The 68,940-nt window shown below is 37.0% G+C and overlaps 10 protein-coding genes and 1 pseudogene across 13 annotated transcripts; 5 read left to right on the forward strand and 6 right to left on the reverse strand.

Moving 5' to 3' along the window:
• Window positions 1-2,335: 2,335 nt before the first annotated feature.
• On the reverse strand, window positions 2,336-3,963 carry LOC126587369 (uncharacterized). Of its 4 annotated transcripts, none has more exons than XM_050252408.1 (4): window positions 3,326-3,963; window positions 2,841-3,015; window positions 2,652-2,684; window positions 2,336-2,605 (listed from the first exon to the last, which is right to left on the reverse strand). In XM_050252408.1, exons 1-4 carry the CDS (start codon window positions 3,460-3,462, stop codon window positions 2,561-2,563), a joined length of 390 nt encoding a protein of 129 aa, XP_050108365.1. In that variant the 5' UTR covers window positions 3,463-3,963; the 3' UTR covers window positions 2,336-2,560. The 4 variants fall into 4 exon arrangements, with proteins under 4 accessions (XP_050108365.1, XP_050108364.1, XP_050108363.1 ...); XM_050252407.1 differs by having other exon boundaries at window positions 2,835-3,015; XM_050252406.1 differs by having other exon boundaries at window positions 2,336-2,684.
• A 144-nt stretch (window positions 3,964-4,107) lies between these two features.
• Window positions 4,108-5,220, reverse strand: LOC126587368 (50S ribosomal protein L10, chloroplastic-like). Its single transcript, XM_050252404.1, has one exon. It carries the CDS (start codon window positions 5,132-5,134, stop codon window positions 4,424-4,426), a length of 711 nt encoding a protein of 236 aa, XP_050108361.1. The 5' UTR covers window positions 5,135-5,220; the 3' UTR covers window positions 4,108-4,423.
• Window positions 5,221-6,385: 1,165 nt separating this feature from the next.
• LOC126586275 (rho-N domain-containing protein 1, chloroplastic-like) lies at window positions 6,386-8,684 on the reverse strand. The gene is made up of 2 exons (XM_050251082.1): window positions 8,506-8,684; window positions 6,386-7,903 (listed from the first exon to the last, which is right to left on the reverse strand). The coding sequence occupies exons 1-2, from the start codon at window positions 8,528-8,530 to the stop codon at window positions 6,720-6,722; spliced, it is 1,209 nt and encodes a 402-aa protein (XP_050107039.1). The 5' UTR covers window positions 8,531-8,684; the 3' UTR covers window positions 6,386-6,719.
• Window positions 8,685-9,471: 787 nt separating this feature from the next.
• LOC126586276 (mitochondrial inner membrane protease subunit 2-like) lies at window positions 9,472-12,959 on the reverse strand. The gene is made up of 5 exons (XM_050251083.1): window positions 12,634-12,959; window positions 11,545-11,717; window positions 10,568-10,751; window positions 10,004-10,110; window positions 9,472-9,906 (listed from the first exon to the last, which is right to left on the reverse strand). Exons 1-5 carry the CDS (start codon window positions 12,703-12,705, stop codon window positions 9,825-9,827), a joined length of 618 nt encoding a protein of 205 aa, XP_050107040.1. The 5' UTR covers window positions 12,706-12,959; the 3' UTR covers window positions 9,472-9,824.
• Window positions 12,960-18,486: 5,527 nt separating this feature from the next.
• On the forward strand, window positions 18,487-28,089 carry LOC126586401 (structural maintenance of chromosomes protein 1-like). Its single transcript, XM_050251240.1, has 18 exons — window positions 18,487-19,179; window positions 20,001-20,237; window positions 21,013-21,246; window positions 21,375-21,613; window positions 21,879-22,145; window positions 22,351-22,621; window positions 23,072-23,196; window positions 23,717-23,826; window positions 23,924-24,031; window positions 24,116-24,255; window positions 25,335-25,424; window positions 25,526-25,734; window positions 25,949-26,118; window positions 26,221-26,330; window positions 26,417-26,796; window positions 27,054-27,305; window positions 27,464-27,691; window positions 27,785-28,089. The coding sequence occupies exons 1-18, from the start codon at window positions 18,742-18,744 to the stop codon at window positions 27,831-27,833; spliced, it is 3,657 nt and encodes a 1,218-aa protein (XP_050107197.1). The 5' UTR covers window positions 18,487-18,741; the 3' UTR covers window positions 27,834-28,089.
• Window positions 28,090-32,719: 4,630 nt separating this feature from the next.
• On the forward strand, window positions 32,720-33,130 carry LOC126584442 (prunin 1 Pru du 6.0101-like; the record flags this gene model as incomplete). The annotated part of the gene is made up of 1 exon (XM_050248824.1): window positions 32,720-33,130. A coding segment is annotated over one exon (387 nt), but the record flags the coding sequence as incomplete, so codon positions are not given.
• A 1,233-nt stretch (window positions 33,131-34,363) lies between these two features.
• LOC126585145 (uncharacterized) lies at window positions 34,364-36,035 on the forward strand. The gene is made up of 2 exons (XM_050249532.1): window positions 34,364-34,781; window positions 35,507-36,035. Exons 1-2 carry the CDS (start codon window positions 34,642-34,644, stop codon window positions 35,826-35,828), a joined length of 462 nt encoding a protein of 153 aa, XP_050105489.1. The 5' UTR covers window positions 34,364-34,641; the 3' UTR covers window positions 35,829-36,035.
• A 705-nt stretch (window positions 36,036-36,740) lies between these two features.
• Window positions 36,741-40,897, forward strand: LOC126587634 (mitochondrial import inner membrane translocase subunit TIM44-2-like). The gene is made up of 14 exons (XM_050252715.1): window positions 36,741-37,048; window positions 37,159-37,265; window positions 37,600-37,683; window positions 37,809-37,884; window positions 38,084-38,128; window positions 38,229-38,657; window positions 38,758-38,826; window positions 39,072-39,136; window positions 39,334-39,402; window positions 39,508-39,580; window positions 39,756-39,860; window positions 40,198-40,269; window positions 40,353-40,415; window positions 40,573-40,897. The coding sequence occupies exons 1-14, from the start codon at window positions 36,971-36,973 to the stop codon at window positions 40,702-40,704; spliced, it is 1,467 nt and encodes a 488-aa protein (XP_050108672.1). The 5' UTR covers window positions 36,741-36,970; the 3' UTR covers window positions 40,705-40,897.
• A 1,400-nt stretch (window positions 40,898-42,297) lies between these two features.
• On the forward strand, window positions 42,298-43,027 carry LOC126586973 (uncharacterized). Its single transcript, XM_050251936.1, has one exon. It carries the CDS (start codon window positions 42,366-42,368, stop codon window positions 42,930-42,932), a length of 567 nt encoding a protein of 188 aa, XP_050107893.1. The 5' UTR covers window positions 42,298-42,365; the 3' UTR covers window positions 42,933-43,027.
• A 2,764-nt stretch (window positions 43,028-45,791) lies between these two features.
• Window positions 45,792-49,739, reverse strand: LOC126586909 (pre-mRNA-splicing factor SLU7-A-like; annotated as a pseudogene).
• An 8,818-nt stretch (window positions 49,740-58,557) lies between these two features.
• Window positions 58,558-60,381, reverse strand: LOC126585172 (transcription factor MYB30-like). Its single transcript, XM_050249558.1, has 3 exons — window positions 60,064-60,381; window positions 59,748-59,877; window positions 58,558-59,174 (listed from the first exon to the last, which is right to left on the reverse strand). The coding sequence occupies exons 1-3, from the start codon at window positions 60,194-60,196 to the stop codon at window positions 58,634-58,636; spliced, it is 804 nt and encodes a 267-aa protein (XP_050105515.1). The 5' UTR covers window positions 60,197-60,381; the 3' UTR covers window positions 58,558-58,633.
• Between the last annotated feature and the right edge of the window lie 8,559 nt (window positions 60,382-68,940).

Genomic DNA, 68,940 nt, shown 5'->3' on the forward strand with positions numbered 1-68,940 from the left:
GAGATACTTTAATGGATTTATAAATCCATTAATTTTTATGGAGTTTAATTGATTTGTAGAGATTCCATATAAAATTTTAATTCAATTCCCTCAAAATCTCATGGGAAGAGAAGAGATTTGTGGATGCTTAAAATACGCTACGAAATCTCTCCAATTCCCTCTAATTCCTCACTTTATCAAATTCTTTAAAATCAATTTCTAATTGAATACACATGTAATGTTATAAATTTCTTTAAAATCCTAATTGAATACACCCGGATTTCTAAGGATTTTAAAAAATTATCTTAAAATTATAATTGAATACACCTTGAATTTCAAATAATCACTTAAAATCCTGATTGAATACCCCTAGATTCATTAAAATAATTAAAATCCCTCCAAATCTCAATTGAATACAAAATAATTTACGGTAAACAAACTCATACACTAAAGGGGGTGTATTCAATTGGGATTTTGAGGGATTTTAATTCTTTTAATGAATCTAGAGGTATTCAATTAGGATTTTAAGTGATTCTCTGAAATTTAATGTGTATTCAATCAGGATTTTAAGATAGTTTACTAAAATCCTTAGAAATCTAGGTGTATTCAATTAGAATTTTAAAGAAGTTTATAATATTCCAGGTGTATTCAATTAGAATTTGAATTTAAAGAATTTGAAAAAGTTGAGGAATTAGAGGGAATTTGAGAGATTTTGTAGTGTATTTAAGTATCCACAAATCTCACCACTTTCCATGAGATTTCGAGGGAATTGAATTAAAATTTTACATAGAATCTCTACAAATCAGTTAAACTCTATAAAAATCTATGGATTTATAAATCCATTAAAATCTCTCAAATTCTCAATTGAATACACCCCTCTAATTCTATCGATTTTTATTATCTTATGTCAACCTTATGAACCATCTTAACTAAAAAAGTCATATTTTATTAGTTCGATAAGTCGTCCACCGACAGATGAGGCCCTATCCTAGGAGGAGGATTGTCTGCCCTCCAAGTTACCGTGCCCTCCCATGCCCTCCTGATTGTGTGGTCACAGTTAAACCACGTTAATATTTTATATTATTATTTATTTTTGTTTTATTATCTTTATAAAAAAATAATATAAAATATTAACGTGACTTAACCGTGACCACACAAAACAGGAGGGCATGGAAGGGCACCGAAACTTGGAGGGCAGACAATCCTCCTCCCCTATCCTATTAAGTATATATAGAGTCCCTTTCTATAATCGAACTGATATTTAAATTACAGAACTGCTTTTGCCGTACACGCTATGTTGGCATGGTTAAACTTTCAAAGGACAGAATAATTAAAGATTTGGTTCCACATACGTGCATATGGGTAATAGAAAAATGGGAATGATGAAAACTTTAGGGAAAGGTTAGTGACTTTAGCAGCATCAGTATAAAACATAATCTGATGTCTGGATCTTTAGAGCTATGTTTGTACTCAATATTTGTCTAATTAAGCAATCGCGCATTTATAGATACGAAAAATGTTAGAATCAATTGTGTCAATTGTGTACGTGAAAATGAGTTGATTTGATAATTCATGTTGACAGAATTTACAAAATATCAATGATCATGATTAATCAACGCATGCCAATTTAAGTTAATTTAATCATTCATATACTTATGAGACGTACAAAAACTGCCAGAAACAACCGACGATACTATCCTGTCCCTCCTGTTATGGACAAATGTTCAAGTGAGAGTTGTAGGGCGGTCAAAACAAGTTGAAGGAGACCTGTCTTTTGTGAAGAGTAGTATTTGGGGAGCCATGTGCGTCTGCTTTCACATAGATGGAAGGTAGGGTCCTATGATTTTGGAAGTACTACTTCTCATGTGATTTTAGAATACACCAGTAAACAGTTGACCTTCCCCTAACTTCATTGAATGAGGATCCTCTCTCCGGATTCTTTTTGTGAGGATCCTGATGATCTTTAAATCGTATCCGTTTATTGCACATCGTGCGACTAGAAATTATTTTAAATATTTTTATTTTAAATTAAATATGAATATTACTTGACAAAAACTGAACGCACGATATACGATGAACAAACTCGATTTGAGGATCCCTAGGATCCTTATAAAGAGGATTCGAAGAGGATCATCCTGGAACTTCATTTGCCCTAAAACTCGGGTTAGGGTGTCCAATCACGTCATATGTATGACACATCTTATAAAAGCATACGACTGTATTTTTGATTTTATCTGACCCACTATAATCAGTGTGTGAGACCTGTCCTAGTCCACGCCCTACCGAAGGTTCTTTCATATATTTGATATCTATTGCCATTTTCAAATCGTGAATTCCGGATTCTGACCCGAGGAACTGTAAACCAAAACTTCTTTCCATTGCACAAACTTGCAAATGACTGTTAAAAATCACATACAAATCGCTACAATTGAATGTTGCTATTTCCTGGTTCAATTAACCATCCACTAATTGTAGCCTCCGAAAATCTGTTTGTACAAACTATCCCCGGCTAACTATAACGACTGTTCTTCTCAGCAGAGCTCCAACCATTTTGTTAATTGTTTCAGAGATCCGGGCAGCGTTAGGAGGTCGGTATATCCACTGCAGCACACTGCAAGCAAGCACTTAATGGCATTACAAATTTCACATATTCCAACGGAGCAGCTTCTGCAGAAGTTTGGGTGGGGCACCGGGGAAGGCATAACCTGAAAGCACAGAAGAAAAAGGCAAACGCTTTCTTTCGGCAATTACCCAGACCAGTAAATCTCTAACATCTAAATGTGAATCATACTTGAAGCAAAATGCGTCCGAATAAAAATAGAACTAAAAACTACATGCAGTCTTTAACAAGGCACCTGAACCTGAAGGATTCCTCTGCATGCAATTGCACAATCACTGAAGTTGTCACCTGCACTCCCTTGCGAATTCATTTTTGGGGTTCTGATAAAACATATACAGAAACAGCTCAAATTTTGGCAACACCAATCAGTTTGGGGTTCATGTGTTTCGTGGATTCTTCTCTTTTCACTGAAGCCACTGTGTCAAAAATACAACCCAATTCACAACTTTCTCCCCAAAAACGAACTCTATGTCGCAATCACAGTTACAATCTAATTATCAACCAGAAAGAAACTTAGTTTTGGAATTGTAAGATTCAAATGACTAAACAATGGCAAGAGTGTAAGCTAGTACGAGTTGGGATATGAGGTTGAAGTTCTGGGTTTTGCACGTAATTAACAAAACAAAATATCCATCAAATTACAAAAGTTTAAGTTAGGATGTTCAAGATAATAAGAAAAAGATATACAAAGAAGAATAAATTAGAAGGAGCTGTTTTAGTATTTACCAGTTGATTACCTCGAGGCTAGCAACTTCACCGCAAAGACCTTTTAATGGCTTCCACATTTGCTGGAGCTTTGACAATCTCATAGAGTAACTCAGGTTTGGAACATTGTTAGTTAACGAATCAAGATTTTGGATCATCAACTTCTGATTTCAAGAGACATCACCGATTTCAAGCCACAAGGAAAAAAGCACAAGAGCCAAGAAAATAGAAAATGTTTGAAGCTCAGATGGGGTTCTCAATCAATAGTGGCAACATTGGATTCACATAATTGGTGCTTAATCATTGCTGACTCATTGTATTATCATTGATCATCACCATACAACACAAATACACAGATATCTAAATCCATGCTGCAAATACAAAGATAATGGTAACACAATGCTCTCTCTCACTCCACTCCAGTCATCATACAAATGATTCTCAATATTATCTAATCATTTTATCACTTCATCCGCTCCTCACTATCAGGCCTCAACATTAATTTGGTCAGGAAGCAAGAGGGGAGAATAGGGGAGATAGCTGAAATGAATGGTCTCCCAGGACCCAAGCTAAGATGGGAAGGTAACAAGAGAAAAGCTATAGGTATAAGATACTACCCTTCATCCCTTCGCTCCTACATCGCCTCCCCAACAATATCCTTCTAACCAACTAAAAGAAGTCCTAATGTTCTTGTTAAATCCCTATCCACAAAATGGATGTTAAAATACAATAAGCTGTAGATTAAGTTGATGCGATAAACTATGCCATTCCATGATTCCATCTACATTACTAAAACACTGCAATTGAATACAAGGAAAACCGTAATTTCATGCGCTGACAACATCAACTCCGAACATTGTTGTTGTATCTAAGTTACACCAGTGCAAGAACTCTTCTCTAAGCATTGAGCATTCCTAATACAAGTAAATAGTACACATTGTGCACAGATAGCCATAAAATTCAAGATCATTGCTTGCTAAAACTTCAATTGTACATAAATCTACAGCTCGAATATAAACCGCAATCATGCTACAACATCAGAAAAACACCAAAAATCGACAGTTGGGTCTTTCAAGATGCACTTACACAGGCTCAAAATCCTCCCCTTTTACCACACCACTATTGCCCCCCGCCGCTGCCTTCCTCCTCCAATTTCTGCACATATGCCTTCAAAAGCATGACCAACTCCCTCGCCGGCGCCTGAATCGTCCCCACCAAGCTCGACGCCGGACTATTCAACGTCCCAAGCAACTTAGCGTAAATCTCCGCCCTCGTCGGCATTGTCTCTAGCTGCTTAAAGTCCCCAGGCCCGTAAAACTTCCCTTCGAAAACCGCCCCGGTGAAGTCGTTGCTGTCGAGCTTCTTCTCCTTCTGGAAATCCCTGTAGGGCTTAATGGCCGGCGGGATTTCCTCGCTGTGGACGAACAGCCAGGCGTTCATCCCCGTCATGCACGGCTTCAGCGCCTCCCACGGCGTCCCCTCGATTGCCTTGTAGACCAGGGTGTTCTTCGCCACAATGAGCTTGGTGGTTTCCGGCAGGACTTTCCGGAGGTCTTGGAATTGCTTGACGGTGAGGCCCTTGTAACGGATTCCGGCCATGAGGTGGCAGTTCTCGAGGTTTTCCTTGATGGTCTCGACGGTCTGTTCCTTTTTGGTGCGCGAGATGGCGGAGCGGATTGTGGGGAGGCGGTGGTGGTGGCGGGCGGGGTGGGGAGTGAGGGAGAGAAATGGGTTTGTGGCGGGTCGGGTCAGGAGGGGTTTGGGTTGGGTCTGGGTTAGGGAGGGTGATGGGGGTTTGGAGGAATGGAAGCTGAAGAGAGTGGCTTCCATGGTTGTAGAAGAACACAGAGAGTAGGGAGGGAGAGTGTGCTTTTGGGTTTGCCTTATCTTATCTGTGTGCAATTTTTGAGAAGGGGTAGGGTGGGAAATTAATACTGTGGAAATTTGGGAAAGTTCCCCTTAAGTTTTAGGTAATTTCACTTGAAACCCAGTTCCCAATTGGTATGAACTGGGGGTGGGATAAAAACCGGCAAACTGGAAAACCAACAAACCGAAAAATCGAATCGAACAGTAAAAAGGGAAAATAATATGGGAACTTTAACGGAAAAACATTCGATAATGTTCACTTTAACAAAAAATTATATTTTTATATTCAAAAATCAATTCTGGTATTATGCATTTTACCTTTTATTTTGTTCTTATCGTTAAAACTCAAAGTTTTCAAAATATTTTCATTAGTTTTCCTAAATAGAAAAGCTGCATTAATAGAAAAATGAAAATCAGGTAAAAAAAAACCGACTCAGACCGGCTCAGATCGGTTCAGCTTTTGAAACATTTCACTTTAACCCCAAGCACCAATAGGTATGGAAAACTAGTTTCAATTTCCAATAACTTCAGAGACAGAAAATACTCGGCTTCTTCTAGTAAACAAAATCACACTGTGACGTTATATGTAGAAACTTTTTTGCTGAATAATGAATTATTTTAGCGTAGGCACTGGCAATCCCATATAATGAGGAATGGGTGATGCCTGAGAAATCGTCTAATTAGACATATTTTGTAGACCACATAATTTGATGGTTGATAATTTGATTCTTTCTTTAATAATTTAAATAAGAAATTCATTCATCAACCGTCATATCATGTGATTTACAAATATGATATAAAATGTTGATCTCCCTAACATTTTCCATTGAGAAATATACTCTAACACTGGAAAAGCACTTGAAGTACTTCTTATAAATGATTCCTATAAGAAGCACCTAACGTTTGCTTCTTGCAGAAAACACTTCAAGTGCTTTTGAAACTTAAAAATATTTTTTTTTAAAACACTTTCAGTCATTTTAAAACTCATTCCAAACAAACCCCAAGTCTTTTTCGCTTATCTTCATCTTTGGTGATTGCTTTGTATGATTAGGCCTTCCACGCGTCGAAATTTTTTGAGTTTGGTTTCTACTAATTAGAATCAAACTCATACGGTGCTCCGAAAAAATTGAATCCAATGTGACTGTCCAATTGTTAAGCATTATACAAGGAGTCCTTAGGATTGTTTGGGACAAGAAGGCATGGACTCCAACGGTGTGTAAAAAACACAGTACGCAGGGTAGCTGTTAATTAAAATATGACAAAATGTAGTTTGACAAAATGTAGTTTACAGAATGCAACCTTTTAAGCTACAATAAACCAGAATCTGACATATTTTCCACAGGATGAAAACCCTCTATGAAAACAGACACAAAAAAAGGACCAATCCCATCGCGGCGAGACCATCCTGTGCTCGAAAAAGATCCTCCAAAACTGGAAAAAGCTAAACACACTCTCAAACCTCAACAAGGATTCAGAGGCCCGAATATAAAAAGGTGAAAACTTATCTGAAACTATATTAAGATGTCAGCGGTATACCGTGCATCACAAATCAAACTGTGTTCCCGCTTAGCAACTCCGAAAGCTCAGCCTTCTTCATCTTCGAATACCCTTTTACACCTCGAGACTTCGCTAGTACCCTCAATTCTGGCAGTTTCAATGTACTCAAATCCCTACTTTCAACACGTTCTCCTTTGTTCTCATTGTCTTCAATTAGAGGTTCTTCAGGACCCAAAATCTCATCTTCTGAAGTCTCGTCCTCTAACAACTGAACAATCTCAGGCTCCGGCTCAGGTTCAGGCTCAAATTCAAACTCAGTATCATGCTCGGGCATAGGGTCAAGTTCGGCCTCCAACTCAAGCTCTGGCTCAGGCTCTGGTTTAGGAACTCTCTCAACATGATTCTTCTTTCTTTTACCAGTTGAATTCACATGTGGCACCAAGTTGCCTGTGTGATCATCCTCAGAATAAATGGCCTGGTATGTTAACCGAGGAATGGGAGACTTGCGTTGGAAATTCGATGCAGGCCTGCTGAAGGAGGCAGTAGGTTCTTCAACATCATCCTTCAAAAGGTTATTTGAATCAAAAGGAGCTTTGTTATTTGAATCAAAAGAAGCTGTGTTTTTTCTTTCACCATATCGGGCATTCTTTTCTGGTTGGTCCAACGTGAAGTCCTTGTTGCTGCTGCCACTGTTGCTGTTTCTCTTTGATTGCTCAACCGAGTGCTTTCTTAACAGGTTAAGGAGGGAATCCACAGTTGCATTCTCTTTACCATGCCCTTGTGAAGCTTCAACCTTCTTTTCTTCTTTAACTGCACTTCTCTCCCGAAGTTGAGCCTGGACCTTCCGGAACAGCTCAACAATCTCTTTTTCTCTAGGTCCAGGGGATGCAGTGGCCCCGAACTTTGTGTTACTTGAAAGGGAGACCGATGGCCCATTTTTAGAAGACAGCATATCAGATTCATCAAAGTTATCAAAGCCATCTCTTTCTTCACTTTTCCTATTCCTGCTCCGGGAGTACCCATGTCTGTTTTGCCTTGGAAACTCTGGATTTCTATTACGACCACTAGAACTCGCTCTGCACATAAAGGATACCCCCTTGTAAGCACCTTTCGGTGATCCATAACTGACCTGTGACTTGGACTTATGGTTGAAACGAGAAGAGCAGGGATATAAAGGGGCTACTCTCCCGGAAATTCCAGAACACGGAAGACAATTGGCATCTGATGGTCCATAACCTGGAATAAAACCACCATCACCAAATATCACAAGGCAATAAACCTAATCATAAAAATGAAAGCTCCCAGCAATATCCACAACCCCAATTCACCTTCTCGTGCTCGAAAATATTTTTCATAAGAGACCACTCTTTATTCTATCCCACATGTGCAAACAAAACCCCCCACGCACCGAAAAAGGTACAGATTTTGCGTTCCTCATAACTGAACTCTTCCTTAGAATTCAAATGCAGCTAGTAGTAATCACTATAACTCCAAAGGAAATACAAGACTGTAATCAAGTAGCAGATTAAAACAAAAATTCGAGCGAACGACAGGAGAGCTAACTCTCTCTATAAACCATCTGTGACATGCAAGCGCTATATATACAAAATCATTTCAACAAACACCTGCTGGGAACTCTAACCAAAATGTCAAATTTTGAAAAAAGAACAAATAAACAAACACGAAATCTTCAATTTCTAAGCAAAATAAGAACGAAACCAATCAAAATTACGATAACCCATATCTTAAAAATAATAAATGGAAATGGAAATAGCTTCGAAATTCCAGTCAATTGTGGAAACCCAGCAGAGTTTTGTTTGGGTTTATAAGAAGCTTACCGATGATATGAACGCCCTGTAACATTTCGGGGGAGGTGAGGGACTGAGAAGGATAGTTTTCAGGTCAGTCGTCAATGGCGGATTTGCATTTTCTGGCGTGCTTGCTGGTGGTGTGGCTCCCTCCAAGTGTTTGTCACTTTGGCTTTGCTAAACCCTATAGCGCCATTGATAAGGGACTCGTTCGGTATTATGGTTCTGAGGTTTTGAGGCGGTTCAGTCATGGGTCGAATCGGGTCATTTGACCCGATTGTCTAGCTTTTCCATTGGCCCAGTGTTGCCTGGCCCAGTTTTGTGTTGTTAGTTCAACTTGGCCCTCCTTTTTTTTTTTTTTGCAATGTGATATCCACACTCATTTTTACTTTTCACACACCTCTTATTAATTTTTGTTCTTTGATCTTCTTTAATTCATTCGATCAAATGGCCAAAAATTAAGGTGTGTGCGGATAGCACACCCCTCTATTTTTAATTTTTTTATTTTCTAACTAATTTGATAAAAAGTCAATTACATATAAGGTTAAAAGTGATCCCTTACCACAGTGGTGGAAAGAAGTCAAGTCCTTGCATGATAGCGTGGGTCTAAACCCCGTCGGTGGGGCTAATCTAACATTTAATCTAACAAAATCTATCGTTAGACCGAAAAAAAAAATACATATAAGGTTAGGCCAGTTGATCAAGTCAGTGCAGGTCACTTTTTAACTCAAGTTTGGACCTATATTTTCAGAGATAAAATAGGTTAGGATAAAATACCGTCTCGCTACATCCTGAACTCGTGCGCTAATGTAAGTAATAGTTCAGTTACAACTGACATAACTACTACTACACAAGTTTTATTCTCGTAGCAGTGAAAATAAAGCAAAAATGGAACTTGTAGAAACACACGAAAGCATATTCCGCCGGAAGGATCAACCAACCTCATGATGCATGAAACTAAAGACATGCCAAGGATTTAAATATAGGTCCAAAAACTTGGCAAAACATTGATTTTCTTCTTTCTCTCAGGTAGTTTTTCAGAGTAAAGCGCTGTTCTAAACTTCGTCAAAAGACAAATACCGTTCTAAACTCAGATTCGTTACAGGCTGCTTCTGTATTCTTCAGCAAAAACAAAACGCAGCGTTACTGAAGTAGGAGAACCTGAACAACCGCCATAAACTTACAACCATCGCACGACTCAAGAACAACTAGAAATTCCATCTTTATTTTTCTTCTTGGTACTCGAAACAAGGGGAAGAACAGAGAAAGACGAAAAATGATCCAATAAGCAATTGGGAGGAAAATAGATACAAACCAAACGAGTAGTCATTGCTTTATGAGGACATACTTCAGGCTTTGTGGTTTTTTGCCATCTCATCGACATCCAATTCAACTTCCAGAACTGGTGTATCCTTTCGCATGCTAGAATGGCTGGACAAAGAATATAACAAACACAAATATTAAACTTCTTGTCATATAAAACAAAGATGAGTTAAAGCAGATTTAGATTTAGTTTTGAGTAACTCGCCTGTTCTGCACGGGGCCATGATCCACAGCTGTTCGTAAACAATATATGACTCTGCCAACTATGTCTGTCATGGAAACTGGCCCAAACTTTCGACTGTCATTGGCTTCCTGCCAGATATAAGAATGAATATTTATCCATCTGTGCCCATTCAATTCAAGTAATGCCATATGGATAATGTCATAATTCACCCTAATTGCATGCATATGTCAAAGCTAAAACACGTCAAAATGCTGAATTGTCAATTTAGTCCAAAATCTAAACACAAGGAGGGAGGAGAGAGATAATCCTGAATATCTCCTCAAATAAAGGGATGTTGCTCGGGTACAGCTCATGGAAGATTACGCTTAAATATTTGATAGATGTTACAACAAATAGATGGCAATCAACACATTCTACTAAGCGTGACATGCTGATGTAATGATGACAATATACTCAGCCCGTGTTATAGCTATTTCCAAATACTAAAACATAAAAGAAAACTGCGGATGGACTCATACAGGAATTGTGCAGACTGTGCAGTAACCGAGCAAATATAATTATCAAAATTCTGAATATGGCATGTACCTTGGGCTTCAAACTTTCATTATCAGCCAACACCCAGCATTCATCCTTATCAAGGACAAAGGGCTCATCTTTTTCATCGGTGGACAGCATTTCATACCCTTCAATTGCAGCCAATCTTCTCACCAGGTAATTATCGGGTTTCTCAGGGTCCTTCAAGACAACTACATCCCCAACAAAAACACGCCTGTCAGATATACATGAGGATGTCAATTGAGCTGTAAGGGAACTATAAATTCACATACATCAATATGAAAAAAAAATGAAATTGCTACACATAGAGGTATTAATATCTGAATTAACAGGTAATGATCAAAGCAGGACTCAGCTTGGGAACGTCTTTAGAAGAATGACAGGCAGTACACAGTGTCACAGCATGATTAAGCACCAGAAAGTTTATCATTAAAACCAAGTGAGAATTTAGAGCGCAAGTTGAATAAAAGTTTACCTTACAGGCTAAGGGTCTGCTTTAACAGTATAGAGAGACTCAATATGAGCGACAGAGCCAAGAGCTCATATGCACAAACTTCAACTTTCTATCTATCCATGCACAGAGATAACACAGGCAACCAAAGTGGTTCGCAGTCAATTTATGACTAATTGAAGCCTTTCCTAAACTGCACCTAAGTCCTAAACTGAAAAAGTATAAATCTTAAAGAAAAGTGGCCTAACTGCTCATCATCACAAGAGTAAACTAGATTTAATTTACCATCCACAAGTTGCTGAAGGCATTTATGATATCACAGTTCCTCACATGAAACACACCAGTCTCTCATAAGAAGTTGATCTCGGGCCAACAACATAACAACAACTGGTTTGTTCTTTTAGATGCACAATCTTAGATTACTAGATAAAATGCTTAAACTGGTCCTGGGAGCATCTTTTGGAAGAATGATATTTATATTCAAGCACAAAAAATAATAGAACAAGGGAATCAAACTTGCAAAAAGAAGAGAGGACGTATTTAAAATGGTAATTACTTTGGATCTGCAGCTGGTATCTTCCGGACAAGAAGAGTTCCACTTTGTGCGCCTATACTAGGGGCCATCTCCTCTCCCTTATTCCAATGCAAGTACGTCAGCCTTCCCTGAAATAGATTTTTCCAAATGGCATCACCTAGTTCCTTGTCCGTGATTTGACCTCTTTGATAGCTCTGCAACACATGAAAACTTTTGTCATAAAAACGTAAAACAAAAGGCATTTATAAAGCTTTCACAGACTTAACTATAACCATGTGCAAAATGGAAGTAAGAAAACTGTCCTTAAAATTACAAGACCAGAAGTAAATTAAGCGTTATTTGACCATCTAAACCATCTGACAAGCTAAATACTAATAAGAACTATGAAAGGATCGCCCACATTACATATCTTGCTCACCCCAAGTTACATGTGAAAAACTTTGAGGGAGATAACTGGCTCCCCGGTTTCACAATTGATCTTGAACATTTAAGAAATGCGCATCAAAAGCTTTTTTCTTTTGACAATGTGATATTCTAATAAACTACTCTAATCTACAGGGAGGGGGCAGGGACACTGCCATGGTCAACTGGCCTAACCCGAAACAACTATAAATCTAACTTTACCAAAAGTAGTGAACATTACTGAATATTTCTCCATGGTATTTGTCAATCTTTTCAAATGCCTTCGGATAGGCTAAAAGTAACAGTTTTGAAGCTAAACTAAGCATTTAAATGCACCTTCAACATACACACAATATTTCTCTGTTAACACCCGAAATCATACACAATATCTATTCCAACAAAAACATCACTGTAATTGAGAACACAAAACATTGAGAAAACCCACGAAAACCCTTATTCAGAACACCATTTTAACACAAAATCACAAAACTACCAAAACAATATCGTTCTCAAAAAACCCAATACAACCCATCCACCATTACCCAAACTCTAAAAACCCCAATATTTGCTTTAACCTTCCATGGCAGCAATCTTTCAACGGGCAATCTTAAAACGGTCTAAAAACAAAACCCAGAAGGGTAATCATCGAAAATTGGAAGAGAGAGAGAGAGAGAGAGAGAGAGAGAGAGAGAGAGAGGAGAGAAGGACCTTCCAGCTGAGCGTGGCAGAGTACTCAAGCTTGTGGGCTATGTACCGGAACCAGGTGGAGAGGGAAACCATCGCAGAGAGATGACCCCCAGCAGCTTCGAGTTGTTGTTGTTGCACGAGATATATGCGTCGTCAAGCCGCTGTAGCTTTTGGGCATTCCTCCTTCCCCTTCCCTTTTTTCTTAAACCCCAAAATTAAAAATAAAATAAAAAATCGATCTTTTTTGGTATTGGGAAATTTTGGTTTCGTGGGCTCTCGCTAATCGCAAGTTCGCAGCTTCAACGAAGATGGATTGGCATTCGTGTTCAATCCAATGATAATCAAATGAACGCTCTACTCAGATTTGTTGGAAATCAGTATATTAAACGACATGCCGTTTCAACTCATATGGTGGTGACCTCTTCATTTAGGGTTTCTTAACTCTTTTAGAACAACTCCACCGGTGTCTTGAGCCCGATGGACTGGCGACAGAAGTAACCATAGCCTCAGCAATTTGCTCTAGCCCATGTGGGCAATGGGGCTCAGGGGAGACCCGAGTGAGAGGCTCGGCTCAAATTGGTGGCCCGAGAGCCTGATGCTACATGATGCAAAGCTACATTATAAATTGGGTAAAAGACTGTTTACTACCCTCATGTTTCGTGGTTTTCAACATTTAGTACATCATGTTTTTTTCGTCTCAAAGTCATACTTAAAGTATAAATTTTGGGACAGTCTCATACATCCGTTAGTCAAACTGTTAAGTTTTTCGTTAACTGTGACGTGGCGCACTGAGTGGGCGCCACGTGTCATCCACGTTTTTTTTTTTTTTTTTTTTCTTCTTCTTCTTCCTTCTTCTTCTTCTTCCTCCGACTGCAACTTTCTGCTTTTTTTTTTTTTTTTTTTTTGCTTCTTCCTTTTGCTTCTTCCTTCCTTCCTCCTTCTTTTCCCTTTCTTCCCCTTCTTCCTTCTTCTTCCTTCTTCTTCCTCCGAAATTTGGGGAATGTTTTTTTTTTTTTTCTTTCTTCTTCTTCCGCCGTCTTCCTTCCCCGTGTTCCTGCTTCTTCCGTCTCCTTCGTCGTCGTCTTCTTCCTCCGAAATCTGGGGAAGTTTGTTTTTTTTTTTTTCTTTCTTTCTTCTTCTTCCTCCTTCTTCTTCTTCTTTCTCTTTCCTCCTTCCTTCTTCTTCTTCTTCTTCTTCTTCTTCTTCTTCTTCTTCTTCTTCCTCCGAATCTGCCCAGATTCAATTTTTTTTTTTTTCTTCCTCCTTCTTCTCCTTCTTCCTTCCCCTTCTTCTCCTTCTTCCCCTTCTTCCTTCCCCTTCTTCGTTCTTCTTCTTCTTCCTCCGAATTTGGGGGAAGATGAAAGTGTTTTTTTTTTTTTTTTTTTTGAGGAAGAAGATGAAGAAGAAGAAGAAGAAATAAAAAAAAAAAAAAAAAAACATTCCCCAAATTTCGGAGGAAGAAGAAGGAAGAAGAAGGAAGAAGGGGAAGAAAGGGAAATGAAGGAGGAAGGAAGGAAGAAGCAAAAAAAAAAAAAAAAAAAAAAAAAAAAAGAGCAGAAAGTTGCAGTCGGAGGAAGAAGAAGAAGAAAAAAGAAAAAAAAAACGTGGATGACACGTGGCGCCCACTCAGTGCGCCACGTCACAGTTAACGAAAAACTTAACAGTTTGACTAACGGATGTATGAGACTGTCCCAAAATTTACACTTTAGGTATGACTCTGAGACGAAAAAAACTTGATATACTAAATGTTGAAAACCACGAAACATTAGGGTAGTAAACAGTCTTTTACCCTTATAAATTTAATAAAAACAAATTTAAACAATTAATAAAAAATCCAAAAATAAAATAAAATATTTTTTTAAAAAATTAATTTTTCGATAAATATTTTATCATTATCTTCCACCTTACACGACAATTTTATATTTTCTTAAATACTTTGGGTTGTAATTTCTTATTTAATGAAACGTGGTACAACCGACGAGATCGATTAAAAATCATATCTAAAATTTGAAATAAAATTATTTTTTATTAATTTATAAAATAAAAAATATTAATATTTCATTTCCTATTATCATGGCTATTCAGTTTAGGGGTGAAGATTCAAAAGATAGTTACTGTTCATTAAAGACAGTTACTGTTCACTGGGGGATTCAATAGTGAGTTGCCCTAGGGGGCCTTTGCAACACTGGAGTTGCTCTTATAAAATTAAGATTGCAACCAACGCATTGTCTTCAAAGGAGGCGTTGAGGGGGAGCGAAGGTACAATCGCATAAGGCCCTAAATTTGAAGGGGTCTCCAAAAATTTTGTCATCTAATATTATGTAATAATGTTTTATATTTAAAAAAAAATTGATTTTGTTAGCACTTTAAAATCTCTTTGTGCACCTTTTATAAGAGTAATTGTTTTCCTTTCTAAATATAAAAATTTGGAGTACAATGAGGTATTTTGTGTGCCAATAACAACACTCTAAAAATGACACACCCCGACCCAAATCGAGTCGTGCTAGCCGTCACGTGAGGGTGATGTAGCCATGTGCGCGGTGCGAAAGTGATAGTGATATGAAAATGTGAGTAAACAAAACCAAACTAACTAATTTACACTATACTAATATATAAGTGCGAGTGAAGATATTTAAGTATAGTTGCACTTATTCAGAGCATAGGTAACCTAAGTGCAGTCCAGCAGGTCAAGTACTAACTATACATTACCAAAAAGGTGGTCCTACATTATTTATAGTCTGTCAGAACCGACGTCGACTCCTCATAAGTCACCAGCCAGCACACCTACCTAGAACTTGGAGGGGCGCAAAATAGAAACTGTGAGTGGACAAAAACAAAGTTTTTCAAAACCATTTCTCTTTCCAAAAGTAATAACCCTTCGCCGTGAAACCCGTATAATTTCCTAGAAACTAGCATACGTACATATACAGAAACCATACTCGAAAATAGTGAAATCCAGATATATGCTATGTCAAATTTCTCAGCATAATAATTAAGTAAACCATGTGAAGTAAATCAATGTAAAGTGATATGTCAGCCGAATCCATCTAGTGTGGCATGTACGGCTGAACCTATAACTCATCAAATATGCTTGCACACGAGTCGAAACCACCTAGTGTGGTCTGTACAACAGGGTTAGGTGTAATAAGTATGCTCAAGTGCTACGATCACATGAATGGTGTGTGATAAATCGCAGATCACCTACTAGTCGGAACCACCTGTTGTGGTATGTACAATAAAGATGTGCAGCAAACTTGGATCTAAGGTGAGCATGCAGTGTGGGAGGTGAACATCACATGAATGACTGTGCCCTAGCCACGGGCGGGAGCACTAACACCGGGGTGCAGGTTTATGAGCTCTAAATGCATCTATGTATAACCATCATAATGCAACTCACAATCATTAATACATATACTCACCTGGAACTTACATGAGCGTCCGCAACGTCAAATACTAACATACTTAACTACTAATGCATAATCTAAAATATAAAGCATTTGACATGGCATCTAAAACGCAAAGTCATTTAAATCAATTTTTCTGGGAAAAACGTAAGGCATATATACATATATTGAAAACCAAAAGCCCATTCACTAATATGTGGCAAGGTCGTAACCCCCGTGTCTAGCCTAACTATGCTCATCCTCCAGAAACATCTCACCTATATGTGAAACAACTATTTTAACGTTAATTTTTAAGCACATAACCAAAACTATGTAATCACTTTTCATACGTTGATCAATTGGGGTCTTTGAATATACCATCGTGGCCTACTTAAACACCACGAACATCCCCATATTTTTAGAATAATTTTCCGACATCCCACGCGCCCTCACGCATCGGCCAAGGCAAGGCCACAAACGCCGGCCACCCGCAAGCATGTGCCTGGCACACTGACAGAATCTTTAACGCCGTTATGGAATATTTCGTTAAATAGTAGCATATACCGTTAACTTTACTTGACACCATTAGTATATTCCGTCAATTTTGACGAAATATTCTGCTTCTTCTTTAGTGGTTCGCCAGATTCCGTTGCCGGCCACCATTTGTGTCACTGGAAACTGGAAAATATTTAAACCTTAATATCTTCTTCATTTTTTAACCAAATTTCATGCAATTTATACCAAAATGAAGCTATGAACGAGTAGAACATATTCTTACCACTTTGAAGACCTAAATCCGACAGAAAATAGTCGGAAAATTCCTTGTAATTTCGGCTAAACTTGAAAACCCACGGGTAAGATTACCCCGACGTCCAAACTACTTCAAAATTACTCCAACATGCCAAAGAAGCTAGAAAATACCTTCTTAAGTCTCAAAACTAGCTAAAACCTTCACGATCATGTCGGAGAAAATTGCATTCCTTGCCGAAGCTCGAGTATTTGGAGTTCTACCAATTCTCTCCTCAAACCAAGGGTACGGCTCGACTCGTGAGGTCGAGGGAAGCACAATAATGCTAACCTTACACTCAATTTGTGAGGTTTTGGTTCAGTTTGAGTGTGATGTCTTCGGTTGTATGGACAAAGAAGAAAATTCGAGAAGGGAAGAGAGAGAAGGTGAGGTTGCACGTGTGTGTGTGTGCATGTGTCCGTATTAGGCAATTTAAAATGGTCTCAAGCTCTAATTGGGCTATGGGATTTATGGCCTATCTGATTGGTCCAAATAATAATAAAACCAACCCAATCTCACTTATTCATCCGTAACGTTTTCGTTACGAACCCAATTTGGCCCTAACTCGAGTCGACACCTTCGTGACGTCGAATACAATTGATCACATTGGCAGGAAAATAATTTAAAACTATATAAGTACATCCACGTCACAAGGCCCACGAGGGCAAAATAGTCATTTCCACGAACTCGAGGTAAAAAAATATATTTAAATTCGGGATGGGTCGTCACAAACAATGATATTTTTTCAATTTAATAATGTTATATGTTTAAGTGAAACTTCAAAGTTAAGAGTTTTGAAGTTCTTCTTTTCATGCTTGGTTGTTTAAGAATTAACTGTTTTTGATTATTTAGTGAAGATTATGTTTGTAACTCTTTTTACTGATGATTAATGACATTTGTAAACTTTCAATTGCTAAAATTTGTTTTGATTTAAGTGATTGTTTTCTAGCATCAATAGATAGTCCTTTTAAAAAAAAAAATCTTAAGGAGGTTGCCACTACGTTCTAGTAGTATTCATCTTCAATTGTAAGTGAGAAGTCTTAGGTTCGATTCTCGCTAAAGGCGAATTTGAACCACATTATTGCTAGCCCATGGTGAGACTAAGCTCATCACCTTCCTGTTAGTGCAGATAATATTGTTTGTTAAAAAAAAAAAAATTCTTAAGGAAGGGCCTTTTCACAAATTTCGCACAAGCCCTCTAAAATCTTAGAGATGACCCTAATTGTCTTAATGACTCTATCAATTTGATGAATGTTTATTATGTGTCAAAATAGGGAATCAATTAATCAATATATGCTTGTTATATGGCGAGCTTAGTTAAATAATATTCTAGTATAACGAGAATTTAAGTTAAAATACCTAACAAAGAACAATACCACTGCATTATAACACTGGTGATGCAATTAATTAAAGATTTTTACTTCGCACATACTCTTATAATTTTCGATTATCAAATCAAATAAATAGAAGAAAACTAATGATAAAAAATTAATAAAAATGCGTAAGAGGTAAAAATTAGTACGTTAATAACACTTTCTTTTAGTAAAATTAGGCAAGAAAGCTAGAAAGAGACCAAAACACAAATAATCTAACCTTTGCCTTACAAAATGCCAAAAACCAACCAAAAAATTGGACCTACTAAAAATCCAAAACGACAACGACGATTAGCGTTTTAATGCAGCGAAGTGGAAAATGTCAATACGCCCTTCGAGCATGGTCGGGTCCCTGGTTAGTTCCACCACTTCTGCAAAACTCCCCTTCTCCCGCCAATTCCCCTCCTCCTCCGACTTTCAATTTCCCTCCATTTTCCCAGGAAAATCGCACTTCGTTTTCCCGGAAAATCTCAAGCTTCTGTAAATTTTCTCCCTCTGCTACTAATCACTGAAGCCCTAGCTTCAATTTTCAGAATCGCCCTAAATCTCCACTTTTTCCCAAACCCTAGTTTTGCTTCGACCGGCCATGCCGTCCCTGGTCTCTCAGGGAAAAATCCTCCGCCTGGAGCTCGAGAACTTCAAGTCCTATAAGGGCTTCCAGACCATCGGCCCCTTCTACGACTTCACGGCGATTATTGGGCCCAATGGCGCTGGAAAGTCCAACCTCATGGACGCCATAAGCTTCGTCCTCGGCGTGCGGACGGGCCACCTCCGTGGGGCCCAGCTGAAGGACCTGATCTATGCCTTCGACGACAAGGAGAAGGACCAGAAGGGCCGCAGGGCCTTTGTCCGGTTGGTTTACCAGCTGGACAACGGGGCGGAGCTCCAGTTCACCCGAGCCATTACAGGCGGAGCGGGCAGCGAGTACCGTATCGATGGGGCGTCTGTGACGTGGGAAGAGTACAATGCGAAGCTCAGGTCTCTCGGGATTCTTGTCAAGGCCCGGAATTTCCTCGTCTTTCAGGTTAATTTAAAAGACCAAATGTTTTCGAGTTTCACAGTTTCCAATATGTAATGTGAGCTTAGAGTACTTCATTACTCTGTCGATTTAAATATTTTATGTGTCGGAGGTGTTGCTGATTGGAAGCTGAAAATATGGAGCTGAATAAGGGAGATATTTTTCCGAGTACTGGGTATTCAAGCGGTACTCCACATGTCATAATACAAGCGGAGAAAATGATATATTTTTCCATGTCCCTACAGTTATTTTGTGACATGTGGAGTAACCGCTTGAATACGGGGCACTTGGAATTTTTTCTCTGAATAAGGAGGCAAAGGAAATCATTTGCATTTATTTTCCGTGCTGTGTGGTTGTGGAGAAATGGAAATATATCTATTTATTTTCAAATGTATATGACTTCTCAGAAGCTATTGAAATGTATGAGACTCCATGTAGACTTCAATTTTGAAATTGTAATTAGGATTTCATGTCCCTGTCTATGGTTTCCAACTTTCCGTCACTGTAACATCTATCGTTGACTCATATGTAGTGGCGAGTTAGTACCGTGTGTTTCATCTTATTTGCATTGGAGAGTATATTCATTTTAGGCCAAAGAGGGAAAATGAGTAGTCCTAGTCATAAAAGGGAAACATGAGTGGCCATATAAGTGTCAAGTCATTGCCTAACGGGTATCTAACTGTTAGGAAGTTTATGAGTATGCTAAACTGTGCCTGGTTCACTAGTTTTCAAATATTGTTAAGATATATTGGCGCTCTTACGGTGGTTCTGATATGTGCATAGGAAGTAGGGGTGACTTCTAACTACCTTTTATCTTTTTATTTTAGGGTGATGTGGAGTCCATTGCCTCCAAAAATCCCAAGGAACTCACTGCACTTCTTGAGCAGATCTCTGGGTCTGATGAACTCAAGAGAGACTATGAAAAATATGAAGAAGAAAAATCCGAAGCTGAACAAAAAGCAAGTCTTGTTTATCAGAGAAAGAGAACAATAGTATTGGAGAGGAGGCAAAAGAAAGAACAAAAAGAAGAAGCCGAGAAACACCTCCGCCTGCAAGATCAACTGGTGCGTATCTCAAGGTTTCTTTGTTGGTTTCATACATGTGCATGTATATGCTGCATATACATGCATGAATACATGGGTTACATTTACATATGTCTGCATTCATGGATGCATATGCATGTTTTGTCTGAATACCTTATCTGTTTTAGCTGCAGAATTGCAGTTAGTTGTCCATGAAAATTTTTAAGTTTTATAATTTTTTGGATTCTCTCACAAACTGAATGCTTAATATTTCTGGCTTGCGATCCCTTAACCAAACACACACACACACACAAAGGGGAAGAATAGTACAAAGACAAACTGAATGCTTAATATTTCTAGCTTGCCATCCCTTAACCAAACACACACACACACACACACAAAGGGAAGAATAGTACAAAGACAAAGTGAATGCGAAGGTAGGCTGAAAATTCATGCCTGTAGGGGATTATGTAATTCAGGAAAGAGCATACTAAATGGGTCTTGCAAAGACTTGGTTCTCTCTCTCTCTCTCTCTCTCTCACACACACACACACACACACACACACACACACACACACACACACTCAATCACTTGCACACTCATTCATACACACAAGACTTGTAAAAAAAAAAGCTAGTGTAGGCTATGTGGGGAATCCTTAATATGTCAAACTTTTCTCCATGCTAAATTTTGGTTTTGAAGTTTGTTATTTATACAAGTTTAATAGTTTTTAAGTGTCTTCCATTGAATGTTCTGCCTCATAGTTTCTAACAGTTGTGATATGCTAATTGTATGATTATCTATTTTTTCTTGCAGAAATCTTTGAAGAAAGAACATTCTTTATGGCAATTGTTCAACATAGAAAAGGATATTGCAAAAATGACTGAGGAACTTGAAGCTGAAAAGAAAAGCCGTGAACAAGTTATGCAAGAAATTGATGAATTTCAGCTAGAAGCAAACAATAAGAAGAAAGAACAAGCAAAATATCTGAAAGAGATTGCACAATGTGAAAAGAAGATTTCAGATAGAAATAATAAACTTGACAAAAGTGTGAGTTTTCCTCGGCTCCAACAGGACATAGAAAATTCACTTGATATCTGTGTTAATTAAAATGAGTTTATTTTGAGCTGAAGTGGAAAAAATTATTGGTCATCGAATATTGTTTTTTCTGTTTGCAGCAACCAGACCTTCTGAAACTGAAAGAGGAAATGTCTCGTATAAATGCAAAAATCAAGAAAAGTGAGAAGGAGCTCGCTAAGAAAGAACAAGAAAGGAAAAGACATAAAGAGGATATAAAGCAGCTCCAGAAGGGCATACATGATTTGACTGCAAAACTAGAGGATTTACATGAAAAAGGCCGAGATAGTGGCGACAAACTGAAGTTAGATGATACTGAATTAAGGGAATATTTTCGAATGTAAGTGTTTGGAGATCCTGCTTTATATGGCTCGTGTATCTGATTCTGATGGTAGTCTGGCTCTTTACTTTTATTCAACTAAAATATAGTTTCCTTGGGCCAAATACAATGTTTTTTTTTTTCAAGTTTAAGCTGAGGAATGAACTTGTTGCCCTGCTTACCCTTTTCTTTTTGGACTTTTACATTCATTTAACCATTGTGCTTTCTCTAGAGTTTCTCTCCATGATATGGTTTTCTAAATTGTCATTGGAATGCTGGTGTACAGCAAGGAAGATGCTGGAATGAAAACTGCAAAGCTAAGAGATGAGAAAGAGGTTCTGGATAGGCAACAACATGCTGATCTTGAAGCTCAAAAGAATTTGGAAGAAAATCTTCAACAGTTGAGAAGTCGCGAGGCTGAATTAGAGGAACAAGAGGAACAAATGCTAACAAGGCAGAAAAAAATTAAAGAAAATTCTGCGAAACATAGGGATGAAGCTAAAAATCTGGATAATGAACTGCGTGCCATGCAATCTAAAAATTCACAGGCCAGGTTATTCAGCTTGCCTGTATGAATCTCTATTTTATGTATATATGTGTGTGTAGGCTCTGGCAGGTGTATCTTGCTGCCACCCTATTCTCTTATGTGTTGATTTCATTGTGTTTTATATTCTGTCGTTTTGTTTGGTTGTTTTACCCGAAATTAAGACAAAAAAGCATTGAATTCATGTTTCCATTGTCTTTTTTGGTGCATACAGAACAAAATATGAAAATCTGAAGTCAAAAATTGATGAAATAGAAAAGCAACTACGGGAATTGAAGGCTGACAGATATGAGAATGAGAGAGATTCCAGATTGTCTCAGGCAGTCGAGACTCTCAAACGCCTGTTTCACGGTGTCCACGGTCGTATGACTGAACTTTGTAGGCCAACACAAAAAAAGTATAACCTCGCTGTTACTGTTGCCATGGGTAAATTTATGGATGCAGTTGTAGTTGAGGATGAACAAACAGGAAAGGAATGCATCAAGGTGATTTATGATCTTATAAGCTTACCTTCATAGTGTGTTGATCTAAATTATACTGTTGACATCAAGAATCAATAAATTGCTTTTGTATTTTATTGGTAGTTTTAACATTTTTGTGCTTCATATCACTGAGAATTGTTGAACCATAAAATGTGATTGGCCCCTGAGCATGGATGAGGCATCCTGTAGCTGTTAACTATCCTACCGTTTGCATACTGAATACTTGAGGACAGTTCATCTTCTGGCTTTGAATGCAGTCCTCCCTTCTAGAAAAGAACAGATGCTTATTTTCATTTCAATTTCCATGTACGTAGTTGCTAGTTGTGTGTGTTGAATACAAATATCTGGGTTGTTTATGGGTTTGTTGACTAGTCATCACTGGATTCATGGGTTGACAAAACTTTTGAAGTATGTGAATGCAATTCTGGTACTGATCCTTTTATATCCCTGCAGTATTTGAAAGAACAAAGGCTTCCTCCTCAGACATTCATACCTCTTCAGTCTGTTCGTGTGAAGCCCGTAATGGAGAGATTGCGCAATTTAGGTGGTACTGCAAAGCTGATCTTTGATGTAGTACAATATCCTTTAGCAATGCAATACTTCTATAATCCTCTCTTCTGGTAATGATCTTACAGTACAGTAGCCTGGGTATTTTGTTTGCTGTCAGTGTCCATGGCTGCTTGTATCAGTGTTTGGGCATTTTGATTGCAAAAATTCTCGAGTCCTGTCTTTTTCAGGTGCTCCATTCTGGTCAGCTGACAATTCTCCCTACTCGTGATTTCATGTGCATGTTTTTCTTCTTTCATCTTCAGTAATGTTTCCATCATGTGACTCCCTTGCTCTTGTCGCTCAAAAGGAATATGAGTTACTTAACTGATGATTAAACCTTTTGGCACTTTTCCACATTTTCGTCATGTCTGCATGTATTCTGGTGACTGTTATCAACTTGTTGCTGTTGGTTATGTCTTGATTATGCCATGCTATATTTTATGTGTTGGCCTCTATTCTTTTTGTTTTGGTTGCGTTGTGAGATTAAACTGTGATTATTAATGAAAATCTGAAAAAGCTTCTATGGTTTGTGGTCTTAACAAATCACACATTTGATCCTGCCTTGGAGAAGGCAATTCTTTTTGCGGTTGGCAATACTCTTGTCTGTGATGAACTTGATGAGGCTAAGCGTCTCAGCTGGACTGGTGAGAGGTTCAAAGGTAATTAGCTTCTTTTTGTAAAATATTTCACATTGTGTATTAATCATGTTCTTATTGAATTAGATATTTACCTTTTTATGTTTCCGATATAAATTAGTTGTAACTGTTGATGGAATTCTGCTCGCGAAATCCGGCACAATGACTGGCGGTACCAGTGGTGGAATGGAAGCAAGGTCAAAACAGTGGGATGATAAAAAAGTTGAAGGTCGTTTTTGAGTTTTCATAATGTTTTAATTTGATTTTTGTTGGGATTATTTTGGATGTGGCTTTAACTGTTTTTGTTCTGTAGGACTGAAGAAGAAGAAAGAACAGTTTGAGTCAGAGTTGGAAGAGCTGGGGTCAATTAGAGAGATGCAGATAAAAGAGTCTGAGACAACTGGTAGAATTAGTGGACTTCAAAAAAAGATCCAGTATGCAGAGATTGAGAAGGTAAATCCATCGAATTCTCTTCCATTCTACAGATGAAGGCTTGCCTGAATGGTTTTTATTGTTAGTTTATCATGCTTTGAAGCTTTAAGTATGGTGGCAATAGGTATTTACTTTTGCATCCATACCCACTTTTCATCTTGTTTTGGTCCCTCGGTTAGATTATAGCTGCTCAGGTCCTTGAACTTTTGTTTAGCAGTTAGCATAGAATTGTTTCATATAACATTCTGAAAATGTCTTGAGATTCTGGCATAACTTGGGTGGGATAGAAATTCTTTTGAAATCTTTACATTTGATTCTGGCATAACTTGGGTGGGATAGTAATATGACCCATAATCCATATCCAGAAGGGAAGATGGACGTTGAAAAATTAGAGCTGTTGCTATGTGTTGTTGTATGTGATTTGAAAAATAAAATATGATCTTTAGATATGGAATTGTGGAAAGGTGTGGCCAGTTTCAAATATTTGAAATAAGTAGGTTTTATTTTAAATTCGGTTTAGGTCAATAGATAGTTTTATATTTCGGCATAGGTCAATGGGCATTCCACTTTCTAGCATAGGTCATTTGGATCGTTTATCCTCTTCAAATAAGGTCAATATAAACATTTTATTCTCTCCATCTAAGATGAGAGAAAATCGGTTTAGGTGGTTTGGACATGTGAAACGAAGACCTACAGATGCTTCGGTTAGAAGATGTGATTACGAGACAGAGACTCAGGGCCAAAGGGGTAGAGGAATACCTAGGAAGACTTGGAAAGAGACTCTAAGAAAAGACTTGGACTACTTGGATCTAACGGAAGACATGACACAAAACCGAGCGTAGTGGCGGTCTAGGATTCATATAGCCGGCCCATCTTAGTGGGATAAGGCTTTGTTGTTGTTGTATTGACCTCTCACTCAATCCTAATTTTTCTCCCCATCTAAGGTCAAATTACCCCTTTATTTTATTTGTTTTGGGTGGGTGGGGGTGGAGGTGTACTGTATGCACTGCAAAGCAAAATGACATTGTTATTTCTTGATTTTATTATCTTATACAATGAAAATTTCTGGCGGATGACAAATCAGACAATTTTTGTTTCAGAAAAGCATTAAGGACAAACTTGCAACCTTGGCGCGGGAAAAGCAGAATATAAAAGAAGAGATTGATCGCAGCAGTCCTGAACTTCTCAAGGTTTTTTGTTTTGATTTTTCTACGACAAGGCTCGTCATCTAGTTTATTGCAATATTTGATTTCAAGCCTGTAGTTCCAGCAGTTTTCAAATTTTCTTGCAGTTAAAGCAAGCTGTAGATAAGCGAAGCAAGGAAATCAATAAGCTTGAGAAGAGGATAAATGAAATTGTTGACAGAATTTACAAAGATTTTAGTAGATCTGTTGGGGTGGCAAACATCCGTGAGTACGAGGAAAATCAACTCAAGGCTTCCCAATATATGGCTGAAGAGAGGCTTAGTTTGAGTAGCCAGCTTTCAAAGTTGAAGTACCAGTACGTCCTAGCCTCCCCCTCCATTTATCTCTCAATTCAATACATGCAAATATCAACTTAGATGTCAGTTTAAATCTGTTAAGAGTTTCATTTCCTTCGTTTTGTAATATCTGTTTGGAATCAACAGGTTCCTCATTTTTTTTATTTACTAGTTGTAGCCGTGGCGCTCACTCAGATCATATGATGCAATACTTTTATTTTTGTTTACTTACAGGTTAGAGTATGAGCAAAACCGGGACATGGAATCACGAATTAACGAACTCCAAGATTCTATTAGTAAATTTAAAAAAGCTTTAGAACGGGTTCAGAAGGAAGAGGCTGCAGCCAAGTCAGCAGCAGAAAAAGCTTCTGATGAGATCGATCGTTGGAAGGAAGAAATACAAGGTATGAAATGGGACCATATTGTTTTCCAAGAAATTAAATTTTGACGCTTCTATTCAATCGGCCCGAGATTTAGTTCTTAATATGTCTCTTCCTATTCGTTAGAATGGAAATCCAAGTCAGAAGGGTGTGAGAAGGAAATCCAAGAATGGAACAAGCGGGGTTCTACAGCTACAACAAGTTTATCCAAACTTAATCGACAGATACATGCTAAGGTTGGAGTTCAGTTCTGTTTTCACCAGTTGTGGACCTTGTTCTAGGTAAATTTAAAAGGCTTATGTATGTTTTTCTTACCTTACAGGAGTCGCAGATTGAGCAGCTGATGTCACAGAAGCAGGAAATAGTAGAGAAATGTGAATTGGAACAAATAAACCTTCCCATCATCTCAGACCCAATGGAGACTGATTCCTCCACAATGGGCCCATTTTTGGATTTTAGTCAGTTAAACAAGTCTCATGTGCGGGACAGAAGGCCATCTGAACGGGAGAAGCTTGAGGTGGAATTTAAGCAAAAAATGGATGCCGTAATTTCAGAAATTGAAAAAACAGCTCCAAATTTGAAGGCCCTGGACCAATATGAGGCTATTAAAGAAAAGGAAAGAGCTGTAACTGAAGAGTTTGAAGTGGCTAGAATAGAAGAGAAGGAAAAAGCTGATCTGTTTAACTCCGTTAAGCAGAAGAGGTACTAATTGCTTCTACACTATTACCAGATAAAACACAATTCAGTGGATGAAGGATGATTGACATGCGATTCTGCTCTGTTAAATAGCCGTTTTCTATAGGATAAGAACTAGACAGAGAAATTTTTAATATTCCACTTTTGAAAAGCAGCAGTATTGTATTGTTTTACGGTGATCTCCTGCAACACCTACCATCTGTTCTGTGGCCTTGGATTGTAATGCAGTTAGCTTTTTTGTTTTCTTGTTTTGGTCAATGCAGGTACGAGTTGTTTATGGATGCCTTCCAACATATTTCCAGTAGTATTGATAAGATATACAAACAACTCACGAAGAGCAACACACATCCACTGGGTGGGACGGCATACTTAAATTTGGAAAATGAAGATGATCCATTTTTACATGGCATCAAGTACACTGCTATGCCCCCAACAAAGCGCTTTCGTGATATGGAACAATTATCTGGCGGCGAGAAAACCGTTGCTGCATTGGCATTACTCTTTTCCATACACAGGTGTCTCTTAACTCATTACGAATGGAAGAGTATTTACCTTTTAAGTGTAGCAGACTATCACACATGAAAGTTTTGGGATGGAACTTACTGTGTATATGGAGATCGCCACAATACTAATGTATACTAATAGTTCTCTTTCCTCTTATAAATGGGTTCAGTTTTAGGCCTTCACCGTTTTTCATACTGGATGAAGTCGATGCTGCACTAGATAACTTGAATGTTGCCAAGGTTGCTGGATTCATCCGTTCAAAGTCACGTGAAGGAGCCAGGGCTAACCAAGATGATGAGGGAGGAGGTGGTTTTCAGAGCATTGTAATTTCTCTAAAAGATAGCTTCTACGACAAGGCTGATGCTTTAGTTGGGGTTTACAGGGACTGCGAAAGGAGGTGAGCTTCACACGATACTAGGAACATCAATAAATTTTCACAATTCACTTTATACGGTTTAGTAATGCAATAACTGCGTTTGCTTGATTGCAGCTGTTCGGAAACTCTGACATTTGACCTGACCAAGTATCGGGAGTCGTGATACAGCTACTCCAGGCTTCAGATAGATAACCATGCTTATGATGTAGATACGGATCGTTTCGTTGACATTTGATGTAATCGCTGTACATAAAGATTATAAGATTTGTGTGGCTGTTGGGATTGTTCTTTTATAATTAGGCTTGGAATTCGGCCGATAGATTCATGTGTTAGGCATGTAAAAATGACTCCTTTTGGTTATGTTTGATTTCGAGACGGATGATGTTTTATTTTTCCGCAAAGCAATAAGCTTTACCTTATTTACTGTTCTTTTACTTATGTTTTTCTTTCGGGGAGAGGTTTTACAATTTTCATTTTACCTCTTGCACTCTCCTCTTAATTATGTCCCTTGATTGTCTTTTAATATGTTTCACAATAATGTGGTTCAAGTTTGTTTTTAGCGAGAATTGAACTTAAGGCTTTTCATTTATAAGTGGAGAAATACCATTAGACCGTTGTCCTAAATGAGCACAAAACTATTAATGAAAAAAACCATTTGGAAGTGTCTTTAGGAAAATCAGTGAAGTTTATTTGTAAAGCACTAAAAAGTGTGTAATCCAGTCATTTTAAAAGTCTGCATACCACATAAGGTCCTTTTATTCATCCGAAAGCGTTTTTTAGCTCTTCTAAAAGCTTAACACTGTGTCTACTTAGTTCTATGGTCTAGTAGCATTTCTCGAACCAAATTATATGACTAGCACATTATGAGATCTAGTCCACTTCCCCATCTCTTAGTATAGATACTGTTAAATGTATTAAGAAAAAACTTGGCACTGGTACATACAACTTTAGCAGTATTCTACTTCAATTGTAAGTAGGAGGCCTCAAATTTGATTGCTACGAATGGTGAGATTTATACTTAATTATAAGAGTATTTCTATTTAAACGTCACTTCCCATCTAAGTTCACCCCACCAGTTAAGTTTAACTTTCTTAAAATTTTAATTGTGTGAAAAGACAAAAAAAGACGCATACTTTTTTTTTTTAACAAACGATATTATCTGGTGGACAGGCTAAGCCTCACCATGAGCTAGAAATAATGTGGTTCAAAATCTGGTTTTGAACATATAATATTTCTATCCACACACACTCGAACCCTAATATTTTTTGAGGGCATTGTTCATCTTTCTCCACACAAACGCACGCAAATTTTTGAGGCGCATCGAAAAACAATTTTTGAACACCTGAAATTTCTAGTCCATATACGATTTTCGTTTTTCATAATCTAATTCATTAGTTCAGATTTGTTGCCCTTCTTTTCTCGTTGTCTTAAATAATGCTTGCTTGAATATGATTGGCATGCCAAAAGTTGTTGAATATGATTTGAAGGTGATTTCTATATATATATATATATATATATATATATATAGTAATTCTGGTTCTGAAAAACAATATTAAGAGAATCAGAAAAACAACTCAGAATTGCAACTCTTGGATTTTTTTCAAGATCCACATGAAATTAAAGAAAGCGTGATAATGGAGATTGAAGACAACCCAAAGATTCAATTTTGGATTGGTGGTGCAGAAATTTGAAGCTACAAGGTCTGTTTAACAAGGACGTCGATGTAGGAGGAGGAAAAGCATGTGTAGAGATAGAGGAGAGGGAAATAAATTGTTGTTTGATACCGTCATCATTTGATGGTCAAATATATTCACGTGAATATTTATATTTAATATAATCACTATCTGATTGTTAAGATGATGATTGTACTGAAATGGTGGTGTTCTTATAAAAAATTAAAATATAAAATTTTAAATGAGGGTGGACTGAAATTGGGGTAGACTTAAATAGAAAGTGGTACGTAAATGGAAAAACTCGAACGTGTGTTTTAGACAAGGAAGGGCACCCCTTGTGTTTCACATTTTATGGGCAAGGATGGAGGAGTGGATTCTATGGTTGGCGTTACGGATTTGAAGAACTCGCGGGGCTGGACATGAATGAGCTTCGTTCTCGTAGCAACAAAACCCTAGTTTTGCTCCAAGAAAACTATCCAGAGCTCATTCAAAAGAACGCAAGTAGTGCTCTCAAATTTGAGGTTATATTGATTAATAATATATTACAATGTGATGGTCACACTGAAATAGTGAAATATATGCGCAAATTTTGAAATAAGATTGGTTGATTAATTTGCAGATTGTGATAAATGCTCCTCTTTAGTATTATTTGCTGCATGTGCTCAGATCAAGGCTCCTAAGTCAAAGAACCAAAATGAAGTTTGTGTTTGCCAGGCCTTCAAATGTTACCAAAACCCTTCTCAAGTAAGATTTATATATAACCTATATAATATCATAATTTTATTAATTACTGTTTGAATGCTTAATTTATGTTCCTTTATCTCACAAATTTGCTTGGAAATTTACCAAAAGGGTTTGTAGAACCAGAAGAACTCCCAGCTTAGCATGGTGGCCTCAAAAGAGAGGAAGATGGTGATTTCACACCAGATGCTGAGGTACTATTGCTTTAGACAATAAATATGACCTCCCCATAAATTCAATTTCAACTTTTAAATCGGATAAACTTTTTAGTATGATAGTCAAAAAAGTCATTTAATGTTACTAATTCACGTATTATAATGTAATTGGACGACATAAATGATGTTTCAAACCTAGAGTATAATATTGAAAAATATATAGCATGATCATGCTGGTGCCTTGTAGATAGTTCTGCTTATTTTGAAAGCTTAATTCGTGCTATTTCTTCTTAATAACTGGTCTCCAAACTAGGTCATGGAAAGTAAAAAATGGTTGACAGTTAAACAGTGGTTTGGTACGTACTTTAATTTCTGTAGAAAACATAACATAACAGTACAGAGGAATACAAGAGGGACTTGGATTGTCTGCCCGCCTAGTTGTGGTGCCCTTCCATGCCCTCTTATTTTGTGCGGTCACGGTTAAGCCACGTCAATATTTTATATTTTAATTATTTTTTGTCTTATTATCTCATTAAAAAATTAATATAAAATATTGACGTGGCTTAACCGTGACCGCACAAAATATAGGAGGGCATGGAAGGGCACCACAACTAGGAGGGCAGACAATCCAAGTCCATACAAGAGACTAGTTTGCAAAAGAGCAAAGACTACCTGACTACCATATTTAATGGTCACATTCACAAAACATCACCATATTTTGGAGAGGAGTAATTAGGTTTTCATCCTTATTTTTACTACTCTATTGATTAAAACCTTATTACTTTTCAATTTTTGATCAAGGTCCTTTGTATTAATAATATCATTAATTATTTCAATAATAAAATATTTTTTATTTCTAAATATATTCATTTAATATTAAAAATATTACAATTAGTATATTTATATTTATGGCTAAATTTTTTATCATATATTTTTATTTTTAGTTTGTACCCATTTTTAATTTGCAACCCTTTTTTAATTTGTACCAATTTTCCTTTCAGTTTTAATTTGTACCCATATATTAATTTCTTTTTGTGCCCATATTTTTTAAAGTTTTATTTGTATTGTACCCATATTTTTTTATTTATTTGTACCCATTTTTATTTTTGCTAAATGTACCCATTTTGAAGAATGTATCCATGTTTTGATACAATAATTTTTTGGTTATTTTTTATGAATGTACCCATGTTTACACACACACACAATAGTATATTTATATTTTAATATTTTTAATCCCACAAATTATGGTTTTTTATTTAAAATCTCATTACTATAAACAACTATAAATTTTAATTTTTAATTTAAAAAATATAGTAACGTACATAGAAATAAATTATCAATTAATTTCAGGGACTTGGATCAAAAATTGAAAACCAACAAGGTTTCAGTCAAAGACTATTCATAACTAGGGACCGCATCCAAAGTCTCCCTTTTGGAGAACACTGATCCTCAAATTTATTTAGCTCTTGAAAATTTGGAAATAAAAACATTCCACTAATCAAATAAAACGAATAACATCATCAGGATGGAGTGTAATTCCACGATTATAAATGGAACAAAAAAAGAGTACAAAACTTCAACAACATAATCACATCCAACCATATGGAAAGATAACACTCACAAGGCCAAAACCACAAACAAAAAAACGCACACAACACAACCTAGCAGTATTGAACCCTTCAAGGCACCGCAACGGCACCATGGAAAAGACTACACCACCTTTTAATGATTTTGTACATTGTTGGCAAAAAGATTCTATTATGAGTCACCTCCAACAAACGTCGAGCTTCCTTTTCACATAATTTCCCAAAAGCTTAAACCACAAAACCACTCAAATTTGAACAACTATTGACGGTCCTACTCCTAGATTCGAGATTGAGCAAGTCATAACCGCTACAAAAAGCTCTCATCGACTGAAGGGGAGATCGACTAGCTAGGAGCAGGAAGGCTTTCCTCGACAGAGCGGAGAGAGTGAACACTCCCAGAGAAGAGAAAGAAAAAGATCAAGAATGATTGCTGCCGACTCCAAGATTAAAGGCTGGGCAACGACTTTAGGGCCTTTCTTTGTTTTCCTCTCCACCTAGCTAGCACCTGAAACTTAAATGATGAAGATTACTCCAACCTTTACAAAAACATATTTTATGGAACGTCTTGACGTAGTATAGTTAATTTAGATGTTATAATATGCGTAAATTATAAATTTGTGATCTAGAGACTAGCTAGAGTATAACATTAATAACTAATTCATGTAATATAAATTGCTGCATTAGGATTTGCAACTTGACAACATTCCAGTACTACGTACACTAATTATTTATTTATTTACTAATTAAAAAGATATTATTAGTGATACTGCAACTATGTGCATCAATATGTTGATTATTATTTATCATAAAAAGGGATAAAAGATGGATTAGATATGGTATGTTCATTTACGTGACATGTAGAATGGATATTGGAATAAGTAATCTAATACCTGAAAACTCACGAGGGGAATAAACGCCCACTCAGTGGTGTACGTGATCAGAGGAAGCGCTAGAGTTCAGGTCGTGAACGAGAACGGCAACCCGATCTTGGACGACCAAGTGCAGGAGGGACAGTTGTTCATCGTGCCTCAGAACCACGGAGTGATCACGCAGGCCGGCAACGAGGGATTCGAGTACATCGCCTTCAAGACCAACGACAACGCCATGATCAGCACTCTAGCTGGCCGGACTTCCATACTGTGCGCACTGCCGCTGGAGGTGCTCGCCAACGCCTACCAGATTCAGCGCCAGCAGGCCCATCAGCTCAAGTACAATTACAATAGGCGGGAGACCATTGCCTTGAGCTCCAGCCAGTCTTTCCAGAGGAGGGTAGTTGCGTAAATGTACGATGGATGTATGGGAGTAGTGAGTGCGGCACGTAGTGTTTTTTGGGGCTATGAAGGGAAGAGAGTGAAAGTAATTAACTAAAAAAAAAAAAAGCCTTATATGGCTTTATACTACTATATTCTGGAAAAGGATATTTGCTGGATTCTTTTTTTGAGGATATTAGGAATCTCGTGATCGTGATTATTCAACGTGTATCGTACGATCAGTTTTCATTATGTAATATTTATATTTAATTTTTTATTATATACGATGAATGATCATAATCACAAGATCTTTAGACCCCCAGAAAAATGATCCGGATCCTTTTCCCTATAATCTAAGAGGAGAGAGTGCGTAGCTACTGAATAAACAAGTACTACGTGTAATCTTATGCATGTGATAATCCTGTCTAATGAAATTTTCCTTTTTTTTTTCCTAAACATGGCTTTCGCTCGATCATTGCAAATTAACAACTTTCAATTCATCATAATTTGGGCACTGGTCTGAGATTAACTTCTTCTTTTTCCTAAAAAAGAACCGTGGGCCGAATTTTCGTTCTAAAATAACACGACCTGCCCCCAACTTGTTTTATTTACAAATAAATCTGGTCTGGTTTCTTTAAATTTGAGCTGGATCCGGCCCGACCGTGCCCATGCATAGTTTGTTTGTTTGTTTTTTTTTTTTGTTTTTTTTTTTGGTGAATTGGAAATTCTTAAAACCAAGGCAAAAGTGTCAAAAGTACATAATGAAAGGCTACATCGAGACAAGCAACATAATAACAAACCGGGTAGTGCAAGGGGGTGAAAGGGAACTAGACGCTACAAGCATGGCTAAAAACGTCACCCCTTACACTACCAATACAAATTTAAGGAGAGCAATGTGACCCATCATTGTTTAGAACATGAACAAGTGAAGATGAGGGTCTATCGACCCATATAATGTCACACATCTCCAAACATCTTCGCAGCGCCAAGTGGTTTGCCGCCACATTGGCTGATCTTGGTATCCAAGACCAATGACGTCCTTGAAAGGATTCTCCAAGTTTCTTGCTCTTGGTCACATCAAGAAAAACCTCCCAACTAGCATTTGTTATCTTACCCCTAAAGCAAGAGATTGATTCCAAGAAATCAGATCCAACAATAACAAAAAAATTCAATCCCAAGGCGATACCCATAGTTCCCCGTTTGTTGTAAGCAACGCATAGTTCCCCTTGTGTTGTAGTGTTTTCAATGAAAAGCACAACCAAGTTCCAACACTCTCATTTGAACCAAAAAAAAAAAGGAAAAGGTTCCAACACTCTCGAGTCCAAAGCTCTTCAGCACGTGCACCAAAAGACAATATCGCCCCCCACATTTGAACCAAATCTCCATAAAACATAGAACCATGAATACAGGCTACAGCAACATGTATTGAGAACCGAACCAGTTGTATTTAAAAAACAAGTACCAGTCTACCAGTGTTGGTAAAGACAGACCAAGTTTGAAACCAAGTCAAGCTCCATATCAACCCAGATCCCAAACAGAAGACAGACAGAAACCCCACCACCAAAAATGAAGCAAATCTTAGTTCAACCGAGTCAACTCGTTCTTCTTCTTCTGCTACTTGTTGCCTGCTCTGTTCCCGCAACAACAGCCAGAAACAAACGGCCAGGATTTCTCTTCACAAGAACAACAGGAAGATGCACTCCTCAGTAAGCAAACCTCTCTGGATTCCTATCTCTCTTTTCTCTTTCTTCAGTTGGGATCGATGTGTTGGGGATTAGATTGCAATTACTCTCCGTAGTTAACTAGATTTTCACTGTTTTTGTAGATTTTTTAATACATATTTGTCCTTGCAGTTTCATTTTGTTTTCGGTTTAGTCCAATCCTTCTTATTTGAAAAATAGTAAATAGGAGAATAGTAGCCTTGGTCTCTAAATTATAAATTAATTAAAATTATTGCTGGAATTTGACAAAAAGTGGAGCATTACTCATTAAGGCGAACTTCCGTCAAAACTAATCACGTGTATAAACGAGACATCTGTTTGGTTTAGATTTACTTTATAAAAAAAGATTTCATGTGCTTAGTTTTGAAGGAAATTTTTAAAGAGTTGGCGTGAAGGAACAATGTTTCACATTTTGTCAAAGTTAGATACTAATTTTTTAAAGTTCTTAATTTAGCGACTAAAGCTACAATTTGATCATAACTCAAGACGGATGATGCAATTTTTTGTTTAAAAAATTCCAACTTGAAAGGAACCATGCCGAGTCCAACGGATTGTACGGACAGTAACAACTCAATGGATGAGAATGTAAGTAAAAAAACTATGAGAAAAAAGTGAAAAATAAAAAAAATTACTGGCCTATTAGTTCAATTTATCCCTCTGTCTGTTGAGTGGTGGTGAAGTTTCTGAGTTATAATCTGTTGTTTGCACAGGTACTGGGGGAGCAGGAGGGAGGCGTGGCCGAAGATGGTCCCGCAGACATCAACGGTGTCCAAGGTGTTTGGATCAATAGCGTACGAACGGTACAGATCCGATCTGACGTTGCTTGAAGCGACGGCGATGAATGATGAGGAGAACGTGTACCCTAGGCTGCTGAAGCAGGCGAGTGCAGCACTGCTGAACTCTTATGCAAGAAAAGGGTATCCTTACACAGCTTGGGAGGTCAAGACTTTGTTGATCCAAGCTTTGGTGTCTAAGAAGGCAGCTGCCCTTCAAGCCCAACACTTCTCTATTGCCAATGAGGCTTGTCATTAGCATTAGCAAGCAACCCGTGTCATCCTCTTTGTTATTCGAGCGATGGTCTATTTTAATCTAAATTACGGTGATGAAAATTTGAACTCAAGTGTAGGGCTAGAGCATGCTGCTCTATCTAACTTGGTTACGTTATGATTTTTGTTTGTATGGACCTTAGGTCCTTAATGCTAGTAGAATACTTCATTCTTAATGGAGGGTTTGAAAGAATGTAATCTCTTCCGTTTTACGCTGCATAACCAAACCACAACTCTCCTTTCACTCTTCCTCATTGCCCTCAAAACTTTCCCAAACATTTCCTCTCCACCATTACGATGTGTCAAATCAAAATGTGAGAGCTGACTAACGAGTACCTAAGTATTATTCCTTAATGAAAATCCAAAATTTTGATTGTGATTCCTCATAAGGTTGTTTTTCTTTTTAAATATCGAAAATTTGCAGTGCATAGTTAAATCTTCGGAGTGCTACAAATCATTATTGAGAAAATTGTAGAAATAGACCTTCAACTTTAACCTAATTGAAGCAATGGTCCCTCAACTAAAAATCCATGACCAGTGGTCTATTAACTCATAAAAACATGCAACTATGGTCATTTTCGTCATTTCCGTTAGAACTTACGTCAAATGAGTTGTCAAAATGAGTCACGTGTCACGCACATGAGGCTGAATGAAGAGACAAATATGGAAAACCAAATAAGAAAAATTGTAGCAATGATCCTTCCAACTTGACTCTTTTTACGGAATTCTAATGGAGCTACGAAAATGACTATAATTGTACGTTTTGATGAGTTAAGGGACCAATGGTCACATATTTTTAATTGAGAGACCATATTTCAATTGGTTTAAAGTTGAAGGACAATTTCTAAAACAAAAAAGAAAGTAGTGGGCCTATATTTTAGTGTTGGGCTCATTCATCTCCCAAATCCGCCGGGAAACAGAAACCCTAGGCCGTGTTTGGTTTGGGGAAGTGTAACGTCCACGTTCATCTCCTTCTTTGTTCGTCCCTATCTTCCTTCCCACGCAGGGACACCGTCTCTACTAATTCAGACACCCACATTGCCAGAAACCCATAAAAAAAAATCAAAAGGCCATTGGGTTTTTGTTTATTATTATCTGCTCGGAAATTGTTAACTCGCCTGCAATTTAATGGCGGGCAGAAAGCTAGTGCGAGATTTGCACCTCTACAGACAACCCCTCTTTCTTCATCTGACCTCCCAACAGCAGGTTCGTTCTAAATTCTAATGGAAGAAATTATGAATGAAAGACTGAAACTTTCGGTGCTTTTTGGGTTAATTTTGATGATTTTTTTTTTTTGTGGGTTGGGGATTTGATAGGTTTCGAGCGGGAGAGTTCGATTGATTTCGTCAAATGGGTATTTGGGGAATCGTCGATTCAGTGTTTTCAATGAGTTTTCGAAGCAATTCAAAGGCGAAGCTACTAAGTACCTCTCTCTCTCTCTCTCTAATTTGCCCGTGTAATATCTGCTGTTTTAATTGGTTTTTCTTGTTTAGTGTTGGCTCAAATTTGTTTTACTTCCAACAAATTGTTAATCCTCTGTTTAATACCAACAAAAAATTGAAGTTTGTTTCTTGAACTTAAAAACCAGTAAGAGCCAGATATTTGAAAGTGGAAGGTAATGCAGTCCTTCGGCTTAGTTTCGACTCTTTTGCTCAGAGAAGTTGTTATTCAAACCGCAATTGTTAACATTTACTTCTATCGAGTTCTCGTAAGAAATTTCTGGGACATCTGGCTCACCATCATTGCCCTGTTTGCAGGAATCATGAATTTCAACAGTCAGTGAAGGAGCTGAAAGAGAAAGCGGAAGAGCTCAAAGGGGTTAAAGAAGATTTGAAAGTGAGGTAATTGTTTTATATAGTCACTTTATGCTATGATTAGTATTTGTAGTTCATAGGCTGAGACATACCCTTGTATGTCAAGGGCACTTCCAAGTGGAGGCTCTGAGATGGTGAAATGGCGAATGCAGAACGAAGCAGACAAGTGAGCAGCTATACAAGCGGGTGGATGGTGCGTGGACAGAGGCGGAAGCAACGGCAAAGAAGGTATCATTTCAAATATATTAAAATCTTCAGCGCTTCAATATCTAGAGTACTCGATGGTGCTGAATTTGCACAAGATATCCACCCCCTCCCATTATGTTGTTTGTGGTGTATATCAAGTTTTTGTTGATTATTACCATAAGAAACTTGCATTTGTTTTGACAAACATGTTGTCAACTTTTCATTGAATTAATGTTTGCAGGTTTCTGCCAATGTAAAGGAGAAGATCTCGGCTGCCACAGAGGAGGTCTGCTTGATGCTTTAATTTTTGTCTCTTGGATCTGTACTTGTACATGCTTTGATCTGCTGAACTTTATTGTTTTCTACTTCTCTGTTGTTCTATGTAGGTCAAAGGAACTTTTGGAATTGGGAAAGAAGAGGTCTCAGGACCTTCTGGTACTAAATCTGAGCATGTTGCTGATGATGGAACGAAGGGCTCATCTGGGGAACATAATAACCAGCAATCTGGGGAATATAAAAACCAGCAGTCAGGGTCTAGTAATACTGAACAAACATTTTTTGGAAAATTTAGGTCAAGTGTTTCTTCCTCGTATATTTCCTCTGCCTTCTCTCGAGTTAAAGAAGCAAAGATTACGGACTTGGCTAGAAAGGGATATGACATTGTAAGGGATGAGTTAAGTGGTACCACAACTAAGAGAAAGCACCTGGAGTTTGATCCTTCTTCCACCCCAAAAGTTGAAACTAGTTCAAGAACGGACGTTGTTGCTGTACCCCGATCTCGCTGGAGTAAAAAGTGGGAGGCTTTCAGAATGAAGGTTAACTTTTTATTTGCTTGTTAAATATTACCACAAAGTAATATCTAGTTGCCTTTCCTCTATAAATTATTTGATTTTTTGTTTTTACTCTCTTACCTAGATGCAAGGTTATCCTATATTCAAGCGTCTTGATGAAATACGTAAACCAGTTACAAACAAAACCCAGGAGGTATGTTACAATTCAATTGTTGTCTCTGTTATGTTAAAATTCTAGTTTATACTTGATGTTTATGGACGTAGAACATTTCTACTGTCTTTTGTGTTGCTTCTTTTTTTAATGTTACAACGTTGTGAAGGATGTTGTCATTTGTATAAAAATCTACTGAGTAAATTTATGTTGTACTTATGTTTGACAGCCTTTTTATTTGTACTAAATCTCTTAGCGTTGCTGTATGTCTTTGTTGAAATTGGCAGATTGCTGAGGACATATGGGAACATTGGGAGACAAGCGATAGCCCAATTGTTCACAAAATTCAGGAGTATGCTGCTAAACTTTCTTTACTTCTTGTTTGTTCATTATTGTGAATTATCCTTTTTTTTTTGTAACAGACTTTGCTTTGCCGTTTATCCCCACAGAATGAGAGTTTTTCCCTAAAACAGTTACTTGTAAATATATGAGTGGTGGAGTCAATTGTAAAATATTTGAGTCCTGAATTGACCCTTCTTCCTTTGCCAGTTTAAACGAAACTATTTTTCAAGAAACAGACACTGCTGCATCAATCAAGGAGATACGTCGCAGAGATCCGTATGATCATATTTTTTGTTTGCCGCTGCTTCTTGTCATACTTATTTTGTATTTGGATGACTATTAATTAATTTACTTATTTTAATTGTAATCTCTGGATGGTAGATCCTTTTCTTTACCAGACTTTTTGGCAGAAGTTCAGGATGCTGTTAAACCCGTTCTTAATGCTTACATCAAGGTTAGTGCTGGAACCGTGTTACCTATTCATCTCTTTTTCTCCATCCTCCCTCCTCGTCTCTCATCTTTTTTTTTTCTTGTTCATGCTTTGTTGTCAACTTATCATCATTCCAAGATGCCCCAGTACCATTAGAGTTTCTCATCTTTTTGCAATAACAAGGGCATTTGATATGTAGGGGGATCTTGAGACATTGAAGAAGTATTGTAGTAGGGAGGTGATTGAGCGGTGTAAAGCCGAGCATGATGGTTTTAAAAGCCATGGCATCTTTTTTGATCACAAGGTAGACAGCGTGCCTCTTCCTAAAATATATTAGCATTACCATGCTAATATTCTATACCGACGAAATGCTAATTAAAAACACGTGCTTCTTTTTGTCTACTACTTTTGATCATACAGTATCGATCTTTGAGTCTAAGACTACTTTGAGAATTTAGGTTAATGAACAGAGGCTTTTGTATGCTGCAGTGTAATTACCGGTAGTTGGGTGACAAAGTCATTCGTAGCCTAAATTTTGCTCATATACCGAGTGATGGAAACTTCTTCAGGGCATGTGCTGTGTGTGTGGCGTGGTTATACTAGTTGTCACGTAACTAATTCATGATTTTCTGGTGGTGCAGATTCTACATATTTCAGAGGCGGAAATAAAAGAGACCAAAATGATGGGACATTCTCCCATTATTATTGTAATGGTAGGCATTTTCGATTATGTTTTCTATGTTTGATTTGTTTAGCAGAAGTTGATAGTGACATCCATTTTTTATGAATTTAACAGTTCCAAACGCAGCAAGTGTACTGTGTACGAGATAGAAATGGTGATGTAACAGAAGGTGGCAAGGTAAATATTACTACACACACACACCCCTCTGCACGTTATATCAAATGTGTTATATTCCCCATTTGAACCACAATTCTCTACGAAAACATGTACGAGACTTCATTATATTGCTAATCAGAGTGTTTATAAGTTTTGTCAAATCCTATTGATTCATCAGGACACAATCCACACGGTGTATTATGCATGGGCAATGCAACAGGTAGATTTAGAAGAACTGAGTGAAGGTGCTATTTATCCAATTTGGAAAGTTAGAGAGATGCAGCAGTTCGGAGTTCAAGCCCTCATTTAGTTCTCTGTATAAATTGCGAGTCTTGATGGATGTTGTAGCGTTTTTATTGCTCGAAATATCATTTTGTTTCGTTTTTCCTGCGTCCGAACTTGCCTGGGTTTTGTTATTCACTTCCAGGGAGTTTTGTAGTAGATAAATATAGTTGCGTAATTAAGCACAATTATATATTTTCTGAAGGAAGTTTTTTCCCCTTTGTTTTTGGGTGCCATCTTTTTATTCTACGCGACATTGGAAATTCGAATATTTTCGCAAGTTGCAGAAAAGAAAGAAAAGTCGATGCATATATTGTACTACTGCACTTGCTTTATGTGATTGCAATTACCCAAGTTGAGAGGAGGCAACAAAAAGGAACACGAAGGCATCCACATCAATCATATAATGATACATAATTAGAAAACTTAGATCAAGCTTAGGCTGGTTTAAGAAATCCATCGAAGTTCACAACGCACTAGCACCAGAAAATTTGGAATAACAAGTTTGGTATTTAATTGTTATGGCTGACTCAGTATGGCTTAGTCGAAAATTACCCTTTTAAAGGAGAATATCTTCTCTTTTTTCGTACAAAGGACGGCAAAGGCCAGCAAGCAAACAAAAAAGCTTGGCAAGAACAACCCTAGGAAGGGCCCTACCAATAAAATCAGAAACTAGAAAATTAGTAGCAGTGGTTGGTGGAGAAGCAAAAAAGGAAGACCAAGGGATAAGTCATGACCCAAGTCGGCCATGTGATCAGCTGATGCATTCTTTTCTCTTTAGATGCGAGTGACTTTGACATCTCCAATTTTTTACGATAACTTCTTCGCAATCTTTAATGAGATTGTAGAGCGGATACTAAACCGAAATAGATTGTTGGATTAAAATAACAGCAACACAAGAATCACATCTCTGCATCCCTTATCCCAAGCTATAGAAAGGCCCATGTATATACCCCAATTTCATGATGGTTCCTCTGCCTAGTTAGCAGCAAATTCCTTTATCTATTCCCCTTCGGAGTTACGAAGCAAACTCCAGCACTTAGGTGGCTAAATAAATCTTTAAAGTTGAATATCATTGTATAAAAGAAAACAGAAAAACTCAATTTTATAGTATATTTACTTGGAATAATGAATTGATTATCCCAAAAACAATGAATCGGGAACTTGTGAAAGTTTTTATTCTGTGCGTGTTAGGACATGCTGTGAATGTAGGACCTAAATACGTCCTTAAGGAAATCTAGAATGAATGCGGAAAATTATTGTCTAAATAGTTAGTAAACGCATGCAATGTCGATTAATTGTAGTTCTCATTCCAGATAAGTAAACATGCCATAAATTGAAATTGATTGTGATTCAACTCATAATGTTCACTAATAAGTTTAGGTTAAGCTCATTCCAATCCTTGTAGACTGATCTTGGGTTTTAAGTAAATAAGCTTTTCAACGTGCAACATGGATAAGTTGAAGCGTCAAAACTGCTTTTCCCCCCGAAGACTACCTATTACTTGGATTTTTGAATTTTCTTTCATGTCAAACGCGTAGAGTAAGAAGTAAGCTACCTTTAATTAGTCCAAATCCCATAGTTTAAAACTGCACAAAAACGAATCCACAATCCAAAAGCTGAAAGAATCTCTCTAGCAGCTTATAAAACAGCCATCATCCACTCACTCTTCGCAAACCCTAGTTATCCATGTCTTGCTTGAGATTGAGGCTTCCACCAGCCAGAAGGGCCTGGAAGAGCTTCACCTCCAAACTACATAGAAAACTCCACAAGCCTAAAGGCATCGCGAAACCCGGAAAAAAACGTGTCAAGGCCATTACTGCTGGCGCTTCATCTTCTGCTTCTGCTTTTGCTTTTTCTTCTGTTGGACTGAAACCCTACAAGTTTCTCCAGCTGCGTTATAAACGCAAAGGGCGTCTCGCCCTAGATTTTCGCTACAAGCGCCGCCAGCTTCTTCAGAACCGTGGTCGCGATGCACATGTCTACGTTGACAAGCTTTTTGAAGAGCCTGCTGTGACTGAGCTGGTGGGGAGTTCTGAGCCTCCGGTAGCGAAGTGCAAGCAAACTACCACTACCGCCGCGGGTGTTGAAAGTGGGGCTGAGAGAGGATGTTCTGCGACGGCGGATGATATGTGGGAGTCATTGGGATTTGCTTCCCCAATGATGCATGGGATTGATGAAAGAGCTGAGGAGTTCATAGCCAAGTTTAGAAAGGAAATGGAGGTTCAGGAGAAGTTGGCACGTTATCATTTGTAGCATAAGCTTTTCTTGTTTAATTAGATTAAGAAATATATACATGATGTAAATTAAGTGTGATTAATTATTCTGAAAAATAATTTGTTTTGCATGAATTTCTGTTATATTTATTGGCTTCAATGAGGGGAAAAAACACGAGTGGGTAGAAGAGGAAGAACAGGATGAAGCTTTTGCAGCTTTTCCATAAGCATGACTTAGATGGGGGAAGTTATTGGCCGTGCTGAGACAAATAAGGGATAGATTTCCATCTTGCTTGTGGAAGAGCAGAGTTTATATATGAATGTATGCAAGAATCTTAGTATTTGTATGAAGATGACATTTTATCGTAATGGCGGAAAATAATTATGTCTATGCACTGTATGTGTAGGTTTGATTCCCATTTGTTAATGCGGTTTAGTGCAGGTTCGATTCCCATTTGTTGATGCACAAAACCGGAGGTCTTAGAACAACGTAAATCCGACCGTGAATCTGCATGAAATGTAAATAACACAAGATGTATCGTGGTTCATCCCAAGATTTGGGCTACGTCCACACTGATTATGTATTTATTTGAGGGAGAGAGAGCTCTGAGAATGAGAGTTTTGAGAGGGGGGTGAGAGGGCCTAGGAATTGGCCTCTCCTCATTGTGAGGGTGATGAGTCATTTTATAGAATAAGAGCTCATCACTTATTACATATTTGCCCCTTCCTTTATCACATAATTACATTTAAGTTCCCTGCGTATTTGTACGAGATCTAAATACGGAGGCCCTAAATATGGTATAAACACCATTGATTTTCCTCCCTTCGAACAACTAGCTATTAACCTGCTAAAACTATTGTTTGTTCCAAAAAAAATGAACTTAATATTTTAAATTTTATTATAATATTCTATGGAAGATATAGGATGGTCACCATTCCGACACAACCGATAGTCTATTCTCAATTAATCTAGACTAACGAGATAAGATTTGAATTTTGGGTACCAATGATGGAATTGGAACTTAATTATCTAGCCAACTTGACTAAACTCTGATCATTCTAAGTTTTTTTTGGGACACTTTGAATGCGGTCTCTAACTACTAATGTTCTTTGATTGAAATCTTTGTGATTTTTAGTTTTTGATCGAAATCCCTTACATTAATATAATAATGTATTTCTATGTAGGTTATTATATTTTTAACTTAAAAATGAATTTTGTAGTTATTTATATTAATGAGATTTAAAATAAAACCCATAATTGATGGGATTAAAAATATTAAAGATAAATTATACTCTCCAATATATTGTGTGTGTGTGTGTACATGGGTACGTCCATAAAAAACTAACCAAAAAAATATTGTACCAAAACATGGGTACATTATTCAAAAACACAATATATATATACACACACATTCTCAAATCAACATTATTAAATTTCTTCTATTAAACTTGACATAGATACATTCTCAAATCAACGAAATAGAATGTACTTTTGGGAGCTCACTGGCTTCGGGTTCCATCGAAACTCCAAAGTAAGCGAGTTTGCGCGAGAGTAATCCCATGATGGGTAATCCACTGGGAAATTCTCTTGTGAGTTCCCAGAAACAAAACCCTGAGGGCGTGGTCGGGGCCCAAAGCGGACAATATAGTGCTACGGCGGAGTCGAGCCCCGGATGTGGTGGGGGACCGGGCCAAGATGTGACAATTTGGTATTAGAGCCAATCCCTGGCCGGATGTGTGCCGACGAGGATGTCGGGCCCCTAAGGAAGTGGATTGTGACATCCCACATCGCCCAGGAGTATGGATCTTGTAAGCCTTATATGTATATTATCATCTCTACCTAGCACGAGGCCTTTTGGGAGTTCATTGGTTTCGAGTTCCGAAACTCCAAAGTTAAGTGAGTTCGCGCGAGAGCAATCCCATGATGGGTGACCCACTGGGAATTTCTCATGTGAGTTCCCAGAAACAAAACCGTGAGGGGGTGGTCGGGGCCCAAAGCAGATAATATCGTGCTACGGCGGAGTCGAGCCCGGAATGTGGTAGGGGCTCGGGCCAGGATGTGTCAGTACCCATATAAGTTTAAAAATGGAGTAGAGAAAAGATTGAATGAATTTTATATAAAAAATGGGTACATTTTATATTAAAAAAGGATACATTTTTCATTTAACAAATTGGTATATCAAGAATGGGTACGTATCAATTTTTTTATAAAAAATTAATGGGTACAAACTTATTCTAATTTATTTTTTGTATTTGAAAATATTTGAATTGAATTGAAAATTAATTAAGAGTTTAATAAAGGTGTGAGTATTAAAACTCTAAATCAATTACTAATTTTTATTATAAAAATTATGTAATTTACATGTAATTCATTAATATATTAATGATAGGGACTTTGATCAAAATCTAAAAACTAATAAGGTCTTAATCAATGAACATTAGAAATTAGGGACATGATCAATGCCTAATCATTTTAAGTTGGAAACATGTAATTTTTCCAAGTTGATACATTAATGTGGAACTAACACAATAAATCAGTGCAGTTTTTCTTTGAACAATTTATTTATGGCTTGTTTGGAGTTGGCGTGCATTTTTTTATCTTTATGTTGTGTTGTAAGAATAAACAGTTGTAAAAAAAAAAAAGTGTTTAGTAAACAATAATGATAAAAGTGCTTCTAGCTAAATAAAAAACAAAAAAAACAAAAAAAAATAGAAAAATAGAGAAGTGCTAGAGATGGGATAAGATTGTCTATATCAAGGTACTGTTCACGTGCCTCCAATAAAAAAATAACTTGTCTTTTTTAATTTGTAGAGTAATGTATATAACTGCTTCTGCTAAAAGAACACTTTTTTTCATTTACTAAAGACAATCAAGGCTCCAATTTTCTTAAGAAGATACTTTTAAAACAATTTGAAGCACCCCAAACCAGCCTTAATTGATGAGCATCAGAACAAGAATAACAACATAATAGGTAAATTCTACATGACACTCGAGTATAAGGTAAACAACAATTTAAATGGGTAACCGCTTATCGGCATTCCGGCCCCCTTCAACCTCATGGCTTAACCACAGGGTAGCTCATGTAATAGCTTACAGTAATCACACTCGATAGGTCGGAAATTAAAGACGGGAGGGTCAAACTCAGCTGTGTTCTGCCACAACTGAATAAATTCAAGAAATAGGCTTGCAGAACTGCGGTATAACAGCCACGCCAGTGCATCGTGTTGACAGCCTCGAAAGTGTTTTGAGGACAGGGCTCCATCAGAATTACGTGCCATGTCTCAACTTAGTTGAGAAAGTCCTTCATTGGATCATCATGGTGGACTTTCTTCATCCTATAAGCCTCCATATCCTCTGCAGTAACATCATCATTCCATTTAACATTGTATTTACGCTTCCTCTCATCTCTCTCTTCTCTCTTTCTTCCATCCTCCTGTCGAAGTCAAAATTGTATAAGATTTAGTTAACTAGTCAAACAACAAACACAATATACACGTTATTTTTCAACTCAAGAATTCAATTCGCATAAGTTGACAAACTCTCACCTTTTTAAGAGCTTCAGCAAGTAATTTCTCATCTAAAACCAAATCATCTGGTATATCAGTTCCCCAAGTAGCGGGTCTTTTCTCCTCCACGGGTGCAGGGATATCTGTTTCCAGGTTGGGAACACAGCATGTCAATATCAAAGGGCTAATGGAGAATGGATTAAGCATGACATATTTACATAAAAGAGTATATCTATCTAAAACGAAGAAGGGGGTAAAAGACGGTAGACTAACCACCATTGGCCTCTTTGCGAGCAATGTTAGCCTTCATAAGATCAGCTGCAGCCTCAGCAGCCTCAATTCCAGCAGCACCTGTGCAATAGCTATTACGAGTAACCTGCTTACAACACCTGTAGCCCCATTGATGATCCTTCCACCACGAACCCCATACAGTGGTGTGGTTACTGACATAGACGTCTTCTTCATACTTGCTTCTGGGAAGTGCTATATCCTGTATTAGTGCAAAGTATAATAATCAGCCGTCTATATAATTGAGTCTTTGACATGCTGATTAAGGCCTTATGTTCCATACTGAGGCACATAAAAAGTTTTGAGTTCTGAAATAAAAAGATGAAGAGAAATGGTAGATGCAAATAGTTTACCTGGCCCTTGATGATTCTCCCAGCACGATCATATTCAACTTCTCTTTCACTTTGTCCCAGTAGAAGCTCCCTAGGAAATTCTTCTTCATTAGCTGCATTGCCATACTTCTCCAGAACAGTGTCCTTTGTTTTTGACTTCAAATTCTCCTTGATCACCTGATAATTCTTATACAGCAACTCAGCTTGGGATGGCGCTGCTTGCATGTGGATATCTTGTCCCTTCTCAAATGCTTCCCAAGCATGGATATTGAGCTCCTTGAACTCCATGGCTTGACCACTATTTCTATATCGATTATCACCCCCGTAAAACTTCTCATTTGGATCAGCATCTGGAAGAGGGTCCTCACGCATGGATCGGGTTTTGGGGTCATAATGTGCAGAGTTGACATCAAGGTTTAAGAGATATTTTGCAGTATCCTCACGAATACGCAAATTCCTGAAAACAAAAATATCTCAGTAAGGATTCATATATAGAGACCAACGCACAAGTGAAAAAACAATGAAAAATAAATAAAAAATGGGTATTGAGACAACAACGCCCCTTCAAGACAAGATGACAACAACAACAACAACAAAGCCTTTTCCCACTAAGTGAGGCCCTTCAAGACAAGTTGAAAATTAAAAAAAAAAAAAAATCGGTTTAAAACCCTTACCTGACAGTTCCTGTGCTTCCACCACCAGTTGTACGTACACGCTTCTCAACCTTTGCGAAGTCCATTTGTTTGCTTTCATCAACCTTGGCTTCATCTACCCTCAAATCATCCTCATCCTCATCACTAACCTTGTCCTCACCATTTGGGTTATTATTTTTCTCCTCTAACTTCTTTAGTTGCTGTTCCTTTAAGAATTTCTTTCGAGCTTCATCTCTTGATTCATATCTTTCAACTACCAAAGCATAGCTCGTTGCATCATATCCATTCCAGCGGTCCCGTTTTCCATCATAGTCAAGCTCAAAAGTCTCTATCTTTTCATCAGGAGCAATGTGCGTGTTAGTCCACTTCGCTCCCACTTTCCTGGGCCTATCCATGATCCTCATCCACATCACTAACCTTGTCCTCACCATTTGGGTTATTATTTTTCTCCTCTAACTTCTTTAGTTGCTGTTCCTTTAAGAATTTCTTTCGAGCTTCATCTCTTGATTCATATCTTTCAACTACCAAAGCATAGCTCGTTGCATCATATCCATTCCAGCGGTCCCGTTTTCCATCATAGTCAAGCTCAAAAGTCTCTATCTTTTCATCAGGAGCAATGTGCGTGTTAGTCCACTTCGCTCCCACTTTCCTGGGCCTATCCATGCATGACTTTGAGTCGTGTGTACTGGCACCACAGCTGTAAGAATAGACATTCAAACATTAATCTCTAGGCCTTGAGATATAATAAAGGGGAAAGAAAGCCTACTTTTGACAGGTAAGGGGAAGACCCAACACGACTTACCACAAAGTGCAATTAATCAAGTACATATGCATTGAAAATTTAAAACTGAATGACATTTATGAATTTCTAAGCCTGTCAAGATGGCAAAAAGGTTCGGTAAGGGTCTTAAATCCATGAAGTTGTTTACAATTCGGTTTGCAAGAAACAGAGAGAGAGAGAGAGAGAGAGAGAGAGAGAGAGAGAGAGTTACTTCTCACATGCACCCTTCCTATATTTATCAGCCTGGAATATCTTTGCACCTCTGTCATACCATGATGTTGTGTAATTTGGATCTGATTTCCATTTCCTTTGATGTTTCAAGCTCTGATTTGGGGAAAAAAATGTATCAATATTCAGAACTTATACCACAAGGGTGCGATTATCAGAACTATTAACTTATTAGAAAGAAAACGAACAACTTACAGGCCTCTCGTGTTTGAGATACCAAGGCGCAGATGACATATATTGGGGAATATGAGGATTAATCTCCTTTCCATCCTCGTCCAGTTCAGCTGGCGCAAGCCCAGCTTTACGCGCTTCTTCCAATTCCATTTGCTTACGATGGTCTTCCCTAGATTTGAATGACCCTACAGGACCACCACATGAGATAAATCAATATACAGAGTAGCATAGGAGAACCCGGAAAACTCTGAAATCTACCAGTTTTGCCAAAAACCAGACTGCATCATAGTAGCTTAAACACTGGAAAAATCAACCTTCCACAAAAAAGGTATAAAATTTAGTAGCACAGCATTCATCTCGATGTAATTCCTACTTTCGAATATATATGTTTGTTTCACCAATTCATATATTCAACCGAATCGAATGTGATGACTGGTAAAACCCAACAAATTTCAACTTTTTAGCGCGTAATTCCAACCCAGGTCCCAAAGAAACCCTAAGTATCTATATACGAATCTAAATTTGGACCAACCGAGCTCAAACCCACAGATCGCCGATTGAAATTACGTGATGATACGATTCGTAAATCTTGAACCGATCAATTTCAACAAAAACAGCACCAAAGAATGTCACATTCAAACGATGGATTAAATTTGAAGTCAAAAAGTGTAAAATTGATGATAGATTGGGGATAAACAATGGAGAAGATGAACGAACCTGAAGCAGTCGCCATGTTCGCCGGTCTCGAAGCTCAAACTTCAAAAAATTTGATTCGAATTTGTACCGTCGAAGATGAAGAATCAAAACCTAACCCCAACCGGAAAATTTGAATTGAGAGGTCAGATTTTGGGGCAGGTGTTTGCGGTTATGTTCCTTCCCGCCAAAACGGCGACGTTTCACCTTCTCCGCAAACCATAAGGCAACAGGGCTTTAGTTTTCCTGCTGATATCGGCCCAAATTAACCCAAACAGGGTTTACAGATTGGGCCTTTCTTTTGGGCCCAAAGTTTAGGTACGAGGTTTCCTTCCTACCCTCGATTTTGCTATAGAATTCTTTTGACAAACAATATGATCATTTACGTTAAACTCATTTAAATTAAGGGGAGGGAGATTCGAACAAGGAATCTCGAGTGCAAGAGCAAATGCTCTAACCAATTGAGCTACAAGAAATTGAAAAATAAAACATTTAAATGATCTCATGGGGATTTGAAGGGGAGTTAGTAAGAATAGTGTGCATATGTTCCTACACCCAATTTGATCCCCACTTCTTGTATACTAAAGTAGTTTAGAGAGCGTTCGATAAACATTTAGCTTTTAGTTTACACTTGTCTTGAAAATTAGAAACATATTTAATTTCATATTACAATTTTTCGGCTTGTATGTCACAAAACATACATCGCATTCCAGTCTCGAAATCTGATAGATAAGACCTTTCAACTCACTCAAAGTCGCTTTACTCTTGTTGTAGGTCGTGACTCAAACAAAACCCTGGGACCTTTGTTTGGATCAAAACTTGAACTTTGGGCTCAGGAAAGGGGTTGGCCCAAAAGGATGCCTAAAGGAAGAATCGGCCAAAGCCCAGAAAGCAGAAAAGGGCTTTTCTGACTTGGTGCAGCTCATAAAGACCACTTGCTCACCTACCTAAAGGCCAAGTGGTATAGACTGACCAGCTATACATCCCATAAAGTACTTTATAATGGCAGAACAAGTAAAATAGCTGATGAGTCACTGCCTTTCAAGTTGCATTTGGGCAAGGCTGCTGCTACAAGAGGCTAAGCTGAGTTGTTTATAAAAGAAGAAAGAGAAATCAGGATTAGGGACACTCAAACAAACAAACAAATGCAAGCACAAACTCTGCTCAAAGCCAGATTTGCCTTCAAAACGAAGCTGTAGTCAGCCCAAGCCTTCATCCCTATCGGGACAAGCCTTCACTCAAACCTTTGTAATAGCTCTGCTACCCTGTTCAACCTTGCTGTAGTATCGATTTCTCTTTGCAAATTCCTCTCCTTACCTCTCTCTAAAGCTCTCAGACCCTTGATAAGCCACAAAGATAGGAACCTGCAAGACGACCAGGCTTGCCCGACAAGGTTAAACCTTGCCCGACCTTCTTTGTTTTTGTCTTTTCATTCATTAGCCTAGTAATATGTTGTATACTTCCAGTTGTATTCAAGTTATTTCTAGTAAGATGACTATTAAAAGAATTTTTCAGCACTTAGATCCGATTTGAATATATCTTCATTGTTCAAACCAGATCTAAGTTCTAAGCCCTCGGGCATGTAAATTTGATCAGTTGAAAGTCCTTGGCCTCAAGGCATAAAAAAGAACCTTATGTGGACTTAACCCATCCACAATAGTCCTTGATAAACAAGAAGTCCGAAGTTACTTGGGGTGCAAGTAATCGACCTACCCCTTATTTTTATTTCTATTATATTATGATTATCATAGAACGCTTAAGCGTGGAATGGATTCTGATGGGAAGCCTCAAGGCCTACACCTAAGGCCCCACAAAGGCACCTATTTGGGTTTGTTCTATCTCTCAGATTCTGGTAATCAGAAGTATAATAGTTGTAAGGCTCCTGCAATCAATGAAACAAATATTATATGTTCGAGGACTGGTTTAGTTATTGATGGGAAGCCTCAAGGCCTACACCTAAGGCCCCACAAAGGCACCTGTTATAACTAACACGGTTTCTCGGGCATATATATATATATATATATATTACAACTAAAACTCAACATCCATTTTACATCTGCCATGCTAAAGATGGCAGTGGCACGCCTGAATACTTAGAAGTTAATCTTGATTGTGAGCCTCAAGGCCTACTCCTAAGGCCCCACAAAGGCACCTCTCAAAGTTAACGATGTCTTTCTCTTCCAGCCTTGCCCGACAAGTCTTGCCCGATAAGTCTTGCCCGACGAGCCTTGCCCGACAAAGCCCGACAGTGAAGCAGAAGCCCGACAGCAGCCCTCAGCCGGCGCCAACCTCTCGGGGAGCTGTGCTTTCGTCGGCCAGGAAACTTCCCCGACGGAAATTCCTGACGTGAACAACCTTCAAATCAGCCTCGTGATTGCAAACCTAGCATTCTTCCAAACTATCTTAACTCTGAAAAATTGACCGAAAATGGTACAAACACTTTGTCCCATCGTCATCTTAAATTTATAATTTTACCCCCATGAAAACTTTCATTTGTTGAAGTGGGTAGTGGGTAGAGATGGTGTTGGTAGCAATGGTGGTTGGAGTATTGGTAGTACTAAGGGTAATGGGTGGAGATAGTGGAGGTGGTGGTAGTGGCAACAGTGCGATGGTGGAGGTGGTGATGACCATGGTGACTGGGGTGATGAGGTGGATAATATGGTGGTGGTGGTGGCAGTAGTGACGGCGGAGGTGCAAGTGGTGATGGTCATGGTGACATGGTGGCGGTGGTTTGGGTTGTAGCGATGGTGAGACGTTAGTGGTGGACATGGTGGCAAGGGTGATGATGGTAGAGGATATGGCAGTGGTTGCAATGGTGGTGGTGTCAAAGATGATGGATGTGTTGGTGATGATGGTGAGACAGTGGAGAATGTTGTGGTAGTGGTGGAGCGATGAGGTAGTGATGGCACATATGATTTTATTTTTTATTAAGACCTAAGTGTGGTGGAGGTGCGTGATTGAAGAAACAACAGAGATAAATCAAGCTTTATTGGTTAAAGTTGGTTGGAGAATTCATGTTAAGGATTCATGTCTTTGTGCAAAAATCTATGAGACAAAATACTTGTAAGGGAGTTCTATTTTGGATACTAAACTACATGAGGTTTGACTGATTCTACACTTGAAAATAATTTTGTATGAAACTGATTTGTTACACAAAAGTATGAAATAGAGAATTAACATGGTTTAACCGTGACCATTCAAATAAGAGGGGAGGGAAGGGGAGGGAAAAAAAGGGGAGAGAATCTTATTCCCTTAAGACAGGTGATGGTGTAAGTTTTGAAAACACCATTTAGTGTTTAGTGCTCATTTGATTAATTATATTGATGCCAATAACTTTCCTAAGGAGGATTTCTTAAAACTTAAGGGTGCGCTTGTTTGCACTCACTAGCATTCACTAGATTGGACTGGATTAACTGGTAGAGTAATCCCGTGTTTGTTACACGCCGGGACAAAGTTTAATGACACTCACCCCAACTAAGTTGGACTAAACACTTCGCTAAAGGGGCTTAGTGAGACCCCCCGAAATTGGGTGGACTGCTAAGACCTTAGCTTCCCCCTCCCGCTTTGCACATCTATCTACTTCGTTCTTGCTTCCCAGAACCATCTTCAAGACCAGATTTGGCAAAACCGAAACAAAATAGAAGAAAAATCTGCAAACGTTCTATCTTCCAAACCACATCCAACACCCAAAATCTTAGAAAACCTAAAAAAAAAATCTGAAAGGGAGATGAGTTTGAAATTTTCAATCACACAACACCGTGAAAACCGGAAAACCCAAAAAATTTGCAGTGATGTGAGTTTGAAATTTTCAATCACAGCACCCAGAAAACCAAAAACTCAGAAAACGCAAACTAGATCCAACCCCCATCTTCTACCTTTGAGCCAATCACACATGCAACCCGCTTCCAACTCCTAAATTTTCAATCTCTTTCTTGCTTTGTGGTTTGATTGTGAAGATTTGCAGTCGATTATGAAGTTGGAAGATGAACAGCTTCTGGGTTTAATTTTGATGTTAATTTATTTCATCAAAAGAGGGAGATGAATAGAGAACAAAAGGAAGAAAATAGGGAGATGAACGGAGAACAAAAGAAGAAGATGGAGATGAAGAGGGAGAGGGACGACGAAAAAAAGGGAAAGGGACGAAGAAAAATTAGGAAGAAAACAAAGGGGGAGGGGCGGAGAAAATTAAGGAAGAAAGAGGGGATGAACGGAACACAATTGGGAATGGAAGGAGGTTTCTAGAATGAGAAAATAGACAGAAGTAATAATAAAATATTTATTAAATAATGTAAAATATTAATAAATATGAATTAAATAATATAATATTGGAATTTGTTATTAGTCTGTTCCTTAGTCCTGACACTGCACCAAACACTTCACTAAGCTAGTCCATCTTAGTCTAGTCTAACTCAGTCCAACTTAGTCCATGCAGCTAATCCAGTCTGAGACAGTCCGGTGCAACAAACGCACCCTAAGAGGACTACCAACTAGGCTTTCATTCTCTCACGGCTAGTCCAAGTAAATTTTTCTTTTCTTTTTTTGTTAAATCCAATTGAATTAAAGAGAGGCTACTTAATACTACAGTTTAATGTATTTCTCTTTACTTGTACGTGAGAAATTTCATATTCGGTTTTCACTAAATGCGAATTTGAACCATATTATAGTTAACCATTGTGAGGCTAAGTTCAACAATCCCCTTTAGTGTACATAACTTCATTTGTTTGAAATAAAAAGGTGAATTAGATAGAGAATAGGAAATTTGTTTGGGGGTTTTAAGTAATTTCACATTTCATCATATGTCAATGAATATTTTATTTTTATAGGTCAATAATACTTGCTAAAAGATAATGTTTCGTTTGCCTCTCCCCTTAGAATAAAATGTTGAACTATATATTTAATCCTAATATCGAAATACAATTATACCTCTCAAGTGGGGGAAAAAAAAACAACAACAACAAAGCTTTAGTATGTGACTTTGTTTGCCCAAATTTTACGTCCTAATGTTTCCATCCATCATATTCCTCGTTTTATCATCAAATTAAATTGATTTATTGGATCAAAACCTCCTATAAATTCCACAACTAAGGACGAGATCATCGTAAAATTTTATGTTCAAAACTAAGGACACATATTGGGTGCCCATTGTGTGTTCTCCTTTAATACGGTCCCCTTAACCAAGCTTGAGCATTTCAAATCTCAGCTGTGTTAGACCATCTCCAACAGAAGGGCCAAAGGGCTAACAAGAAATTAATATTTTAATGAATAGTGCAGGACCATATTTTTTACAGTCTCCAACTGAGGGCCAGGCCAAACATAGCCCAGTCACCAAAAATCATCTCAAACCGAGGGCCAAACATAATTTATTATTTTAATTGAATTACTATGGTTACTTCAATTAAATTACCTCAATAATTTTATGTTATAGATTGTCAATAATTTTCATGTTGTTAAATGTTTTTAAAAATGTTGTTTAAGTTTCATGTTGTTAATTTTTTTATGTTGTTTAATGTTACTTAATGTTGTTTAATAGTGTTTAAGGTTGTTTCATGTTACTTAATGTAAATAATAATAAATAAAAAAATTGTTAAAAAAAACTGTAAAAAAAATTATATATATCAAATATGACGTCAGCATGTGGCCCGACCCGAGGCCGGCTGGCTGGCTCATTTGGGCTAGCCAGTTGGCCCTTTTTTGTCCAGTGGGGCCCACGAGCCCTTTGGCTTGACCCTCAGTTGGAGATAGTTTTCAAGATATTTTCGATTCTCTGGCTCTCTGGGCCCTTCAGTTGGATATGGTCTTAGACGACTAGTACCAGAGTCAGTATATTTTTCAAATGGAATAGAATTGTTCAAAGTTAGTAGTAGGTCATGACTTGAGAGGGTGGCAAAGTTGATTAGCTTTAGATTTGCATGCAAATCCTTTGGGGATTATTTACGATTAATATTTTGTCCAGAAAAAAAAAAAGGAGAAAATTCTGGATTAAATATTACTCTAAGCTCGTGTTAGACTTGACTATTATATGCACAAAAAACTCTTTTTTCTCGTCTACGCAAAGCGCACGTGTTCGCCGGACATTTGTTTTTTTATGTTCTTAATTCATGCACGCCTGCAAAGGAAGGATTATAAAACAGGTTAGGCGATAACTCTAAATTTCATGTGAAAATATACTAATTGGTAATCATGTTCTTAAGTGGAGCCCGTATTGAGGAGAAATTTTTTATTATGATCGGAATACGAGTGATATATCACGTATTTTTATATAAGTGGTAGCAAATTTTATATTTTAAGTTATTAACTTTTTAACACATATATCTTACTATTTGTATAATATCACGTAACGTATTACCTCGTGTTCCAGTCACAATGAAAAATCTATTCATATTAAGAGAGAGGGAGAGAGTCATATATGATTTTTATAACATGAAAAGATACATTTGGCCTAATTAATTGATGGGAATACTTTTTTTATTGTGGGAATCCTTTTGCTCAACGTTAAAGTGGACATATTTTTCTAAGCATTAGATATTCGAGTTGAGATTTTATATGTCATCATGCAAGTAGGTTTGCAGATAAACTCCAAATTTCATGTGAAAATCTACTTTTTGGTAAGGATAATGTCAGGGAGACTGAATTTGTTGACTAAATTTTGAAAACTAAAGAACATGGAAGTTGATGATTGATTTATTACTTAAGCATTGATAAACGTGCTCATTTCTATTGATGACACATCATTTAGTTTGCAAATTTAGTCTCCCTAGCCACTTTTGATAATCATGCTCTTAAGTGGAGCTAGAGAGAGAGAGAGAGAGAGAGAGAGAGAGAGAGAGAATATGATTATCATAGGGAAGTGTTATTGACACTTTAAAAATCTCATTCAACACTTCTCACAAGTGTATTTTTCTTTCCTAATATAGAAAATTTTGAGTGTAGAATAAGATTTTTGGAGTACTAATAACAATTCCTTTATTATAACATGAGAAACGTACATTTGGCCTTATTAATTGATGGGAATACTTTTGTTCATCTTTTAAAGTAGAGAGATTTTTCTAAGTATCAAGTATTCGAGCGGCATTTTGTATCACATAATACAAGTAAGGTGAGCTAATAGCTATTAGATTATTTTAAAATTTTAAATTTGTATCTTGGATCAATTAATTGAATAACTAATAACTAATTTAACGATAATCAATATAAGTGTGAAGATTCACTCGATGGATGAAATATACGGAATGAGTTGGAGGTTTGGTCAATTTTTTTGTTTTTGGTGTGAGTTGGAAATATGTATACGTATCATCTGATAAAGGAACAATACTGTAGTTTGACATATTCTGGAGGACTCCAAGGTTGCTCCTCCTCAGCATCACTGGAGTTTCCATTTCCCACACCCGTCGTCAAGGAAATAGTATTGTACATCGCCTTGCTCGCCATGCTCTTCGTATGAATTTGGTTACTTGCTCCTGGTTTGAGGAGCCCCCAGACTTTATTTTAAGTTTAATCTCGTCTGAATGTAATTAATGGTGGCATTACTCTGCCGGCCTACTCTGTATTGGTTATTTTTATCTATGAAAAATCATGCCGTTGCTTAAAAAAAGAAAGAACAAAGGAACATTACTGCAGATCTTCATAGTATGATTTATTGAATGTTTAACATGTCTCAAGAAAATCATGTTCACAGTTTGATCAGTTAACAGGTTAGATATTTGATAAGAAAAGATGACTACAACATGTACGACATGATTTAGCCTGGCAAATTTCCACGAAAATTTCCTCATTTCATAATTTAAAATGCCCTAATTAAGTGCAAAACTTTATTATATGCTACGATATATTCTTGCAGAAGACTAGATACATTCAGGTAAGTAGTTTCTTTTCCTTGTTTCTAGTAGCTATCGATTCATGGATATGAGATATAGCGCATCTCATATATCAGAAAATCAAAAACTCAAAAGATGATATACAGAGCAACTCAAATTCTTATAATTAAAAATATACTAGGTGTAACATCCTGGCCTAGGGCGGATCACTTCCCGGGCCCGCTCCACCACCGTAGCACGATATTGTCCGCTTTGAGCCCCGACCACGTCCTCACGGTTTTGTTTTTGGAAACTCAGAAACAACTTCCCAGTGGGTCACCCATCATGGGAGTGCTCTGGCCACCTTCTCACTTAACTTCGGAGTTCCGATGGAACCCGAAACCAGTGAGCTTCCAAAAAAACCTCGTGCTAGGTAGAGATGAGAATATACATATAAGACTTAGAGGATCCACTCCTCTGGATGATGTGGAATGTTACACTAGGTCTCTTATTTTTTTGATGTGGATTTTATACCATTCACACATTTTCTCACATATAAGGTCATTTAAGTTTAATACGTAGACAACACATATTAGGATGTAGAAGCACGTATCTCGTTGGGCTAACATGGATGCACCATGCACACATATTGGGCAACAGAAGTGAATGTGACTCTGATATCAGGGAGGAATGGACATTTCACTTTATAGTATAGAATGAAGGAATTGGATCTGCTTCAGACCTTAGTGTCTGGAGTCTAAGGATCAATTCATTTGGGCCGCATAAATTAAATTCAACAGTTCTCATTAACTTATTTTCCTAGCTCACCACACAAAACCAACGGTTTTGATTTTTTTTACACACTAATCAGCGACCCAGATGAATTGATCCTTAGGCTCCGGACATTAAGTTCAGGAGTGGATCAAATTCCTAGAATGAATTAACAGTATGAAGAATAACATAACTTCTTATAATCACACTCTAAATCTCTTAATTATCCTATGTGAGATTCAGATGGTTGACCATAAATCCTCATCCTATCTGAAATTCATTTATGCTGTAAATTAACAAATGATTGCATTACCAATCAAATACTAATCTGAATATAATTTTGTCCAAGTAAATTCATTCCGGCAAAATTGAACAAGAATTATATATAATTTTTGCTGCTTTGTATACGATGGGGCCTCATCTCAAAAGGTCAAAGACTTGGACAGCAACAACACAAAATTCTATTTCCCAACTCATAATTTCATAAACAAAATTATAAAACAGCCTTCCTTGTTGACATATCAAATTCCTAACAATTCTGGAATTTCCTCAGCTCCTGAGAATATATTAAACCAAAAGTCCATGTTGTTGTCATTGTACATGTCTAAACTAAAACCACCATCAGTAGGCCCCATATTCACTTGTGGGTCACCACCAAATGCCTGAAACTCATTCACCGTCTCTTCATAATACTCAGTTGACAAAACTTCCGACCAAAAACTATCATCTGGTTCTGGTAAATTTGCTTGGTAATCGTCAAATGTCAAGCATACATTGTTACTATTGTTGTTGTTGTCGTCGTCGTTGGTCGTGACAGATGACGTGTTATTTGAAGTACATCGAGCCGGCGAAACAGGCACACAATCCAAGCTATCAGATTTTGCACGATATGAAGAATCATCAATGGGCTCTAGCTCTTGCTCCGATTTTCTAGAGTAGAAATGTGCCCTAGAATTTGGTTTAGTTTGGTTCGATTTCAGCTTTTTTTTTAAATGGGTGTGCCATACATTTTTTATTTCATTGTCTGTGCGACCAGGCAGTCTCGCTGCGATTTGTGACCATCTGAGAAAAAAAACAATAACTTAATCAGATTTAGGGATATCAAATCTGTTCTGTTGTGTCACATGAATCATTGTGAGCACTACGCAAGAGTGCAAAAAAATGTTGCTTAGTACTTTAAATGCTTGAAAATCGTGTTTTTCATTTTTATTTCTTGGGTTTTAGGTAGTGCATGAAAAAGTTATGTAAGGAATCTTTTTTCAGTCCCGACATGTTTCACTAGTCGACTAGCTAGATTGTCACCTAGTCCCCACATGCATCAATGTTCTTCATTGGTATGACGTGATCTTCCATTTAGAAATTAAGAAAGAAAAAAAAGAGTTTGTCGATAGTATGAATTCGTATTCAATAAAAACACATTTTAATGATTTATAATTCACGAGAAAGGTGAAGACCTAACAATTATAATTGCGTAAACATGCAATACTTGAAAATGAATACGTCAAGATAACTTAATATGGTCTTTTACTCTAGCGGAGAATGATGAAATTATAGATCTAACTGTCAGTACTGCGTTAACCTGCAGTTCAAATTTGCAGAAAAATCGAAGAAGAAATGGAACTACGTACTACATACCTATTTCCTAACATTTGATGTAAGTTGATGATGGCGTCTTCTTCTTCCCTGCTAAAATTCCCTCTTTTGATATCTGGCCTCAAGTAGTTTGTCCATCTGAGTCTACAACTCTTTCCACACCGTAACAAACCTAGAAAAAAGAAACACTCAAGGTCAATCAAAAGCTCAAAACTTTCTAGCTTCTAGTATATATATATATATATAATTCTTCTCCAAAATGTCCTTAAGAACTTAATTTGGAAGAACCCAAGAAGCCATTTTTTTGTTTGCATTAGTAGATTAGCAGTTGATAAAGCAAGGTCTAATCAGTAATTACCAGCTAGTTTTGGGAGAGCTCTCCAGTTTCCATGGCCATGCTGCTGAATGTAAGTGACAAGTATGTGATCTTCTTCTGCAGTCCAAGGCCCTTTCTTCAACCCCATCTTCTGGCAGCAAGGAGCACTAACCATTTTTCTCTTTCGAATTTGATCAGAAAGTGATTAAAAACTCTCCGTTCGGGCCTAAATTAGTGGCACACTCACGAAACCAATCACTTGGCCTAGGTCCGAGGCTGAGGCGATATCCTACGAGTGTTACTTTGAGCTGCTTCTTCTTCTCCTTCTCCTTCTGCTTAGGCTGCTGCTATAAACTTATAAACAATGGCAAGGTCTAAGATTGTGAAGACTCCCAAGTCTATTTATATACATGCAAGTGCATGCTGGCTAGCTTTGGCTTTGTACGAAATAGTCCAAAGTACAGACATGCATAATTTGAAATCTCTTTTTCTCTCGGACTAAGATTCTCTCATTTCCTCTTTCCATCATCTCTTCTCACATTCTCTTCTCACATTCTCTTATTTTGTCTTTTTCTTGTTATAAAAAATTAATATAAGATGTTGACATGACTTAACCATGACCGTTTAAATAGAAGGGAAGGGAAGGGGAAGAAAAAAAAGAGAAGAAAAAATCCTACTCCTTTTCTCTCATGTATTTGTGGGGTGCAGTGGCGTATATGACTTTTTGTTTTTTATTAATGAAACTAAAACGTGCGGATTTATACATGCTTCTCTCATATTTGCTCTTGAATATTCAATACCATTTTTTTTAACATTTGCACCGTAACTAAGCATATAACGCATCTCACATGGAGATTCTAAGATATTAATTCAAATTCTACCAAAAAAAAAAAAACACAAATACTGGCGAATCCAATTCATGATCCAATATATTTATTGAGACAAAATCTTATTATCTTAATTTCAATATTTTTTAGGGAAATACACATGTGAACATATGCTTTTGCAAGTCAAATCTTTGGTTTTGGAATTTTTCTTAAGGAAGTCATAGTTAACATTAGTTTGGATTTAATTTTTTTTTTTGTGTTATAGAAAAATCGTAATAAACATGTAAAATACCGTTTTGAAGGGGAAAAAACCCTGAACTCAATTGGTATTTGCACCTAAGTCATCTCGATTGACCCTAACAGTTGACAGGTGATGAATATCTTTCTGTAATTTAATTCTGATGTGTTATACACAAGGTATAAAATATCGATGATATCGGAAATATCGGTAGTCCAAAAACAGGGAAATTTCGATGGAAATATCGGGATATTATCGAAACTTTGCAAGATGTTTATTTAGTCAAATATCTATTAGTTTATCACAAAAAAATTGGAAGGAAATGCATTGCATGATGGATTTAACTGATTTAAGTTGATTATATAGCGAGCTGGCAAACATTGTGAGTGTAGAAAATATGTAGTAATTAATGAAAGAAGTTTAAACACACCATAATCATTTATATATAATGAATTAGTATAATATTTTACATTTCATACATTGCATGGTAAAATACATGAGTGACTTAGTACCACATAGAGTTCCTATCAATGTCTAAAATATCGATGATATCTGAAATATCGGTACTCGAAAAAACGAAAATTTCAATAGAAATATCGAGATAATATCGATATTTTAGACCTTATTTATACATTCATTAACATTAGTTTTGCTTCTGCCTTTTTTGTACATGACAAATATGTATGAATAGGGACCAATAAAAAGGCGAGGCCAGCCTTTTTCTGGCATTGTTTCAAGTTACAGCATCAATGCTTTTTTGGTGGTCAAGAAAGAGAACTAGTTTTCTTGAACTTGTACGGACAAACTTCAACACTATATATTCTTATAAAGTTTAAGCTCACCAGATAAAATTTATTGAGAAAAGAAATTGTTATATTTAGAGCATGATAATACTTATTTTTTAAACCAATTCTTTCACGCAATGAAGCTCACTATGCATATTACATCCTCGCATGAATTAGTAAATCATAAACAAAAAGTGGTAGGCATCTAGACGTAAATGTAACATCTGAAACCATACGAGTCATGACAATAAAACGTGCTCAATACGGCAATCACATTAGAAACAAGCCTCCGACAAAGTGCATGTTGCGCCTAAATATCATTCTCTATATGTTCTGCTCTATATTGTTGTAAGTATGCACCCAAGTTCAACCCTGACAAACGTCAAACGTGTGTGGTTTAGACTCTCGAGTTAAAACCAAGTTCTGTCCAGATCCAAGTTCTTAGTTTATGAGAATATTAAGAAAATCACATCAAATACTTGTACAACCAATTAAACATATAAAACTCTCAAACCAATTACAAGTGTGAAACTATAAGTTACTAGTAGGGCATGGAAATGCCACTGAGTTCACCACTTGCTTCATCAGTCATATATCACCCTATTTTTCTATGTCGATCATTATCTGGTGTGTAAAATGTTCAAACACAAAGGATTAAAATATTTTTGCCGACTTTGAACTGGGGACCCCTAAGTTCCACCGATGATATCACTAATTGAACTGAAGAAAAGTAGGAGAATTAGTGGCAAATCCGGTCATCATCTGGATAAAGAAGTCCTGATCAAGTCTAAAGAAACAAAATAAAAAAAAGGGAATTTTCATGAAAGGGTTTGGGTTAAGTTTATTTTAACTAAAAACCATGCTATAACTTTATTTAATGAAAAAAATTAAATTTTAATGAAAACCCTTAAATTTTAATAAAAATGACAAAAGAAGTTAAATTTTAATGAAAATGACACAATTAAAAAAAAAACTGACGTGCAAGCCCCGTGTGTCTACTACAGACACATTTATGAAACTAAACATTATTTATGAAACTGGACACACTATTTATGAAATTAAACGCTATTTATAAAACTGAACACACTATTTATGAAATTGAACAGGACTATACTATTTATTGGTCCAATTTCATAAATAATGTCTAGTTCTTGATCCACTTTCATAAATAGTACCAAGTCCTTAGCCATGTTTCATACATAATGCCTAGTTCTTGGTCATGGTTCATACATAATATCTAGTTATTGGGTCAAGTTTCATAAATAATGTATAATAATTGGTATAGTTTCATAAATAGTATCTCTTTCTTGGTCCGGTTTCATAAATAATGCCTAATTATTGGTCAACTTTCATAAATAGTGCCTAGTCCTTGGTCATATTTCATAAATATTGTCTAGTTCTTAGTCTAGTTTCATAAATAGTTTTCACCTATTGGTTTAGTTTTGGAAATAGTGCTTAATTCTTGGCTTCATTTCATAAATAGTGTCTACTTATTGGTCCAGTTTCATAAATAGTGTCTACTTATTAGTTTAGTTTCATGAATAGTGTCTACTTATTGATCAAGTTTTGTAAATAGTGTTTAATTCTTGGTTCAGTTTCATAAGGTTTGAAACTTAGACCCTTTTTGGTCCTGTAAAAGCACCCATTGCGCCAAAAACGATGAACCCATAAGTGATCCCTTAGATCAAAACCTTGAGAAGATTATGTTCTCAATAATTATATATAAAAAGCTGTTTTCAATTACCAAATTAAAATTTTCTTACATTTTTTACATATCTACAATAATAAATGTAGCTCTCCATCCAATTTCTTGAGCTAGGGTGTCATCTTGGAGAAATTTTTCATTGTGCCCATGACACAAATGGTACACCACATGTTATTATGTAAGTGGTGGAAATTTTTATTTTTGATGTTATTAATTTTTTTTTTAACAAACGAATCTCACAACTTGTATAGAGACCTGTGTTGTATCATATCGTGTTCCAGGCACATTGAAAAATCTTTCGTCATCTTGACTACTATTGGAAAACAACACCTCAAAAATAAAACTAGGGAATGTAATTCAATTTGAAGTCTTTTTCGTATTCTAAGAAAAAGTTAAAAAAAATCTATTAATGTACGTAGCTGGCAATGGGAGAAAAAATTGGAGTATGGAAAAAGGGAGGGGGAGGGGGGGGGGGGCGCGTCCTGCGCAAGTTGAGTTTTTTTATGATTTTTTTTAATTCTTTTGTCTTTATTATTAAATAAAATTAATGGATGATTTTTTATTAAAATGCAAAAATTTGAATTTTTTTTCATTAGTTTTCCTTTAAAAGACCATGGAATAAGTTGTGCGCCTATTAGTAATAGGCTATTACTTTTCCGATTGAGTAAATTGTAGCAATGGTCTCTCAACTTTAATCAAATTGGAGCAATGATCTCTCAACTAAAAATCTATTACCATTGGTCCCTCAACTTATCAAAATGTGTAGTTATAGTCATTTTCATCAATTTCGTCAATTTCGTCAAAATTTTGTCAAAATAAGTTATGTTGGAATAACCATTCATATAATTAGGGTCCCTCAACTCATTAAAGTGTGTATTTATGGTCATTTTCGTTAACTACGTAAAACTTTTTGTCAAAACGAGTTATATTGGAAAGACCATTGCTACAATTGAGTTAAAGTTAAGGGACCATTTCTCCAGTTGAATTAAAGTTAAGGGACCAATGGTAATGAATTTTTAGTTGAGGGACCATAGATGCATGTTTTGATGAGTTGAGAGACCAATGGTAATGAATTTTTAGTTGAGAGACTATTGCTCCAATTGAGTTAAAATTAAGGGACCATAACTACAATTTACTCTTCCCGATTAGTAATTGAATGATGTCACTAATACAGTCAAAGTTACACTATCTATTTTTTTTTCCTGCATGAGACAAAAACTTTAAAAATCAGTTAATGCATACGTAATTCGAAATACAAAGAAAAAAGATAATTTTCAAACTTGTTTACTTAATGGAATAATCTTTTTTTTATTTGTGTGATTTGTTGTTATTTGTTTCTCACAATTGATATTTTTAGGCTTAATATGATTCAGCATCAATATGATCGATATTGTTTTTAACTTAATCACTTATTCTGTTGAGAGTTGTCCCACATCGGTGAGGGACAATGTTTGCTATGTGCTCATATGGTCTAGGCTACTCCACATATTACCAATTGGTTTTATAGTGGAATCCCAATTTCATCATGGTATCAGAGCGGATAGTCCTCGTGTGAAGCCAAACGGCCATACACGCTCCACGTCACCCAGTTGTTGTCCACGTGTAGACTTGAAAATCCGCCACATGTGCGGGGGCGTGTTGAGAGTTGTCCCACATCGGTAGAGACAATATTTGCTATGTGCTTATATGGTCTTGGGCTACTCATCATATTACCAATTGGTTTTATGGTGGAATCTCAATTTCATCAGTTAGATGTGATGTTTTAGCACAAAAGCCTTGGTAATATTAAAAAGTTATATCCCACATATAATTAAGCTGTATATTATTTTGTTACATTTTTTCGATGTGAGACTATTTTACATTAATCATATAACTTGACATTTGAAAATCATGCCAGTTGTAATTACCATCCCTACTCCAAAAGCAAATCAAATAGTCCTGTTTGCACTCAAAATATCCTTGGCTTGCCCGCAAGACCCATGACGGATTTAGGGAGCGAACAAGTCCATGCTTTGATATGCTTACGGTTGAAGTGCCATAAAATTGGATAAGCAAAAGATGAATATTTAATTTTTTATGATAAGTTAGGTCGGAATATGATTCAATCAACTCGTGCACATATATATGATCGGTCCTACACTACACAAAAATTACTTCAAATTGACTCCTTAGAAAAAGCAGCAAGGCAGCCAGTTTCAATCTCTTATCTTCTTGCTTTATTCCTCACATTATTATATATGTGTTAAACGTTGGAAACTGTTTCACGGTTAATTGTATTGAGACCTAAGATATATGTTTGAGTTACCGAATCGTAAACGCTAAAATATTATATAAGAAATAAAATCTTTAGAATTGACTTCTGATGTGTCGTAAAATTTCTTCATACATATAATACATATCTAGCTTTTGAATTCGGGAGGATGTCCCAGAAGCCCCTAAAGTAGTTTCAACGTACAAGCTCGAAAACCTAAACTTCGTCAATCACTTTACCGATCGGCAATTGGATATAGTAATTCTATATAACAGAGCGATCGAGTAGCTGATCATACTTTTCAAATGAGAATCCTTTTCGGATTCTCTTTGTGAGGATTTTGGAGATCATTCAATCACATTTGTTCATCGTACATCGTATGGTTAATTTTCGTCAGGTACTGTTTATATTTAATTTTAAATAAAAAGAGTTACAATGATTTCTGATCGCACGATATACGATGAACGAATATGATTGGAAGATCTTCAGAATCCTCATTCATACTTTTCAATATATATGCATGCTATTTTTTTTTTAATTTGAGCACTCAAATGCTAATTAATTAGTAACTGAAAACCACGAGTTAATTACATGTTTGAGTTCACAGTATTTTTCTAAGATTTAAACCGTTTATATATGTGAAGAGATTTTTAAAGAGCATCCTTTACAACTATTCATTCAATCAGAAGATGTTCAATATTTAATTGTGAAAGAAAAAATTGACAAAACAAAGTCGCTAAAACTATAATGATATGTGAAGAGATTTTTAATCTACAATAGAATATATAAATGTTCATATATTCATAGTCCAACCGTGCAAGGAAGATGGTGGAGCTGGTCCGAGTCCGGTGGAGCTAGCGATGCTCGATTGTTGATTAGAATATATAGAAAACAAATTGTCCTTCTCAAACATTTAGCTAGGATCATACTATAGTGTGGATATATTGTAAATGTATATATTCCGCTGAGAGAGAGAGAGAGATTCCCAGAATTTCAAAGTTCAAACCTCTCTGACAGAAAAGTATGTGAATTCAAATTTATTTATATATAATTCAAGGAATTTGTATATCTGATGAGGCGAGGACTGCAACTTCAAACAAGCACAAATATGAGATGATAAATTGTGGCACATGCACGTGTAATTAAACATTAGGGTTAAATTTCTAATGCCGTGATTAACTTGGACATCAGGAAATGCAAAGCAAATCGCTAACGCATGCATTTGAGACAATCGATGTTGGTGTTGCCAAATAACGTGTAGACAGATGCACCAAATATAATATCTATCGGAAATGTAAGAAAATTAGATTTGAGATAATAATTGATGCATCGTTTCGACAAAATTGCACTTCAACTTTTCATCTCTTCTATAAAGTGAATAGAACCTCATCTTGTGACCTTTGTCATGTAGCTAGCTTAATTATATGGAAAATACTAGGTAAATTAAAATTTTAAATTAAATTTGTAAATCATATTATATGTTATTAAGAGAAAATAAGTACGTTAATCAACACTTAAGTAATAATTCAATCATCAACAGCCATATTATTTGATTTACAAAATTTAATTTCTTTAACATTACCTTAATTATATACCTCCAAGTTTTATTATAAAATTAAATGGTAATGATAGTTGATTATTTAATTATAAACACATAAGTAGTTAATTTCCTTATGTACATTTTTCTCTTAAAATAAGTTTTACACACACACACACACACACACACACATATATATATTATTAATCTATTTATGTAGTCAAATTTTGAAGACTCGCTAAAAAATTATTGCGCACTTCTTTAGTACACAGATATTTTTGCACTAGGGAATGAGGAGTTCAGCTAAACCATACAATAGGCATGCACTAGGGAAGGAGGAGTTCAGCTAAACCACATAATGGGCAGCTTAATTTGGTATCAAATTCGTCATTCACGGGATTCGAACCTAAGACCTCTTCCTTCTAAGTAAAAAGGAATACCACTAAATTGTAGTACTGAGTGGCTTCTTTAAGTACAATTTAAACCACACAATGGGTAGCTTAATTTGGTATTGAATTCGTCATTCACGAGATTCGAACCTAGGACCTCTTCCTTCTAAGCGAAGAGGAATATCACTAAATCGTAGTACTGAGTGGCTTCTTTAGGTACAATTTAATCCTTATAAAAAATATAAGAGAAGTGTGTAACTGCACTTGTCACATCCCGGTCTGGATCCTCATCACATCCCGGGCTCGACTTCGCCGTAGCACAATATTGTCCGCTTTGGGTCTTGACCTCGCCCTCACGGTTGGAAATCACACGAGAACTTCTCAGTGGGTCACCCATCATGGGATTCCTCTCGAGCGAACTCGCTTAACTTCGGAGTTCCGACGGAACCCAAAGCCAGTGAGCTCCCAAAAGACCTCGTGCTAGGTAGAGATGAGAATATACATATAAGGCTTACATGACCCAATCCTCTGGACTATGTGGGATGTTACAACACTTGTTTAGAATGTCCATAAACAGTTCTCATAATTTATCATATCATATCCTACTATTATAACTGAAAAACTAATTAAGATACTGTAGTATAAACTGTATAATATGTGAAGTATGGGACCTGCAAGGAGGAGGAGTGCACGTATTACATTAGTCGACATGCATGTCCAGTCCACCGAATGAAGAATTTGAAGATGTCCAACTTCCTTATAGGTTGGCTGGCCCTCACATATAAAGAATGGAAATAGGAATGCAGCGATTTTGTCTTTGTCTGTCTGTCCAACTAAAAATCGGCAGCCATCACAAAGCTGGAAAGGCTGCATCAATTAAAGAGTAATGCGGAAGAGTTTTAACGAAATATTTTCGTTACTGTTTATTTTTAAAGAAAATAATATTTTTATTTTAAAAAGTCACTCACAGTACTATTTATTTATAATATCTTTTTGTCATTTTGATTAAAACTCAAAATTTCCAATCATTTTTCATTAGTTTTCCTTGCAAAATTTATACGAAATTGTTATTGGCATTCCAAAAATCTTATTTTGCACTCCAAACTTTTTATAATTAGAAAGAAAAATACACTTGTAAGGAATGTAGAATGAGATTTGTGGAGTGCTAATAACAGTTCCCAATTTAA

Source organism: Malus sylvestris, chromosome 10 (genome assembly GCF_916048215.2).
Source record: "Malus sylvestris chromosome 10, drMalSylv7.2, whole genome shotgun sequence".
In the NCBI taxonomy this organism is placed as follows: domain Eukaryota; kingdom Viridiplantae; phylum Streptophyta; class Magnoliopsida; order Rosales; family Rosaceae; genus Malus; species Malus sylvestris.

What these genes read in the sequence shown, in the direction of transcription:
- LOC126585172 (XM_050249558.1), bottom strand. Translation starts at nt 60,196, where the DNA reads ATGGTTAGTGCTCCTTGCTGCCAGAAGATGGGGTTGAAGAAAGGGCCT. An exon ending in AGCTCTCCCAAAACTAGCTG is followed by an intron (nt 59,878 to 60,063) that starts GTAATTACTGAT and finishes TCTTTTTTCTAG; the next exon opens with GTTTGTTACGGTGTGGAAAG. An exon ending in CATCAAATGTTAGGAAATAG is followed by an intron (nt 59,175 to 59,747) that starts GTATGTAGTACG and finishes TTTTTTTCTCAG; the next exon opens with ATGGTCACAAATCGCAGCGA.
- LOC126585145 (XM_050249532.1), top strand. Translation starts at nt 34,642, where the DNA reads ATGAAGCAAATCTTAGTTCAACCGAGTCAACTCGTTCTTCTTCTTCTG. An exon ending in ACAGGAAGATGCACTCCTCA is followed by an intron (nt 34,782 to 35,506) that starts GTAAGCAAACCT and finishes TTGTTTGCACAG; the next exon opens with GTACTGGGGGAGCAGGAGGG.
- LOC126587368 (XM_050252404.1), bottom strand. Translation starts at nt 5,134, where the DNA reads ATGGAAGCCACTCTCTTCAGCTTCCATTCCTCCAAACCCCCATCACCC.
- LOC126586276 (XM_050251083.1), bottom strand. Translation starts at nt 12,705, where the DNA reads ATGGTTTCCCTCTCCACCTGGTTCCGGTACATAGCCCACAAGCTTGAG. An exon ending in ATACCAGCTGCAGATCCAAA is followed by an intron (nt 10,752 to 11,544) that starts GTAATTACCATT and finishes TATATCTGACAG; the next exon opens with GCGTGTTTTTGTTGGGGATG. An exon ending in CATGGCCCCGTGCAGAACAG is followed by an intron (nt 9,907 to 10,003) that starts GCGAGTTACTCA and finishes TTCTTTGTCCAG; the next exon opens with CCATTCTAGCATGCGAAAGG.
- LOC126586275 (XM_050251082.1), bottom strand. Translation starts at nt 8,530, where the DNA reads ATGTTACAGGGCGTTCATATCATCG. An exon ending in ACAGGGCGTTCATATCATCG is followed by an intron (nt 7,904 to 8,505) that starts GTAAGCTTCTTA and finishes GTTTTATTCCAG; the next exon opens with GTTATGGACCATCAGATGCC.
- LOC126587634 (XM_050252715.1), top strand. Translation starts at nt 36,971, where the DNA reads ATGGCGGGCAGAAAGCTAGTGCGAGATTTGCACCTCTACAGACAACCC. An exon ending in TTCAAAGGCGAAGCTACTAA is followed by an intron (nt 37,266 to 37,599) that starts GTACCTCTCTCT and finishes CCCTGTTTGCAG; the next exon opens with GAATCATGAATTTCAACAGT. An exon ending in CTCCCATTATTATTGTAATG is followed by an intron (nt 40,270 to 40,352) that starts GTAGGCATTTTC and finishes TGAATTTAACAG; the next exon opens with TTCCAAACGCAGCAAGTGTA.
- LOC126587369 (XM_050252405.1), bottom strand. Translation starts at nt 3,462, where the DNA reads ATGATCCAAAATCTTGATTCGTTAACTAACAATGTTCCAAACCTGAGT. An exon ending in AGCCTCGAGGTAATCAACTG is followed by an intron (nt 3,016 to 3,325) that starts GTAAATACTAAA and finishes TTTTTGACACAG; the next exon opens with TGGCTTCAGTGAAAAGAGAA. An exon ending in GAGGAATCCTTCAGGTTCAG is followed by an intron (nt 2,685 to 2,834) that starts GTGCCTTGTTAA and finishes CTGTGCTTTCAG; the next exon opens with GTTATGCCTTCCCCGGTGCC.
- LOC126586401 (XM_050251240.1), top strand. Translation starts at nt 18,742, where the DNA reads ATGCCGTCCCTGGTCTCTCAGGGAAAAATCCTCCGCCTGGAGCTCGAG. An exon ending in GGAATTTCCTCGTCTTTCAG is followed by an intron (nt 19,180 to 20,000) that starts GTTAATTTAAAA and finishes TTTTTATTTTAG; the next exon opens with GGTGATGTGGAGTCCATTGC. An exon ending in ATAATAAACTTGACAAAAGT is followed by an intron (nt 21,247 to 21,374) that starts GTGAGTTTTCCT and finishes TTCTGTTTGCAG; the next exon opens with CAACCAGACCTTCTGAAACT.
- LOC126586973 (XM_050251936.1), top strand. Translation starts at nt 42,366, where the DNA reads ATGTCTTGCTTGAGATTGAGGCTTCCACCAGCCAGAAGGGCCTGGAAG.